The sequence below is a fragment of the Ursus arctos genome, unplaced genomic scaffold (assembly GCF_023065955.2).
Source record: "Ursus arctos isolate Adak ecotype North America unplaced genomic scaffold, UrsArc2.0 scaffold_26, whole genome shotgun sequence".
Lineage (NCBI taxonomy): Eukaryota > Metazoa > Chordata > Mammalia > Carnivora > Ursidae > Ursus > Ursus arctos.
This window is the reverse complement of record NW_026622941.1, coordinates 39,681,968-39,744,572: the sequence shown is the minus strand read 5'-3', so window position 1 is coordinate 39,744,572 and position 62,605 is coordinate 39,681,968. Positions and strand designations below refer to the sequence as shown.

Sequence of the window (62,605 nt, the reverse complement as noted above, 5' to 3'; positions counted from 1 at the left end):
AGGGTGTCTATTCTGCAGTTGTCAATCAGAGTTCTATAGATGACAATTAGGACAAGTTCATTGACAGTGCTGTTCAAGTCCCCTAGATCCTCACTGTATTTTCTATGTATTTGTTTCGTCCATTATTGAGAGTGGGGTATTGAAGTCTCCTACTTTTCTTTCATGTATTTTGCAGATCTGTTACGTACATATGTATAATTCTTATATCTTCCAATGAATTGATCTCTTAATCATTATTAAATAACCTTCTTTTTCTCTAGTAGCTTTTTTTTTTTTTTTTTTAAGAACTAAGACCTGATCTTAGGTCTATTTTGTCTGATTTTAATATAGTCACTCTGGCTCTCTATGGTTACTATACCGATAATAAAACCTTTTTTCATCCTTTTACTTTTAATCTATTGATGTCATGGAATCTAAGGCGTCTTTTGTAGACATCTTATAGTTGGATTTTACTTTTTTATCCAGTCTGCCAATTTCTGCTTTTGATTGAGATGTTTAGACCTTTCACAATTAATATAATTATTGATGTGATTTGATTTACATTTACTATTTTGGTATTTGTTTTCTATATGTTTCCTTTCTTTTTTGTTCCTCTCTTCCTACTTAACTGCCACTTTTTGTGTTAAATAAATATTTTTAGTGTGCCACTTAATTCTTACGTAGATTTTTTAAAACATTTTTTAAAGTTATTTTCTTAATGGTTACTATAGGGATTATAATATACATCTTAATTCATCTATTTCAGATTAACACTAACTGAATTTCAGTAAAATATAAAAACTCTCCCAATATAACTCTCTCTCTTCTCCTCCTTTGTGCTATTATATCTCACATGTATCTTTATAATAAATATTAGTTATATTTATATTACATATTCTTCATTATCATATATATGACATGCATGGGTTATACCCCATCAATATAGTGTTATAATTATTGCCTTATACAATTTCATATCTTTTAAAGAAGTTTTGGGAAAAAATAAGTATATATTTATAGAGTCTCTATACTAACCCACAAGTTTACCATTTCCAGCGCTTTTAATTTCCTCCTGTGGATTTGAGTTACCATCTGGTGTCCTTTCCTATCAGCCCGAAGGACCCTCTTCAGCATTTCTTGTAGGGTAGCTCTACTAGTGACAGACAATCTCCCTCAGATTTGTTTATCTGGGAATGTTTTAATTTCTCCTTCATTTTTAAAGAATGGTTTTGTCGGATATAGAATTCTTGGGTGATAGTTTTTTTTTCTTCACACTTTGAATATGCAATTCCACTGCCTTCCAGGCTACATCGTTTCAAATGAGAAATCAGCCATCTATATATTGATATCTATATATACAGATAGATAGATATGTATATATATAGCTAGATAGATATATCAACATATAGATAGATAGATAGATCAATATATAGGTATATGCTCCATTGTACATGATGGTGGTTTTTCTCTTGATGCTTTTTAAGATTTTCTTTTTCTTGTTAGCTTTCAATAGTTTGTATTTTGTATTTAGGTTTGGATCTCTTTGTAGTTAACCTGATTGGGTTTACTGAACTACTTGGATATGTAAATTAATATTTTTCAACAAATTTGCCAAGTTTGAGGACATTATTTCTTCAAAAATTTCCTGACCCTTTCTCTCTTCTCCCTTTACACATATGTCATTGTTTTTTAAAGATTTACTTATTTGGGAGAGAGAATATGTGCACGTGTCAGGGGAAGAGGCAGAAGGAGAGGGAGAGAAAGTCTTAAGCAGACTCCCCACTGAGGTGGGGCTCAGTCTTATGACCCCGAGATCATGATCTGAACCCAAACCAAGAGTTGGACGTTGACTGCACCACCCAGTCGCCCCCCTCCCCACATTACACATATGTTGGTATGTAAGATGTCTCACAAGTCTCTGAGGCTCTGTTCATTTTTCTTCAATTTTTATTCTTGCTATTCTTCAGTGGATAATTTCTGTTGATCTCTCTTCTAGTTCACTGATTCTTTTTTTTTTTTTTTTTTTAAAGATTTTATTTATTTATTCGACAGAGATAGAGACAGCCAGCGAGAGAGGGAACACAAGCAGGGGGAGTGGGAGAGGAAGAAGCAGGCTCATAGCGGAGGAGCCTGATGTGGGGCTTGATCCCGTAACGCCGGGACCATGCCCTGAGCCGAAGGCAGACGCTTAACCGCTGTGCCACCCAGGCGCCCCTCAGTGATTCTTTTCTTTTGCCATCTTGAATCTCCTTTGCGCCCTTCTAGTGAATTTTTCATTTCAGTTATTGCTTATCTTCTCTTCTAGAAATTACATTTAAAAAATTCTTGGGATGCCTGGGTGGCTCAGTTGGTTAAGTGACTGCCTTCGGCTCAGGTCATGATCCCAGAGTCCCCGGATTGAGCCCCACTTCGGGCTCCCTGCTCAGTGGGGGGCCTGCTTCTCCCTCTCCCTCTGCTGCTCCCCCTGCCTGTGCTCTCCTGCTTTCTGTCAAATAAATAAATAAAATCTTCCCCCCAAAAATCTTAATACTTTCCGTATTAAGCATCTTTATTGATTCATTATTGTCCTACTTCTTTAGGCTCTTTAAACATGATTTCTTTTAGTTCTTTGAACATACTGATAATAACTGCTTTGATGCCTTTGCCTGCTAAATCCAACTTCTGGGGACACTTAGAAATAGCTTCTGTTGACTTTTGCTTTTCCTGAGAATGAGTCATACTTATTAAAAACTGAATTTTTAAAATAATATATTGTAGCAACTCTGGATTCTGATTTTCTCTCTCAAGGCTGTCTTTTGTGTCATGCATTTAGCAATTTGCCTAGGTTAAACCTATGACATATGTCTCTCTGAAGCGTGTGACTGCTCCTGATTTTTTCTGGGTTTTTTTGTTTTTTGTTTTTTTTTTGGTCTGGCTTCATAAGGGTCACGCCTATGTCTAATTAGCCCATGGTCAGCCAATCATGGGATGGAAATTATGCTCCAACACCTCAAACCAATAAGGCTTCTGTCCTCTGATAATGAATTTGTGTGAGGGTAGGGGAGCACATTCAAAGTTCAGGTTTTTACTTTTATTTTCCACTGGGCCCTTTCCCAGTTGCTCTGTGCATGAATCCTCCAGGTCAGCTAGGAGTATGTGGTGATCTTAGGCCCTCTGTTCTTAGCTGTAAATGTGCGCAATATCACCCAAGAATACACTCGCCCCACCACAGCTGTATCCTCAGGGTGGCAGAACCATTGGCCTGCCCCTGCTCCAAGTCGAGTGGGTCCTCTTTGGCTGTGGCAGCAAAGCGGCCGGTCCTACGGCATCTCCCCACCTTGGCAAAATCTCCAGGTGACTGGGCTGGGCGGACGGCTGGAAAATGGGAGCATCCCCGGGCAAGGGGGCCACAGATTCCCACTGTTCGTACTGAATTTTAGCAGTTGTTCAAGCATAAACACGCCTCATATTGTTATATAACTTTGATCTATCTCCAGAGTGCTAAAAATGGTTGTTTTCATCCATTTTTTCCAGCTTTGCAATGGCTTTTTAAGGGAGAGGATTTGCCTACCCCTTCACTCTGCCATAGCTGGAAGTCCCACCCTCCTCAACAAATACTTGATGAATAGTAGGTGACTGAACACTGTGTCATCCGTCTTCTACCTCTACCACTCTACTGACACCGTCCCATCAAAAACGATCCGTTGCCTCCCGGGCACTGAAACAGGTTCTGAGTAAGACAGACCTGGGTTGAATTCCAGTTCTGCCACTTAGTAATTGTGCACTTGGCAAGTGTATTTATATTCTCCACGTTTTGTTCTTTCTTCTGCTCAATGGCTAAAGTACTGCCTATGGTGTTACTGTGAGCACAGCAGGTCTGAGTAAGCATCTGGGTGGACACTTGAGGGCTCTTCCCAGCAGTGTTTGTCAGAAGGCCTGAGCTCCTGGGCAGACTGCGAGTCTCGGATGCCTCTTGACCTTTTTACAGCCCTTACACTCAATGGACACATAGCTGGTGGGAATGCAAGGATAAGATCATGAAAATCCTTTGAGACTGGACCTATTATACACAACCCTAAGGTATTATTATGCCTTATTATGACGTTCTTTGGGAACTTTTAAAAATCCCTCTCTCTGGGAAATTTTGGGTATAGTAGAACTTCTAAAAATAGGGAAGCTACTGAAATTACTTCTCTGACTTCTTTTATCCTGGATGTTTTAACCATGATCCTGTTGATAGTTTCTGAAAGATCAAGACTAGAAATGTAAATCCTTCTTAATAAGAAACTCTCACATTTTTAGGTGTTTATTCTTCTAAGAACTGAAGGATGTGGCCCCCCAAATCAGAAATAAAACATCAATGTTGGTGGTTCAGGATGGAGAAGAGGGAACAAGACCAAACAGAATGCTTGGAATTTGAAATAAAAATAGTGTGGTGAGGCCATCACCATTTAGGGCCTTACTGAAAGTTCAGTTCTTTCTGCAGGAAATGCACGTTTAAAAACAGAATAAAAAACAATTGCTCTCTCCATATTCTTTACAATTTCTTCCTCATTGGCTTCCCTTTAATTACCGATGCATTATTCGAGAGTACTATTCACTACTGTTACGTGTTTCCTCGTGTGTCAGCCGGGCTGCCAGCTCCCCGAAGGCAGGGACCATAGTTTTGTGTACCCTCCTCCATGGTGGGTACTGTCCCTTACTATCACCTACAGTCAGTGATTATGCTCATTCTCACCCCCTCGCTCAGAAACCTGCAGTGATTCTCCGCTGCACTTAAAAGTAGTCCTCAGATTTTTTCTTATCGCATGTGTGTATCAGTAAACTAATGCCTACCTAGCCTCTAAGAGACACACATGTAATTTATTTTAAAACCGCACTTCTATCTTATATAAATTATAAGCATCTACCAATATAGGAAGTTTAAGAGGATGACATTTAAAAAGTATACACAGAATTTGTAATATCTTCTCTCTATACCTTGCATACTCCACTCTGGAGCCTACTGGTGTGTAGGATAAAATCCACGTTCTTTAAAACACAGCTTTCAAACTGCCGTTTGTTGATTCTTGAATAACACGGGTTTGAATTGCACAGGTCTGCTTATATGTGAATTTTGTCTCAGTACAGTACTGGAAACGTATTTGCCCTTATGGTTTTCTTTTTCTTTTCTTTTTTGTATTTTAATCCTTATGGTTTTCTTAATAACACTTTCTTTTCTCTAGCTAATTTTATTGTAAGAATACAGTACATAATACATATAACATACAAAATATGTGTCGATCAATGCTTTACGTTATCAGTAAGGCTTCTGGTCAACAGTAGGCTAGTAGTAGTTAAGTTTTGGGGGAGTTAAGAGTTGGCGCTCCTGGGGCGCCTGGGTGGCACAGCGGTTGAGCGTCTGCCTTCAGCTCAGGGCGTGATCCCGGCGTTATGGGATCGAGCCCCACATCAGGCTCCTCCGCTATGAGCCTGCTTCTTCCACTCCCACTCCCCCTGCTTGTGTTCCCTCTCTCACTGGCTGTCTCTTTGTCAAATAAATAAATAAAATCTTAAAAAAAAAAAAAAATAGTTGGCGCTCCTAACCCTGCCTTGTTCAAGGGCCAGCTGCATATACTGTAGAGAGCATAGTATCAAGAGTCAATTTCCAGATCTGAACTATAAAATGTACCCTCTCCTGAAAGTGATCTGCCTGGGAATGGCTGGCATTGAGCTGATTTCTTTTTCCTACTTCCCTTTCCCAACTGCTCTGGCCCTTCACAACAGAAAGCTACCCCTGAGCCATCCAAACTGTGCTTTGTCCCCAAAAGGCGGCATAATGAGAGAATGCACTATACTTGAGGGACAATTTCTTGAGAGCCAGGTAAGAAACACTGACAGGGAAGCACTTTATTTCATTCCCTGGACAAATACTGGCAAGCCTCTGGGCTGCGAACAAGGGCTATCTTGGAATTAGAAATCACAAGTGAGGGGCGCCTGGGTGGCACAGCGGTTAAGCGTCTGCCTTTGGCTCAGGGCGTGATCCTGGCGTTCCGGGATCGAGTCCCACATCAGGCTCCTCTGCTGGGAGCCTGCTTCTTCCTCTCCCACTCCCTCTGCTTGTGTTCCCTCTCTCGCTGGCTGTCTCTCTCTGTCAAATAAATAAATAAAATCTTTAAAAAAAAAAAAAAAAGAAATCACAAGTGAGGTGGTGGAAGGCCTTGCAGGAATATAGTGATTAAAAAAATTTTTTGTACAATTTATTTATGTATTTTTTGGGGGGAGGAGGAATAGATGGAGAGAGAATCCCAAGGAGACTCCGTGCTGAGCACAGAGCCTGATGTGGGGCTCGATCCCACAACCCAGAGCCGAAACCAAGAGTCAGCTGCTCAACGAACTACAGCGCCCAGGTGCCCGGAATATAATGTTTTACACTTTTTCTGACAGAAGATGAGTCTGTTTAACTGAGTGGTTTAGCCATGCAGGTTGGTTTTGCCAATTTAGTGACATTCCACGAATGGAATGGGCTAGATTCAAGGCTCCATGTTTTTGATGAAACTATGCAAAGCACTCATCTGATACACAATACACCAGAAACTTCAACGTTTGCAATTATTTCATCTCCTGATGACCACTGCCTTAAACTAACACTCACAATATTCACAACCACGCTTTCCTGACTCTCCTGTCAGTCCCCCTCAAGCTTCAGCCAAGCCACAGTCATGCTCCCAGGCACTCTTCCAGGTCTATACCTACGTATATGTGTTCCTGTCAGTTCCTCCCTCGGAAATACCCTTCCCTCCCACCTCGTGTGTTGAATTCCTACCTAACAGCTGCTTGATTGGAGGCACTAATTAGGTACTGAGGATGGAAAATGAACATAATGATAACCAGGGCCCCATTTTCACAGGATGTCAGAGTCTAGTATGGGAGACAGACAGATAAGCAGTGACAGCATAGTATTGCAGAGCTATGATGGGGAGCCATGAGGTTCCGGGAGTTCAGCAGGGCCACCCTCTCTTCCCCTGGGGCTCAAGGAAGTCTCAGAGGAGGTGATCAGAAAGCCAAGACCCACTGACGAGCAGGAGTCAGCCTGGCATTTTGCAGGAAGGGGAGAGAGAAGAGGACTGATGTATACTGAGAGAACAAAGGGAGTTTAATTGACAGTGTCAAGCCAACTCCTTTGTCAAGTTAGGACTTTGACCAGAAGAGACACACTTACCTAACTGTAAGGTCCAGACAGAAATTTCTACCAAGTTCAATCTGTTTCATATTCTTGAGAGATTGGTCACATTCTCTCAAAAGCCCAATTTAGAATAGACTGAAAGTCAAGGGAGAGGTCATCTCTATAAAAATTTTCCCTTGCTTTTTTTCCAAAAACAAAATATTTGAATCCCAGGCTCAATTGCTCAGGGAATGGGCAGCCTTTTTATACCAGGTTAACCAGAAATAGTGCTAAATGAATACTCTTGGGGAGTCTGGTAAGAAAGTGACAGGTGGTTTATATATGTGGCTCTAAGTGTAGAGGCACCCTCTAAACAAATAAGGAGATAAGGAGAAACACAGAAGATAAAACATTCAGTTTTCAGGGACTGCCTTGTGCCACAACAGAGGAAAGAGTGTGAGGGCTTAAGGCATCCGGTTCCTCAGTGCTCCACCTCTGAGCCTCTCCCTCACTGTCCTGAGCCAGAGGCCATGAAAGTACCTTTACTGAGGGATGTTCAGTTCTCGGCTTCATACTGCCACTCGCAGCGCTGATGTGTTACCAAGCAATTTATGTCTATGAAAGACTCTCCTCTACAAATACATTAGTAGAAGAGAGGTATGATAGAGGTAGCCAGCCACCATCAAATCTTTCCCGGACTCGTCACAATTTGGTACCCGATAACTCTCCGTTCATCCAAAACAGAAAATATACTCAGCCTGCTAGTTCTCTGATACAGTCCACCCACGCATCATTGCAATGGATTTTTATCTTATTTCTCATCTGTTTTCTTAGTTGTGTATCTTCTTCAAGTGCCCATATGGAGGGTTAACATTTTCTCCATGAAACTATTCACTGTGTCAGTAGAATCAGCGAAGTTTCCTTTACGAGGGCTTAGTTATCGATATCATTATAAAACACTGACTGTCGTGGAAGTCACATGACAGGGACCCCAAGGACTACATAGCCAGTTACGTTCCTATAGATGTTATTGTTGGGAAAGCCACTTCATCTTTCAGGAAAACCATTATAAAGTCATCCCGAACAAAAAATTCATTTTTGCTAGGACATTATTCTCAAGCCCGGGAAGGTCAGAAGTATGTTTGCCAACATTTTTCATTAGAAATGTTTCCTATCAGTGATACCATGATTTCCAGATGGGCCAACTGGGTGGGTGGGCCAGTTGGGTGGGCCAACTGTAATTCCGCTCTAAAACTCTGCTATCAGACCCCCAAGCGTTTTCTGATTATGGCCTTTAACAAAGTTGGCAACAATGGCGAATGCAGGTTTGTGCTGAAGTATGTATATAAATGCATTTGCAAATGGGTTTAGACCTTTGGGTGAAAAGGGCCTGAAGTCTCCTAAATAGAAAAATCTTCAAGTAAATCAGAATTGACTCAAGAGTTTGGAAAATGGTACAGGGCTTAGTGACCTTCTATCAAACCACAGCCAAGGCCACATTGTAACACGTCCCCACTCCCAGATTAATTTTATTTCTGTCACCCTCTTCGCCTTTGAAATTCCTTCCATTCAGCAAAATTCAGGAAAACAAATACATTTTGACTTCTGTCCCTGATACTTCCCTGCGTGCCTTGATGAAAAATACAGTTTTCGTTTTCAGCCCTGCACCTGAGAGAGGCAGCGGTCTAATGAAATGAATTGTGCCTCTTTTCCCTGAAGCCCCAGATTTCCATATAACACATGCCAGTACATTTAGGCCTGAGGGCTCCTCCAAACTGAGCCCCTTTGCCTGCAGAGGGTCAGTTTAGTCTCTTTTCAGATAAGCAGACCTGCATGTGAACGCTACCTTGGTGCCAGAGCCTTTCCTGGGCAAAAGGCCGGGCCTTCTTCACCTGCAAGCCGACACCTCTCCTTCCCGGACAGGGCCTCGCAGGGCGCGGCGCGGCCAGCAGATGGAGCCGCAGCTGAATTTTCGTGAGCCGCTCTCTACACTGTAGAAGAGTCTGGAATAAACCGGAAAGGGATTTTTTTTTAAAAGCATTCTAATTTTTAACATATATCGCCTTCTTTGTCAGGGCAGAGGCTCTTTTTATTTGACTAAGTTGAAATGCATTTGAAGTTTAAAAAAATCCGTGATTACGCAATCCCCCAATACATGTTTTTTTAGGATTTCCATTCTTTCGAGGGACCCAAGAAGCAGGTTTTTAGTACTATAAACTGGCACGAGGGTATGGTGGTTCAGAAACGTTAGCAGGCAGCGCAGGATAAAGAAAGACTGCCTCAAGAAAACACCAGAATGGAGAGAGAGGAGCGAGGGAGCCTCCCCAGGCCGCGGCGGAAGTGAGCTCTGTGAGGGGCGGGGCGGGGCGGTGGCCTCGGGCGCGGCGAAAACCAGCGCCGCCTGCTGGTGAAAAGGGAGAGAGCGCGGATCGCGCCGGAGGCTGTGGCGTAGCTACCGGGTCCGCTTAGACAGAGCCGACATTCCAAAGTCTGTTAACACTCTAAATGCTGCACGATATACCCGCTAGCCGACGAAACCGAAAGTGATGGGCACAACCCGAGCAGCCTTTCTGTCGAGAGGAGAAACGTGCAGGCCCGTTATGAGTTGGGGGAACCATGTTTCAAAGGGCTTGACTGTTTTTAATGCTTCCTAAAGCTAAAAAGGATAATTGTTATTTAAGACAATCCTAAAGAAGAGGAAACATAGAACCCGATAGGAGCTCTCTTTCATTTATCCCATCCTGCTTTAAGTTATTTACAAAATATAAGTGGTTATCAGAAGCAAATTGGAAAAAATGGGCAAGGCACTGAGTTTCAAGGTGAAGGCGCTTATCATTTCCCCTAACGGCCCCTCATTTTTATTCCAGGATTGTTGCAGTGGTGTTTCTTGAGTCCCTCCTCCTCTCCCCACTTCCCCTTTCTCTTCACTCATTTGACAGGAGCCTCCGCAATCATCTGCTTAGAACACGTCATCCTCATCCACTGGGAGAGCGTTGTGGCACCACCTTTCTCCCCCTATGGCTGAAGCCCACAGAAAGAAGATGACGGGTTGCGCTTCTGCTCTTGAGCTGGTGCGATTGCCGGGAATTGTAACCTGCAAAATGATGGCAAAGGGCAGCTTCCCCCCTTTTTTTATGTTGCAGGGAACTTTATGTTGTCCTTCATTAGCTGGTGCTTTCTCCTGGAGAGCCCTGTCCTTCAGTTGCCCAAATGATGCGCTAAGTCCCTTCCACCTGCAGAGATCCAGTGCATTCAGTGTAAAAATCGCACATCTCTGTGGTTCTTCTAGTAAGGGAGTAAAGACCTCTAGGTAGACGGTGTCCTTTGGATTAGTCATGTATTTATCAGGTCCCTGTTCTCTGACATGAAAATTCACATCTCCCATCAGGGTATAGCTGTAGGCATAAATTATAGGCTTTGGTTCAAAACAGGGCCCTCTCTTTTGTCCAATAGCACCAGAAACACACTAATTAGGGACCTATTTGGAATGCAAGCCTTCTTGAGGGAGGTTGGGCCCCCAAGTCCTGTACTGATTACTTGGGCTGCAGCCTTCACAGTCTGGATCCAACCAGATGAGCACTGAGAGCTCAGTGTTTGGAACACAAAGGAGAGCAATGAATATATAGTAACTTAGTAAATCAGGGACAAGATCCAAGAGGAAGCCCGACATTTATCAGCAGAGAAAGGGAAGTAAAGGAGCGAATGTGTCAGTGTAAGTGTTACCGTGTTATAAAAGTGTCCTCCAGGGAGACGCTATATGCACAGGGCAGCAGATAACATTGACACTGTGCAGGTCGGTCTCCCCACATCTCCAGGACTGCTGAACCAAGTGTTACCGGCAGGCATACAGCTCGGAGCCCTTCCTGCTGCAATCCTCAGAGGGAGTTGGCTCAGACAAAGCAAAGCAGCTTCTCCCTCAGTTCTCTTTGTTCTTCCTTGGAAAATGGGCGCTCTCTCAAGTCTCATACACCAGCTGCTTTCACCTCTTGTACAGGGCCAAAATAGAATAATTGCCAATAATGATTTGGACAGCATATTTCTGCAGCTCTGAACTCCGTGAAATGGAGGATCAAATTATTTTCAGAATTCTAACATGCTGTAAATTCTTATTCTGGGTCTCTAGGCAAAAATTTCAGAGAGGTGCCCCTCTTCACCAATAAAAATAAAAATCTCACCTTCAGAAAGGGGTAATGAAGACAGAGTGTTTTGAATCCCACTTAACCTAATAACTACATGTCCTGCACCTTATGCTTCAGAATCTCTTTCTCATGGGGGTTATGATTTAACGAGCAAGTTCTTTGTCTGCTAAGAAATCCCTTCAGCAGTAAAAGGGCTCCTGACAAATCACACCTTTTTATACCATAAGGGACTTTTTTTCTAATAAGAATGATTTAACATAGCTCCCTTCAAAATAAAAACATTCAGAATTTTCTATCCCAGATTTAAGCGTGGGATTAAGACAAAGGGTGCTTGTCTCGGGAACAGGCATGCCACTCCCCGAGCGCTCAGAGCATCTGCTGCCTGGCCTGATTCTTAAACCAAAAGCCACCCGTGGCTTCCGTGCCTGACAGCTGAGGTGGCCTTCTATGTCCAGTGTGGGCCAGCTGGAATGGGTTCACACGCACAACAGAAAATCGGCTCTGTGGGTCAAGAGAAACCTTACTGGGCTGAGAAGGACTACGGTGACATTTTGGAAAGACTGTTGGTTTACTTCTTGGGAATCCCCCCTCCCCCAAAGTAAGTACTTTCAGACCCTTTATGTGGCATCCTCAGGCTCTTTACGACAGTTCCTACTTTGGGGGGATTTTATCTGCTCACTAAATACTGGCTATTTGGTCCAGAATGACAGAAGATCTGCATGTTTTTACTCAGTCAAGACTTAGGCTGAGGAGAGAGCAGCTCCTCTCTGCCAGTTCCTGGTGACTTCATCTTTCTAGCACTCTGGGGAGGAAGTGAGAGCAAGTGGCAGCCAGGAACCCTGCCCCGCATTAGCAGCTAATTTAATGGCTCAGGTGCTATAGATGAGCTTCTGAAATAATTCTGAAGCTAGATAAGGAGCGAATAAGCAGGTGTTAAGGGAGTATATCTACCTTTGTAATTAACGGAACATTTTGATAAAGTGGTCACTGGGCATGTATATTCATAGTACTACCCTGTGTTTATATTATCATCTGTTACCCAGACAGCACCTTACAGAATGCCTTTCATCTGACAGGTCCTTTCCTGCGTTAACCTGGTGCGGAAGGCCCTTCAATTTAATAGCCAGGAGCATTTGTAGGCAAGAGCCCTGTCATGCCCTCGCCCTTTCTTTATGTTTCACACAGTACCCAGCAGAGTATTAGACACACAGTAGGTGCTCAGGAGAGCGGCGCTTTAAAAAAAAACAAAACACCCACACGACAAGAAGAGTACAGACTAAAGGAACGATAAATGGCTGTGCTTTAATCCTGAGATTAGGCCCGCCTTTCCTGTCACGTCTGAGGACACTGGAGATGGTACTTCATAGACAGAAGTGGCGATATCGCAGCTTGTCTGGGGGATTCCGATGACAGCAGCTGGCTTTCCTCTCTGCCAGAAGCCATAGATGGGCTTTACATACATCATCTCATTTATACTTCACCACAGGCTAAGTTCACTATTATCACTGCCCTTATTTTACACACGACAAAACACTACCTGAGCCGCACAACTAGTAAACAGCCTCATCAGGACTTGAGTCTGGAGATAAGTCAGATTCCAGACTCCGCGCCTTAAGCACATTCATGCTCCAGAATGTCTAATAACGCCATTTACAGCTCCGTTCACTAACTGAGGTGCAAGGGAAAGAGGGAAGCGGGTAATAAGCAAACAATTCATAACTGACATGTCTCAGTCTTCATGGTTTGGATGTTCTTTCCTGTGTACTCTCATTTCATCCTCACAGCACTCTGTCAAGTATGTGACTATTATCTCTTACAGATAAGGAATGTGTCTGGAGAACAAGGGGGTTTAGAACAACAACAGCAACATGCTAGAATTCTGAGGCCGAGAGGCAACGAATGTACTGATAGGTAACGCCACGCCTGCCTCGGCCTCTCACCTCAGCGCAGAGTGCTGGTGGAAGTGCTTCCTACACTCCTTTCCTTTCTTACTTATCAACGCTCCAGGAGCCATAAAGCTTATGCCCATCTCTTGCTGCGCCATAAATCCAAATAAGGTTAATGTTGACCTGATGTGCCACTAAGTCATTTCAAAAGCAGAGGCAGAGAGGTAGAGAGGAAACAGTAAAAGTGACAATGCATTCAATGCTACGTAACAATTAACAAGAATGAATTCCATCGAAACATACTGCCATGAAGTGATCTGCACAGGCATGGCAAGTTGACAATAATAAGGGCAACCTGCAGAATAAAATATAGAGCATGGTACCATGGATTTTTTAAAAGACACAAACCAATATCACACACACACACACACACACACACACACATACACACACATCTGCGCAAACACACATAGCAAACAGTTGGTTCTACCCCAACTTGATAACTGATTTCCCTGGGGAGAAACCGAGGCCTGGGGTGAGGTGGGTAGCATTGGCCTACTCTATCCTTTTACAAGATAATTTATTCAAATAACGTCCATGCAAAAGAAAAAAAGAAGGAAAGGGCAGAAAAGAGACAAGTGTTGCTGTGGGAAAGAAAGGATTAGCAACACACGGTAAAGCACCATCAGTGGTACAAAACGGGCCAGACGAAAATCCACTGCCTCGTTCATGTCCGTAAGAGACCAGCGAAAAGCAGAGAGTTCTCATGTTGGCATTATTATTATGAATCGGGTGAGTTTTGAGATGTAATGTCTCCTAATTCTACCAGAAACACGGTGCTGAGAAGTACATGAGACCTGGAGCCAGAGAGCCTGAGTTCAAGGCCTGACTCTGCATTTCTCTGTAAGCTCGGGCTAATTTCTCAAGGCCTTAGCTTCCTTATCTGCAGAGTGAGGATAACAGCAACATACTTCATAGGATGCTTCGAGGACTGAGATAACACACAGGAAAGAATAGCAAAATCATGCAGACTGAGACTTAGAACTTATAAATTATGTTTGTGTTGACTGTCTTCCCAGTCTTTCTCTCCCACCTTAGAGAATTATGTTTTCTCACACCCTTAAGTATGCCCCACACTGAGGCACAGTTAATTGAACAAGCCATCAGTCTTCAATACCATATTTGCTGATCACAGGCCTCCATTATTTGAGGCTTTAGATTATGAACACACCTAGTTTTTAAGCTTCAGTAACCTGTGTTCACGTATTTATTTTAAGGAATATATTCATTCAATTCATGTATACGACGTCCCCTTTTCCTGTGAAACCTACTTTTGATGCAAGAACTAAAATACCCAAATCAGAGAGACCATTTAAAGTACAAGCCAAAAATATCATTAACATTTTTTTGGTCCCTTTCCATGTGCTTATTTGTGGTCCTACGAAAATTTCAAGCTGTTCTGAGATTTCCGGAATCCAGTTACAAGCCTTATAATAAAAAGGGTTTCAAAAATAATCAAAGAAACACTAATACCACCAATATAATCAGACACAAAAGAGAAACATGAGCAGATGAATACACATCAGTTGCACGCACACAGCACCATGCCAACCACGCACGATGTAACTAACTCAACCACAGCCTCACCTTTGAAACGGAGCCAGGTTCTCTACTTTTGCGGGATGTGCCTGCGTTAAAAAGCGCAGGGACCTGAAGATTTCTGGTGAAGCAAAGAAGAATCCAGTTGAAGTTGTTTTGCAGTTTGAGTTCGGAAAGGATCCATTTGAAGGAACCAATTCCAAGCACACAAAGCACACATCCCTCCCGGGCTCCTCCACCCCATTCAACTGGGCTGTCAGTTTAGAGCTGGGCGCCCATTGTTCACTTTGTTCTACTCTAATTAGACTTGACAGATTGCTCTTTCTAGCTAGACTGGCTGTTGCCAAGAACGGAGAGAAGAGGTGAGGCTGACCTTGTCACTCCGCCCTTGGGATCAGTGGCCCACCCCCCACCCTAGTCCGCCAACACCGAAATGTATGCCCCTGCAGCTCAGATCTGTTCCCCTTCTCCTCCAGCCCCCTGGCAGTCCCTGTGCCACGGACTTGTCTTTCCCTCCTGTGAGATTCAAACCCTCATTGTCTGTGGGAGAGGAGGAAGTGTGCTCTAATATTTTTCATATTAATACTCTGACCCTTGCTTTTTTTTTTTTTTTTTTCCTTCAGGCCTGGTGGGGAAAAAACAGACCAGCTTTTCTGAAGGGAAAGATACTGCAGTTCCGCCCAGGAGCCGGGAAGTATCGATTGCTTAATGAAACAGAGCTCTGGAAGGATTCAGGCCCTGACACTCCCAGCGTGTGTCTGAAGCAAATCCGTGGCCCCGCTGCCCTCAATGTCCATATCTGTAAAATGCCACCAGTACTTCTCGAACCTTTGTCATATCAAAAAACATGTTATACTGGTGTTATATAAAAGTTAGATCATAAAATGGTAGAGCTGGAAATGATCTTAGAGATCGTGTAGTCCAATATCTTCACTTGGAAGATTAAAAAAGCAGAGGCCAAAAGAGGGAGGGGACATGCACAGGGTCATGAAATTAGTTCTTTAACTTTAAACATCTGCCACTGAGCAACAGCTTGCTAATTAGCTTTGTCACTAACCTGCCATTTCCCAGTTTATCCCGAGCTTGAGGAGAAATCACATTGGCCAGGAAGGCAACTTTCTTTCTCTGAGGAAGGAATTCTCCTCACCCAAGGACAATGTTTTCTGGAATGCTTCCGTTTACTGAGAATCCAATTGTCCTGTAATAAATAGATCCTGATTCACCCAACGCCACATGCCTCTTACCGGGGTGCAGGATGGAACTCAACAGACTTCGGGTCTGGGGCCCCGCTCTCAAATAGGAGGGACCCCCTCCTTGACCTAAGTCTGGCTACGCCCATTGCCTTAAGAGCTGTGAGCAGGGCAGACTGTTAGAAATCTCTCCTTGGAACAAATCTTGTGTTCCCCAGGTTGTAATGTAAACCCACTCATTTACGGTTCACTCCCCTACGTACAAGTATTTATTAAAAGCCCATTTTTTTGTTAAGCCCCTGAGAGCTGGCAAGACTAATACAATGAGTAGGATTCAGCCTCAAGGAGCCTCAGAAGGAGGCAGCAGTGTAAACACTGATGTGTGTGGCAGCATTGTATGATGAGGGTGGAAGGAGGAGACGGTCGATTTTCCTTGATTGGGGTTTAAGGAATTTAAAAACCTCACAGAGAAAAAAAGTAAAAATAAAAATAAATTTTAAAAAACCGTCATGGGGAGAGGATACTTGAGCTGAACTTTAGGAAATGGAGGCGATTTTCCAGGTGGAAGTGAGGAAAGTAGGTGGCATTCAGACAGAGAGTGAGCCCATTGTTTGGGGGGAAAAATGTTTTTGGCCTGTGCAGTATGAGGAAGCATCATCCAAAGATGAGATTGGACATTCAGGTAGAGATCAGCGAAAGCACTATATCACAAAGGAAGCAGTTCGGATTTTACTGTGGCAGTTCAGGGGACCCATGAAAAGTTCCAAGCAGGGAAGTAACACGGTTCTGATTGCATCTTGAAAAGATGGCGTTGATGGCAGTGTGGAAGACAGTTTGGGGGAGGACTGGGAAGGAGCAAGACCCAAGGCAAAGAGACCTCAGGACACAACTGCAACAACTGAGGTGACCTAAGACAGCTGACTCAGTCTCTTCGAAAAGTCAGTCAGAAGAATCAAGGGAGGGCACTGTTTTAGTTTTTGCTTCCAAAAGGCTTCAATCGTTTTTGATCCTGACTCAACTAGATCAACTGTAAAGAGAAAATGTGGAAGACACATAGAGTCTTCGATAATATTGAGGTATCCTTGCGCGTTTTGGTAGGTGTGATGTTACCTTGGTAGCGTCATAAACCAACAGACCAAAGTGTTTAATGGGTGAGATGTCATGATGTCTGGATTTGCTCTAGAACACTGTAGAAATAAGAGATGAAGTAACTATGACGAAAAGTTAATAATTATTAAATCCAGATGATGGATATGTCGAGGTTCATTACACTCTACGTATATTTGAAAGTTATCAAAATGAAAAGCTAATAATATATTAGGCAAAGGAAAATGAGATCCCAAATTAAAGAAATTAGAGTGAAAATGGAGAGGAGAGAGCCATAAGCAATCGCTATACGACAGATTTAACAATGCTCGGTGACTGGTTAAAAGTGGTTATTGGAATGGAAGAGTTGACGTGACTTCCAGGCTTTTGCTTGGGTGCCTGGGGAGACAGGAAAGAACCCACTCTTTCAGGCATGCAGAATTGGAGTTTCAGAGAAACACTGAGTTAGCGCTGTCCAGTAGGCAGTTGGACGCATCGATTTAAAGATCAGGAGAGAAGCTCGGGCCGGTGGTGTGGATTTGGGAGCTGTCAGCTCACCGACATTTGGGTGGTGATTCAAACCATTGGGAGAGCATGGCAGACAAGAAGGTAAGACGGCTGAAGAAGAGGCCCAAGGAGCACTTATATTTAAGAAGTGGGGAGAGGAAGACCTTCCAAAAAAGAAGAATGGCCAGAGGATAAGAACGAGAAGAAACAGGAAAAAAATAATTTCTGGAGAATCTGTCAAACATAAGGGGTCAACAGAATCCAATACCCCAAGTTAAAATGTGAAACCCATTGAATTTAGCATCTAAGTGACAACCGCCAAAGAACGTTCAGGAGAAAGTAATGTGTTGAAAAGTGAATCAGGGGAGAGTAAGTGAGGTCTGAAAGATGGGGGAGGGCTGGATTGCATGGTCCTCACAGGAGGAGAGGGGTGCCTAGAAATGGTTTGCAAATGGGCAAGCTCTGGGTCCAAACAATAACCTCTGCTCAAGGGGGCTCAGTGGAAGTGGATTCCTGAGAGAAAAAAAGAACAAGTTTTAGTTGAAGCAGGGGGAGGAGCGTGCATTCTATAAAGAGATTAAGAATATAGGGGACAGTTCAGTGAAACAAAGATCCCGGAGGGCACCGTGGAGAGAGTTTACGGGGTCAGCAGTGTCTGAGAGTCAGGAGGGCAGAAGGGGATTCTTTTGACCTCTGGCTGGCGTGTCTTAGCAACCTCTTCAACGATTCCCCAAATACAATTCTCTCCACTCCACACCATCTTACAGGTATCAGATCTGGAAAATGCTTATAAAGCATGACCTTGGTCGTGTCAAACCCTTGCCCCCAAACTTCCATTAGCTCCAACACCTACTGCATTAGGTATTAGGTATAAGATAGCCCTTCCATAATCTGATCCCGACCTGCTTTTTCCAGCCTGATCTTTTTGGGTTTGCTTGGTTTTATTTGTTTTGTTTTGTCTTCCTTTTCATGAACCTTCCTTCCAGAATGCCAGGCTATTCACTAGTCTTTGAATATATTGATTACATAAAATATTATAGAAAAAGGGCTGAGAAGTGTCTAGCATATAACAGCATTCAACAGATGTTAGTTTTTGGATATGAAACTATTTATAATTCCCCTTTAACCATTTCACGCAGTTCTCTTTTCCCTAAAGTGTCTTTCCACCTTTCTTTATGTTACAGAGCAAGATTCAGCTCGTGTCATCTATTCTAGGAAGCCTTTTCTGTGTCTGCAGCACACCACCTCTCTACCTCTCTTGACTATCAGCCTATTAGATCTGCTTATATGTCTGTTTCTCTCATTAGAAGGTTTCCAGAAGGCCAAAGCCATATATATATATTATATATATATGTATAATATATATATTATATATATAAACATATTTAGAGCATCAGTACATAGTACAGTACATGGCACTATGCATACTAAAAAAAAAAAGTGTTGAACAGGACTTTGCTCCCTTTCCTCTTTCTTTCTTTTTTTTTTTTTTTAAGATTTTATTTATTTATGAGAGAGAGAGAGAGCACAAAGCAGGGGGAGCAGCAGGCAGAGGGAGAATCAGGCTCCCCGCTGAGAAAGGAGCCCGATGTGCCATTCTATTCCTCTTTTTTAAACTGCATTTTTACATGCTATGTGGTATGGTTCCTTATATGATATCCTCACTCTGTTCCTGAATGGCAGTGGACATTGTTTTTGTCACCACAGTGTCCCTTCCTGTTCTTCTGGCAACAGGCTTGATTTTCGTTGTGACAAAATCTGCTGTCAGTGAGAGAGAAAACTGCTCTCAGTCTTTGTGATTCAGATGGGGCTCTCCCAACTCCTGGGATCAGGCTGGAGGACAAGTCACAGGTCTAAATTAGCCAGTTATTGTCCCATTCCTATGGCCCCCCGATGGGTTTGAGTGAACATACGCTCTAACCCTTCCAATCAAAGTAGATCTCAGGACTTTAATCTTTAGAGTTACTGGAAGAGGGGTCCTCTCTCTCTCTCTCTCTCTGCTGGACATGGAGTCAATAGGGTGGGGGGCTGCTGTAGTCATTTTGATACAAATGACAAGCCTGTTTGAGAATGAAGGCAATACTCCAAGAGAACACAACAAAGAGAAAGAGTCCTGGTGATGGAAGCAGAACCGAATTCAGCTGGGTTTTCCGTTATTTGCAACAAAACCATCTTTTTAAAAAGATTTTATTTATTTATTTGAGAGAGAGAGGGCACATGCAGGGGAAACAGCAGGCAGAGGGAGAGGGAGAAGCAGGCTCCCTAGAGCAGGGAGCCCGATGTGGGACTCGATCTCAGGACTCCAGGATCATGACCTGAGCCGAAGGCAGACACTTCACGGACTAAGCCACCCAGGCGCCCCTGCAGCAAAACCACCTTCACTGATACAATAATTATGCATAACTGATGAATGTAACTGATGGGATCATTATTTGTATTATGTATCTAGTACATTGCTTGACACATGAGATTCTTTAATAAATGTGTGTTTAATAGATAAAGAAGTTGTTGTGAGGTACGGCAGTTACTTATTTCTATAGGGCAACTTGGCGATATGTCTTTACAACCTTAAAAAAGATGATTCTTCTGGAGACAGATGGTGGCAGCTGCACAACCCCGTGAATGTGCTCAGTGGCTCTGAACTGTACACTGAAAGGCGGTTAAAATGGTAAACCTTACGTTATATATTTTACCACAATAAAAAAGGAATAAAAAAAACAAAAAAATCATTAGACTAGAAATAAAGGCTAATAGACCAGTTAACAAATGAAAACATAGGGACAGGAAAGTTTGTTGTACTGTACCAGCAAAACTAGTAATCATTCTCTACTTCTGGAAAATGCATCATAGGGAAATAGATAAGCACATAAAGTTGGTTTATCTGAGCATTACTAATAACATCTGGGGGACAAAATCATGATATACTCAAATAATGGAATATTACACGGTCATTAAATTGATAACGTAGATACGCTATGTAGGAACAAATATATCAGAATGCTAGAAATACTGCAATTATATTAATATCAAATAGTTTCACAAAAATAAGGCAAGACTTCTTATAAGATTTATGGATAGGAGCCGAATGTTGGATGGAAGAACATCATTCAGTAAGTGCTGGGAAGTAAACTGCTCGCTCAGAAAGAACTCACTGTACTGCATTGACTTTCAGATACCTTTGGTTGTAAGATACCTCCTGACTTCAAAGATGTGAAAACATGAAAAAGCATACATCTAGACTTGACCAAATATAATGCTTAGGGGCAGAAAATTGTACATGTCGGTGATTAGGATGAGGGGAAAGGGGACAGGAAAATCATTAGATAAAGTGAACTCAAGACGGGAAATGTTTTCAGGTTTATAGAATAAAATTATTTTACAGTAAGTGAAAAGAAGCCAGTGAAAGGCTTTGAGGAGAGGTGTAAGATGGCCACAAAAGCACGCACTGAAGGTTAATTTTCTAACTCAAGTAAAGGAAGCAAGCAACTATCCCTGCTAATTTGGACGCTGTACGATAGGTAACAGTGAATGTTAACTCATTTACATTTGTGAGGTTTCTTTCTCTACTTTGTCTTAGGTAGAGGCCAGGCTTTATTTTTTATTTATTTATTTATTTTTTAGATTTTATTTTTGGGGCGCCTGGGTGGCTCAGATGGTTAAGTGTCTTCCTTCGGCTCAGGTCATGATCCCAGGTTTCTGGGATCGAGTCCCATATCGGGGCTCCCTGCTCAGTGGGGAGTCTGCTTCTCCCTCTCCCTCTGCCTCTTCCCCTGCTTGTGCTCTCTCTCCCTCTCTCTCTCAAATGAATAAATAAAATCTTAAAAATAATAATAATAAAATAAAATAAAAAAATAAATGTCCGATTCTTGGTTTTGCCTTGGGTTGTGATCTCCTGGGATTGAGCCCTGAGACAGGCTCTGCCTGAAGATTCTCTCCCTCCCCCTCCCCCAGCTCACCAGTGCAGTGTGCGCTCTCCATCTCGCACTCTCTCTCTGTCTAAAATAAATAAATAAATCTTAAAAAAAAAAAGATTTTATTCTTAAGTAACCCCTACACCCAACATGGGGCTTGAACTTACAACCCCAAGATCAAGTCACCCACTCCACATACTGAGCTAGCCAGGCACCCCTGCCAGGCTTGTAATTTTAGCTTCCCCCTGCCCTGTTTTAAGAAGGGGTTTGACAGCTGAAGAGAAATAAAAAGGCATGGGAGTAACAAATTGCCGGTACTTGAGGAGAGGGATCAAAAGTCTACATTTTTCATGTTAACAGAATATAGGGAAATCAAGACTTCCCCTAAAGTGCTCTGTATCTCTTTCCATGTTGTTAAAAACTTTCAGTAAGCATTATTCTGTCATTAAACTCAACTACTTCCATCCAGGCTGTCTCACAAGTTAGGAATTTGACCAGCTGTCCATGGGGAAGTGAACTAAAAAAATGTCAAGCATTTTCTCTCTCTCTCTCTTTCTCTCCCTCTTTCTCTCTCTCTCTCCCCCCCCACCCTCACACCCACACACCCCACACATTCGCAGACTTCAGTGCTTAGCAATACACCATATATATGCTATTTACTCACAGAGCTTGTTCCTTATTTTCAGTTATTTCTGTCCTCTGTAAAGTGGGAAGCACTGGGGAAGGCAAATTCCTCGGAGTTATTACTGTGACTCACGGTGAGTTCAAGTCAGGCACCGGGATCGCTGCCGCCAGCGATGGCTGCATCCATAGCCTCATCACAGAGTTGCCCCATTTGATGTAATTACTAATCACAGACAAAGGGACTTGGACCAAGAGCCACAGGTATGGCTCTAGGCAAAAAGGCCTTGGTAAATAAATTTACCTCATAGAATGTCAGATTTACTGGGAAACCTAAAAAACATGTAAGCCCTGAAGTTACTGACCTTTGGTAAACAACAAACTCACCTCAGGAGCTTTTGTAATATCTCAGGTAAGGTCCCAGGGTTGTTTTTTTGTTTTGTTTTTCAAAAAAGCTTCACAAGCAATTGTGGGGCATTAAAAGCTGAGAATTACTGTTCAATTCCCACTGCTCTCAGTTTACGGACGGTAACCTGTGGCCCAGACAGGTGGCTGGCTTGCCCCAGATCCCACACCTGGTTAAAAACAGAACTGAGACTAGAACTCAAACCTCCTGATTTCTGGCTTGGGGTCCAACCTGCCCCACTGATTGTTTTCTAAATTTTTACTATTATTCCTTCCTAATACATTTGAAAGTGTATAATTCAACCACTGGCCATTTAATAACAAAATCGTAGAGTTGCAAAATCTAGCATTTATGAAAGAAGCCAGTCACAAAAGACCATATATTATATGATTCCACTTACATGAAACGTCCAGAATAGACAACTCCACAGAGTTGGCAGTAAATTAGTAGATTACCGGGAGCTGCGGGGAGAGGGTGCAAATAGGTGCCGGATTTCTTTCTGTGGTGACGAAAGCCTTCTAAAATTGATCGCCCAACTCTGTGAATATACTAAAAGCCACTGAATCGTAATACTTTCAAAAGAGGAGTTGTATGGTATATGAATTATATCTCAATAAAGCTGTTAAAAATCTAGTGCTAACTTCTCACTGGATTCTGAAAGATAATTAAAAATTTTTTACTTATTTCATTCATGAACATTTCTCTAAGGTTTATAAGCAGTCTCCAGATGGGTTTTTTCCTTAAATTTAGATTATCCCTACTTAGGTCCGTTTCCCAGGGTGCCGTACCCACCCCACCCCCAACAGCCATTTAATCTTCCCAGAACTTGTATGGTATTCAGGACCCTTGTCCTTCAAACCGTCAGACTCTGTGCCTTTGCCAAGATCATTCCCTCCACTGAGAAGGCTAATTTGTGTGTTGAAGGTCTACCTAGCTCAGATGTCTCCTCCTCAAGAGTCTTCCTCCCACCGCACTGGAGGTGGTCTACCCTCCAGGGTATAAAATTCTGACCAAATGTTTTGATATCATGTAACAAAGCTCAGCAACCTGTAGCCTGGACTCTGGGCCCTTACCACCTGCCAGCGGTCCTTCACTAATTTGGTTTTCCTTACTGTAGCACCCCACGTCTAGCACCAAATTCCGTGTCGGTGGTTTTGTCTGTTGCTTTCTTCTGCCCATTATGCTATCCTTCCCCTGCTCTTTTCCCCACCTCCTCACTCCCACCCCCTTTCTTTTTCTTTGTTTTTGTTTAACGATTTTATTTATTTATGTGACAGAGAAAGAGAGTACAAGCAGGGGGGAGCAGCAGGCAGAGGGAGAGGGAGAAGCAGACTCCCCACCGAGCAGGGAATCTGACGTGGGACTCATTCCAGGACACTGGGTTCAAGACCTGAGCCAAAGGCAGCTGTTCAACCGACTGAGCCACCCAGGTGCCCCTCCCACCCGCCTTTCTACCTCTGCCATTCATTTCTGGCTAACTCTCGTTAAATATTCAGGACTCTGAAAACATGCCATCTCTTCCAGAAAAGCCTCTGACACCTCCCCTCATCCTTCGGATGGTGGCCAAACTAAAGTAATGGCAAGGAAGTGTAGAAAAACAGACAAGTTTGAAAAGCAGTAAGGAGGCAGAGTTGGTAGAACTTGCTAATGTGAAATAAATGCACACATAACTCATAATGGTCAAACAGAACAAACACTGCACGGGAGAATAAGAACTGGTAACAATTTAGAGTGATTTCATGTTTTTCCAAGCTTTATGCCATCTGCAGTTTTAATAAGACGATCCTCTCTGTCCTGCCAAGCATGTCCTCCTTTTAAACATCTCTTTTCTAATATTGCTTTATTGATCCAGAGCCTCTAATGACTCTCTCCTCGCTAATGCACCAAGCCTAAACTCTGCTTGCTTTCAAGGCTTTTACAGCCCTTCCCACCAGCGGCACCCAGCTGGGGTCAGACGGGCTGCCTCATCCTCCCGCGCAGATCTTGCTCACTCCGGAGGCTTCTAGCACTCTGGCTACTTTGCCTAAGGCAGTCCTTTCCCCACACACATTTCAGGGACAATTCAATGCTCAGCTTCATGAAATCCTGCCTGCCTGGTCCATGTGTCCCTGTGCCCTCTGATCTCCTGAAGCATTCATAGTTAATAGCATCCAATTTAGCATTTAATTATACATGCTCATCTAACATAATTTACTCTTGTTTTAATGTGTGTTAGTCATGTTTCCCCCAACTAGATTATAAATTTATTGGGGGTAGGAACCATGAGTTATACTTCTTTCAAATCATAAGTTCTGGGAGCAGACTATGCTCAAATCCTGGCTCTCCTGCTTGTCAGCTATGGGACATCGGGCAAACGGCTTACCTCCTTTCTTAGTTACTAAAATTTAAAATGGAGCTAATAAAAATAGCTATCTCACAGGAGTGGCTATACAGCTAGATGTAACAACTCATAAGACGGTGCTCAGCAGATACGTGGCACGTTATAAGAACTCAGTAAACATTAGCTAACACTATCATCCCCCACGTTGCTTAGCATAACATTGAACACTGAGTAGATGCCCCCAAATTAATTTTTGCTGATTTAGTGGGTTGCATATAAATCTCTTTTAGATGCCTAGGAGATTCAGAATCTTCTGTCTTGAGACAAAAATTGTGTTTTTGTAGAGGCAATAGTTATTTTTAAACATTTATCAAGATAATTTTACCTCCCAAATTTGGGGGAGCATCTCACCGTTGCCCTGCATGTATTCCCTTGCCTGGGTGCTGGTGTCCAGGTGAGGAAATCAAGAGGCAAATCTCCCTCATCTTCCAAGGAAACAGGGGATGAACATTAGATGGCAAGATAGAACTCAGATGCCTGGAGTATTCTGGGTGCCGAGTAGCAGTCATCTGCTAAGAATCCATACTAGAGTCCCCATATGTGTAGTTTTCCGGTTTGGATCGTGTACACCTCAAGGAAACAAACATAAGAATTTCTGTATTGGCCTGTTGGTAGTTGAGGCGACAGTGTGTCTCGTGGAGGGCAAGACAATGATAAAGGTAAGAAGAAGGTAATTAAAGACCCGAGGCTGAGCTCCAGACACACACTGTTATTATATTTTATATCATACCAATTACCATGCATGCCCCTCCCCCAAATACTCTACAAACTAAATAGCTTCAACTAGCTTATTTGGAAGAGCCAAAGTCCCATGGGCCTCACCTTGGTGAAATCCGTGGGACTCACGGTACTATGGAGAAAACAAAGTATTGCTGGAGGGGAGGAATGGGAGAATACAGCAGCTGATACTACCTGGATGGTCGTGGGCCATGTGTAGGATCCATATCATAAAAGATCATAGACTGTGAATTGCATTGTAAAGCAATTCTTTGGGGTTATTCTGCGTCTTTTAAATGTGTCATATTTTCCAAATGAAACATCTTGCAAATGAAAAACGAGTTGGTTGAAAACAGAATCGATTTATTTATTTTACATTGTGAAGATACGAGACACAGAGGCTAGAAGGCAGTTGCATTGAATCACAATCCCAACAGCTGACTATTCCCCTTGTCCAAAGCTCTTAAAGTGATGAATGAGAGGTCACAGCTATCAGGCAAGGTGGGAATCAGATGCAGACATGGTGGGAGGCCAGGGGTGTCGTGAGAACAGTGAATACACCTAGTTTCCAGCCTGGTTCTGCCATCTCCTGGCTCTGCCTCTTTGAACAGGTCAGTTCACTTTCCCGGTCCAAGGTTCCTCATCAATAAGATGACCAGGGAAACATCTCTAAAGCTCCTTCCAGCCCTAACATTCTATGGTTCTGTTGACTCGAAGAAAATCTATGACTTATTCTGCATTTTGGATTGCCATTTCCCTAAAAGATCCATCTTTTCCTCTCCCCGCTCCTTCCTTCTTCCTTCCTCCCAAGCCATCCTCTCATGCACACCCTGCCCCTTTCTCGCTCTTTCATTCCAGAATCTGAAAAATACTCCCAAGCTTAAAACTATTGGTTACAATGATGTGTTCCTTAGATTTTTTTCCCCTCTGGAGGTGTCTAGGAGGCATTTGCTGAAAGTTTGAATTTAAATCTGTAGTTTCAAAGGAGGAGGAAGGAGGCTGATACTGAACTCCCGGCCATGCGGAGCTGTCTCAAGGCAGTATTCCTACACGAGCTGAACAGTAGTCCACGTAATGAATATACGGCTTCTCTATGTCCCTTCAAATGGTTTCTTGGAATTAGGATCACTCTACAGTCTCCATAATTGTTCCAAATCACACTGGGTCTTTCACTACCGCTCTCTGATATAATTTCTGAGCAAGCAGTCAGCATAAAAAAGGACTAGGTCAGCTCTTTGTGTGTCAGTCCTTGGCAGCACAGTCCTCTGGGATGTGTCTCCTGGCATCCACCCAGCCTAGCTATCAACAATAAAAGCTTCTCTTTGTGCTTCCAGTAAGTCATAAATAAATCTCCTCAATCCCACCTGTTTCTGAGAAGAGCTTCAACCATGTCCTTTACCTCAGGTTAAAAAAAAAAAAAAAAAAAAAGACATGATTGCTGCTTTGGGCAAATAGTTTTTCAATGTCCGCTGAAGCCACGGCCCATTTTCTCCTTTCCTTACTCTCAAACATTCCGATGTGTCAGTGGAGTTCCAGGCCCTTTAGCTGCCAGGTTCTGAGACCGGACTGCTTCCCCACCTTTGGCTAATTGTCTTTTCTGAAGCCGCTCAGCCCTCGCGATCTTCCTGCGGACGGCAAGCGTTAGCTGCTGAAGGAGGGCTCCTTCCCCGAGCTGCCGGGAAGGCACACCCCCCAGGAGGGCCACGCGGCCCAGGGGGCAGCAGGGCAATGGTGGACCTGGCTGTGGCTTCAGACACCCTAATAACTTTCCCCGAAAGGTGACAGGGCTAGATCTATGGGCCTCTGAGGGAGTACCAGGCACCAGGCCGATACGAAAGGAAGAACAAAATAGAATTTCTGTTTAGTGAAACGAGAAAACAGCCAATCTCACTTACGGCCCAAACAGGTCGGATTCCTTAAACACCTCTCGTCCAAAACCTCCTGTGAAACATTAAGCCTCATACTACTGTTCTGAGGCCAACATTAATCCTACTTTCCGGCAAGACGGAGAATGAGGTCAAGCACATTATTTCCTGCTGCAGTCAATGTTGGAATTAAAGAAATCTGCTGACTCCGGTCTCAAAACTACAGAAATTAGTCACTTCAGCCAATCCATTGTTGAGTTCAAATGAACAACATGTTTCCTGGGCATGAAAAATGAAAGTATGGGTTTTTTTTTTTCCTTCTGTCACATTCCACTGGCCATGAAAGAGGTCCAGAGGGACCAGAAGTGAATATTACCAAAGAAAGTCTCCTATCCACACTTTGGTCCCTATGAGGAGAAACCGATTTCTGTGTTTGCTCCTACTTCCTTCACTTATAACACCAAACTCTGCAAGAGAACTTTGCACATCTTCCCACAGTTCAGGCTGGTTATTTATGACTTTTTTTTAGGTTAACAAATATTTTATATAAACATAAGAATTTATTTTAAAGCATAATAATAAAATGAGTATTCGTGAGGGGCACCTGGCTGGCTCGGTCCGTGAAATGTGCGACTCTTGATTTGGGGGTTGTGAGTTCAAGCCCCACGTTGGGTGTGGAGCCTACTTAAAAAAAAAAACAAAAAAACAAAAAATAACCAACCAGTATTCATGAAACCACTAGCATGTCAAGAAGAGACCACCACAAACTGATGAAACTCGCTGTTTCCCCTGCATGGCACCCTGGACTCCCCCACAGAAGAGTGTGCTTCTTATTCTTTTGCTTTTTTTGACAGTTTTTCTACATACATACACATTTCTAGACATATTTAGTTCTGCTTGTTGTCTATATACGTTTGCTAGGACTGTCATAACAAAGTGGCACACACTGGGTGCTTTAAACAATAGTAATTCATTGCTTCACGGTTCTGGAAGCTGAGATCAAGATGTTGGCAGCATTTGCTCCTTCCCAGGGCTGTGAGGGAAGGAGCTCTTTTAGGCTCTCTCCTTGGCTGGAGGCGGCTGTCTTCTCCCTGTGTCTATTTGCATCACCTTCCTTCTATGGTTTCTGTTTCTGTGTCCGAATTTTCCCTTTTTATAAGGATACCAGTCATATTGGACTAGGGCCCACCCTAACAGCCTTACTTTAACTTGATTATCTCATTAGAGACTCTGTCTCTAAATAAGATCACATTCTGAAGTCCTGGAGGTTAGGACTTCAACATACAAATTTTAGTGGGGGGACACATTTCACCTCATTAGACTATCACAAATCAAGTTCACAGGGAGGCAGACTCTGAGATGGAGTTTAGCAAGTATGATATTTATTAATATTCATTAATATATTGGGGATCTATATCTAGGGAAGGGAGGGCAAGGAAGTAGAACTAAGCAAAGGGATAAGACAAGTTGTGGTACAGGCCTAACAGCTGCCGTGGCCAATCCCATGGGTTGCTCTGGGGCAAGAGTGGCTTTTCAGAGGTGCCTCACATCGGGCTGAGATGGCCAGGGCTTTGTACTGCCACATCAGTGTCATTGGACCAAGCCACCCGAGGAAGGGGCATGACCTTGGGTGGGCAGCTCTCTGCAGCTGAAGCAGTCTCTGTAGGGGCTAACAGCTGAGTGCATCTCACCACAGTGAGAGCAATAACCCCCTATAAAGGGAGATCCGGGCAATGCATCATAGAGCCCACCGCACTGGCTTTGAATCCTATCAAAATGAAATATGTTGTATGTTTGCTGCAACTTGCTTTTCAAATATTTTAATGAATATTTTTCAAACATATTCAAAAGTAGAGAGAATAGTATAATTAACTATCACCCAGATTCATCAATTATCAAGATTTTGCAACACTTGCTTCATCTAGCCCTTTCTCTATTATTTTATTTTTTTAAAAAGATTTTATTTATTTATTTATTTATTTATTTGTTTGTTTATTGGAGAGAGAGAGAGCACACACATCTGAGCGGGGCGGGGAGGAGCAGAGGGAGAGAGACAAGCACACTCCACACTGACCATGGAGCCCAATTCGGGCTCGATCCCACGACCTTGAGACGGTGACCTGAGCTGAAATCAAGAGTTGGATGCTCAACCGACTGAGCCATCCAGGTGCCCCTCTTTATTATTTTAAAGCAGACTTCATATCGTTTTACCTCTGCACACTTCAGGATCCATCTCTAACAAATATGGACATTTTCTTACATAACCTCAATGTCATTATCATATCTAATCAATAAACAACAATTCCTTGGTTCATATTCAAATTTCCCTGATTATCTCAAAACTTTTATTTTTATAATTGGTTTGTTTCAATGAGGTCCCAGAGAAAGGGAACATATTATTTCGGCGATGACTCTTATCTCTTTTAATCTAAAACCATTCCCTTTCTCTTTTATCCCATGGCCGTTGTCTTGCTGAATAATTAAAAGAAAAATAAATTAAGAGTATGGGCCATTCTTTTTTTTTTTTTTTTTTAGAGAGAGAGAGCTTATGTACACGCTGGAGAGTTGGCAGGGAGGGGCAGAGAGAGAGAGAGAATCTTAAGCAGGCTCCAAGCTTAGCACTTAGCCCCATGCAGGGCTAGATCTCACAACCCTGACATCATGACCTGAGCAAAAATCAAGAGTCAGATGCTTAACCAACTGAGCCATCCAGGCACCCCTCGGCCATTCTTTATTTGCTTCTTAGTGGTTTATTTAACTTACTCCTCTATTTCCCATATTTCCTGTAAATTAGAAGTTAGCTCTAATGCTTGATTAGATTCAGGCTCAAGGATCTATGTCATAGGTGGCACTGTATGCTTCATACTGCATCACAGCAGAAGGCACAATTGCTGGTTATCCAAGGTTATCTTAGTGATGCTAAAACTCATGGGTGGGTTCAGGTTGTGACAGCTTAACTTGTATTTTTTTTGTCACAAAATTCCAGGACCAAATGTTTTCACAGGTGAATTCTACCAAATGTTTAAAGAAGAGTTAATATGTATTCTTCTCTAACTATTCTAAGTAGTACAAGAGGAAGGAAAACTTTGAAATTCATTCTAGGAGGCCACTATCACCCTGATACCAAAGTCAGACAAAGACACCACAAAGAGAGAACTACAGGCCAATACCTCTGATGAACACATGCAAAAATCCTCAACAAAATACTAGCAATCCAAATCCAACAATAAATTTCAAAAAATCATTCATAAAAAAAAGGGGGCCACCTGGGTGGCTTAGTCTGTTAAGCATCTGAGTCTTCATTTTGGCTCAGGTCATGATTTCATGGGTTGTGAGATCCAGCCCCAAGTTGGGCTCTGTGCTGGGTGTGTAGCCTGCTTAAAATTCTCTCTCTCCCCTCTTCCTCTGTCCCTCCCACCCCTCTCCCTCTGTCCCCCTTTAAAAAAAAATCATTCATCACGATCAAGTGGGATTTATTCCTAGGATGCAAGGGTGGTTCAAAATTCACAAATCAATCAATGTGATACATCACATCACTAAGAGAAAGGATAAAAAATCATATGATCATTTCAATAGATGCAGAAAAAGTATCTGACAAAGTACAACATCCATTCATGATAAAAATCCTCAATGAAGTAGGTCTAGAGAGAAAGTATCTCAACATAATAAAGGCCATATATGAAAAACCCTGAGAGCTTTCCCCCTAAGATCAGGAAAAAGCCAGGGATGTTCACTCTCACCACTTTTACTCAACATAGTACTGGAAGTCCTAGCCATGGCAATCCAAGAACAAAAAGCAATAAAAAGGCATTCCAAATTGGTAAGAAGAAGTAACACTTTCACTATTTGCAGATGACATGATGCTATATATAGAAAACCCTAAAGACTCCACCAAAAAACTACGAGAACTGATAAATGAATTCAGTAAAGTCATAGGATATAAAATCAATGTACAGAAATCTGTTGCACTTTCACACATTAATAATAAGCAGCAGAAAGAGAATTTAAGAAAACAATCCCATTTAAAATTGCACTAAAAGTCGTAAAGTACCTAGGAATAAACTTAACCAAAGAGGTGAAAGACCTATACTCTGAAAACTAGAAAACATAGATGAAAGAAACTGAAGATAACACAAAGAAATGGAAAGACATTCCATGCTCATGGGTTGGAAGAAAAAAATGTTGCTAAAATGTCTGTACTACCAAAAGCGATCTACAGATTTAATAAAATCCCCACCAAAATACCAACAGCATTTTTCACAGAACTAGAACAAACAATCCTAAAATTTGTGTGAAGCCAGAAAAGACCCTGAGTAGCCAAAGCAATCTTGAAAAAGAAAAACAAAACTGGAAGTACCACAAATCTGGACTTTAAGTTACATTACAAAGCTGTAGTAATCAAACCAGTATGGTACTGCAAAAATAGACACATAGATCAATGGAAGAAAATAGAAAACTCAGAAATGAACCCATAATTATATGGCCAAGTAATCTTCAACAAAGGAGGAAAGACTATCCAATGGGAAAAAGACAGTCTTTTCAACAAATGGTGTTGGGAAAACTGGACAGCCACATGCAAAAGAATGAAACTGGACCATTTTCTTACATACAAAAGAAGAAACTCAAAATGGATTAAAGACCTAAATGTGAGATTTGACACCATAAAAATCCTAGGAGGGAGCATAAGCAGCAATTTCTCTGACATCAGCCATTGCAACATTTTTCTAGATGTCTCCTGAGGCAAGGGAAATGAAAGCAAAACCAGACTATTGGGACTACACCAGAATAAAAAGCTTCTGCAGAGCAAAGGGAACAATCAACAAAACTAGAAGATAACCTACTGAATGGGAGAAGATATTTGCAAATGACATCTCTAATAAAGGGTTCATATCTAAAATGTATTTAAAAAACTGATATAACTCAATACCCCAAAAACAAGTAATCCAAATAAAAAATGGGCAGAAGACATGAACAGACATTTCTCCAAAGACATACAGATGGCCAAAAGACACATGAAAAGGTGCTCAACATCACTCATCATCAGGGAAATGCAAATCAAAACCACAATGAGATATCACCTTACACCTATCAATGGGTAAAATCAAAGTGTTGGTGAGGATGTGGAGAAAAATGAACTGTCTTGCACTGTTGGTGAGAATGCAAACTGGTACAGCCACTGTGGAAGAGTATGGAGGTTCCACAAAAATTAAAAATAGAACTACCCTACAATCCAGTAATCACACTACTAGATATATACCCCCAAAATACAAAAACACCAATTCAAAGAGATATATACACCCCTATGTTTATAGCAGCATTATTTATAATAGCCAAATTATGGAAACAGTCCAAGTGTTCATCAGTGGATGAATGGATAAAGATGTAGTATATGGGGGTGCCTGGGTGGCTCAGTCGTTAAGCATCTGCCTTCAGCTCAGGGCGTGATCCCAGAGTCGTGGGATCGAGCCCCATATCGGGCTCCTCCACTGGGAGCCTGCTCCTTCCTCTCCCACTCCTCCTCCTTGTGTTCCCTCTCTTGCTGGCTGTGTCTCTCTCTGTCAAATAAATAAATAAAATCTTGAAAAAAAAAAAGATGTAGTATACGTACATGATGGAATACTATTCAGCCATAAAAAGGATGAAATCTTGCCATTTGCAACAACACGGATGGAGCTAGAGCCTATAATGCTAAGTAAAATAAGTCAGAGAAAGACAAATACTGTATGATTTCACCCATATGTGGAATTTAAGAAACAAAACAAATGAGCAAAAGAAAAAAGAGAGACATACAGACAACCCAAGAAACAGACTCTTTTTTTTTTTTTAAGATTTTTTCTGTTTATTTGTCAGAGAGAGAGAGAGCACAAGCAAGGGGAGCAGCAGGCAGAGGGAGAAGCAGGCTTCCCACTGAGCAAGGAACCCGATGCAGGACTCAATCCCAGGACCCTGGGATCATGACCCAAGCCGAAGGCAGACTCCTAACCAAATGAGTCACCCAGGCATCCCAAAACAGACTCTTAACTGTAGAGAACAAACTGACGGTTGCCAGAGGGGAGGTTGGTAGGGGGATGGGTGAAATACGGGATGGAGATTCAAGAGAACACTTGTCATGATGAGCACTGACTAATGTATGGAGTTGTTGAATTACTATATTGTACACCTGACACTAATATAACACTTTATGTTAACTATGCTGGAATTAAAATTAAAAATATAATTTAAAAAAAGTTATTCTTCTCCTCCCTTTTCATACCGTAATCCTTGTAAGGAAGCTGTTACGCACAACCCACACTTAAGGAGTGGTAAATTACACTCCATTTCCTTAAGGTTGCGTATCCACATAAATTATTTGAAATTCTTCTGTATGAGAGCTTTGTTGATTCACCTCCACTAATTAATTAATTGATATCAGTATGTATGCATAAATATTTCATATTCCAGGTCTTAATTTGGTACTACTTCATTTATTTGTTGCTGAAATTGCTCCAGCTTTGACCATTGGGCTCTTTTCAATTGGCTCCTCAGTCCCTTTGACATCCCTTATCATTCTGGGGTCTTTTGAGCAATTCATTACTTTCTGGCACTATAAGATGCTCCAGGATCATCTTGCATATTTCTTGCCTTAGTTCTAGAATCAGTCACTTCTCCAAGGAGCTCTGGTTCCTTTTACTGGAAAATGTTATTAGAAACACAAGATAGGTCAGGGAGCCCAGCTAGCTCAGTTGGTGGAGTGTGTGACTCTTGATCTCAGGGTTGTGAGTTCTAGCCCCACATTGGGTGTAGAGATTACTTAAAAATAAAATCTTAAAAATAAAAAGAAAGAAAGAAACACAGGATTAGGGGGCACTTCGCTGGCTCAGTCAGTAGAGCATGTGACTCTCCATCTCTGAGTCATGAGTTCAAGCCCCACACTGGAGATAAGAGTATGAAAGAAAGAAAGAAAGAAAGAAAGAAAGAAAGAAAGAAAGAAAGAAAGAAAGAAAGAAAGAAAGAAAAGAAAGAAAGAAAGAAAGAAAGAAAGAAAGAAAGAAAGAAAGAAAGGAAAGAAAGAAAGAAAGAAAGAAAGAAAGAGGAAAGAAAGAAAGAAAGAGGAAAGAAAGAAAGAAAGAAAGAAAGAAAAAGAAAGAAAGAAAAAGAAAGAAAGAAAAGATAGGGGTGCTGTGACTGTTGGGGTGTCATTGGTTCTACACATTTTCAGCTGGCAGAGAAAAGAAATTTATGTATGTATACTAACCTGTGTGTATACACACATATTTATTAATATTTTACATGTAACTATTAAATGTATAGTAAGCTAAACAGGGGTTCTTACTGATGCCCCCAACTTTAATCCATTATCACACTTTAACTTTCTCCTCTTGCTTGTCTGTAACCTGCAACTCCAACAGTAAGAAAGAAACTTGGCTCCCACCATCCACCATCCATATACTTAATTGTTCACTTCCAGTAGATATATAGTGGTTTCAGATTGTTAACTTGTACCTTCGGGGCAAACAACTTTATTGCCTAGAGTACGGGACTTATCTACAGTTCTTTTTGCCTTTAGTCTTATAGATTCCATTCATTTCCAAAGTGACTTGGATCAGCACTTTTTCTCCCTATCCTCTTCAGTGAGGTTTTTCATACATTTGTATTGCAGTTAGATTTTTTTCTCACAGTCTATTCTGAGATACCTGAACCTCCTTCATGACTTGGGAATAGTTTTTAAAACTCACTATCTTGGTGCTAAGGGAGTTCTTTGCTACTGGGATATTATTCTTTCTATTCAGTGAACAGAACCAGGCAATAATTTTTTTTCATGGCTATAATCTTTTTTTTAAGAAGCTTTATTCACATATAATTAATGTACCATACACTTCACCCAGTTAAAATGCACAATGTCATGGTTGTGAGTATATTCACAGAGTTGCACAACCATCACCATAATCAATTTTAGATTACTTTTGTCACCCACTAAGAAATCCTGTACACACTAGCTGTCGATCCCCATTTTCTCCAACTTCTTCCCACATACCCTCTCCCTGCCAGCCCCAGGCAACCACTATTTTACTTTATGTCTCTATGAATTTGCCTATTCTGGGCACTTTACATAAATGAAATCATACAATATGTGGCCTTTTATGTCCAGCTTCTTTTGCTTAGCAGCACGCTTTCAAAGTTCATCTCTAGAGGTGAGCCAAGAACTCTTAACTATAGAGAACAAACCGATGGTCACCAGAGGGGAGGTGGCTGGGGGAGGGGTGAACTAGGAGAGGAAGATTAAGAGCACACTTATCATGATGAGCACTGAGTACTGCGCAGAATTGTTGAATCACTATATTATACACCTGAAACTAACATAACACTGTATGTTAACTACACAGGGATTAAAATTAAAAACAATTTTAAAAAACTACATTCTTGTGAAGTCACAAACTACTTGTAGATAGATAGATAATCTTCAGGTAGCTGTAAATGCTGCATAAGATTATGATTAAGGGATGCCTGGGTGGTTCAGTCAGTTAAGCCTCTGGTTTTGGCTCGTTTCGGGATCTCAGGGTCGTGAGATAGAGCCTGGAGTCGGGCTCCGCACTCAGCGCGGAGTCGGCTTAAAGCTCTCTCTCCCTCTGCCCCTCCCCCGCCCACATTCGCACATTCAAATAAATAAATCTTTTAAAAAAAGAATATGAATAAGGGCTGAGAGGGGAGGATAATGTGTGGAACGGTACAAGATACTTGTTGAATAAATAAATCAGTGTTGACAGACTCCAAAAAAAGTTCATCTCTATTGTAACATGCATATCATTCCTTTTTATTGTTGAATAATATTCCTTTGTAAGGATATACCATAATTTATTTGTTCATTCATCAGTTGACAAACATTTAGGTTGTTTCTACTTTTTGGCTGTTATGGATAATGCTGTAATGAACATTTGTCTACAAGCTTTTATGTGGGCATATGTTTTCTTTTCTTGGGTATATAACTAGGAGTGGAATTGCCAAGTCATCTGCTAACTCTGTGTTTAACTTTGCGAGGAATGGCCAAACTATTTTCCAAAGTGGCTGCACCATTTAACAGTCCCATCAGTGGTGTATGAGGATTCCAATTTCTCCACATCCTCATCAACACTTGTTATGATCTGCGTTTTTATCATAGCCATCCTAGCAGGTGTGATAGGGTTCCAGGCATTTGTTTTTAATCTTAAACTCTCAAGGAACACTCAGACCCATAGACAGGAATCATTTGCTTGACTTTTCCTCAAGACTCACCTTACTACTGCCTTCTCAGATCATTAGAACTTCTGTAGGCAGGAACTCTCCTGGGTCTCTAACTTGCTTGCTTCGTGTCTTCTCTTCTCTTCTTGTTTCAACCATTTGGATTTAGCAATTCAGCTTTAGAATGTGCTAACCTTAGCACCACTAGCCTGGAAACTTGATACACCATTATATCTGGCTATTGACCCATGGCTCCATACTCTACATCTCACCTCTGCCCAGCCTGGACCCTTAGGACATAACTAATTATATCATCTGGGGAGGGACACTAGTCACTCATGTCCTGTCAAATCGTCAAAATCTTCTTCTAAAACTCTCACATTAGATTCTTCCTTTCCATTTTTACTGCCACCAGCCTAGCTCAGACTTCCATTGCCCCTTGCATCTTTTAAAATCATATGTCCATCTTCAAGTGACTTTGCCATTAGACCATAGGGTAATTGGAAAGGAAATAGAATACTGTTAATTCTACTCTAAAATAGAATGCTAGGGGGCACCCAGCTGGTGCAGTTAGTTAGTTAAGTGTCTGACTCTTGGTTTTGGCTCAGGTCACGATCTCAGGGTTGTGAGATTGAGCCCCATGGTGGGCTCCTCACTCAGCACCAAGTCTCCTTGGGATTCTCTCTCCCTCTGCCCCTCTCCCTTGCTCTCTCTCTCTCTCTCAAGTTAATAAATAATTCTTTTAAAAAAATAAAATAAAATACCAGTAGTAAACCAAACCATGGCACAGGGCCACATATACAAAAATTTACTACAGTGAATTTCAAACAGTAGGTTTACCATTCATTAGTATGTCAAGAAATCAATTTAGTGAATTGATTATGACCAGCATTTAAAAAGTGAAATAGAATAGGACAGAAAATATCAGAGAATATTATGCATAGTAAGAATATTACTTTGGGGTGTATAATATGAACACAAATGTATTTTTTACAATGGGTCAATGGTCTAAAGTTCAAAAAATACTGATTGGTATTGTATATATTGTTTAAAAATTATTAGAAATAACCTAAGTGTTGGGATGCCTGGGTGGCTCTGTTGGTTAAGTCTCTGCCTTTGGCTCGGGTCATGATCCCAGGGTGCTGGGATTGAGTCCTACATTGGGCTCTCTGCTCAGTGGGCAGCCTGCATCTCCTTCTCCCTTTGCCTCTACCCCCTGCTCGTGTTCTCTCTCTCTCTCTCAAATAAATAAATTACACCAATTTACATGGTGTAAACGCTCCCATCATGACCAGTTTCAAGCTACCAATGTGATGTCACTGAATACAGAGCTGAAAAGAGGTACACAGCGCTCCATCCACACGGGATTATTGCATGTTCTTGGCCCAGTGTGTAGGTAAGAATGAAAGCGTTTGTAACTATCAAATGTTTCTTTGTTCTGAAAATACCAATTCAGTGGACTTTTCGGTTATGCAAAGGAAAAGGAAAGATTTTACTCTAAAATGAAGATGATGAGACAATGTGACTCCAAGGCACAGATCAAAGCTCTGGATAATGTAAACTGTGACAGCTTTCCAAAGTGGTGCTTTTGAAAAAGCGTTCTTTTCTAAATTCAAATTCAGATCACACAGTCCCTAAAAATGATCTCCTGTTCTTATTAGTAAGGAAATGAGAAGAGGAGATCAGATAAATGCAGAAAGGCTTTAGGGGCAAGTCTTTGCCTCATGTTGAGAAAGGACTACCAAGTTGGCTGGGTTGGTATTGCAGAGCCCAATCTGAGCCACTCATCTAAAGACCCCATGGAGTGTTATTACATACTGAATTATCTAGATCTGGGGAAAGGCAACGATGGGCCATTGCAAGGTTCTGGCGGGTGGGTTGGGGCCTTTATGGAAAAGCCAACCCCAGAGGGAGCAGACATTCTGAGTCTCAACTACCCCATAAGGGGACAGAGAGACCCCAGAACCCATACTCTTTACTTTGACACATTTGTGATGTCCTACACAATTTATTCCCATATAAAAAGCATTCTCTATTAAACTGTATGCATACAGTAGTGGTTCAAAGTCAAACGCCAGAGGCGGATTGGTCCAGGTGTGAATTTTCATTTTGTCACTCATTAGCTGTGAGAGACCTTGGGCATATTATCTAACTTCTCTGAACCTCCATTTCCTCAATGGAGGAATAAAGCAAATATAATTGTACCTACCCCTAAGAATTATTTTGAGGATTAGATTAGATAATATAATAGTTAGCCTTGATAAGGTGCTCAAAAATTAGTAAGAATCACAATAATGATCTCTTCAGACCTGTTTTTGGCAGCTAGATGCCTGATGGAAGGAGATATTTATGTCATCTCAGCATCAATCTTTTCAAAATCTCAGCCTGGATTTGCAATGTTTCCGGGTAAGTTCAGAGCTATAACTGTCTACATCTGGGTAGGAGATACCCAGGAAGCAAAATTTGAGGTCTATATTTGTACAGGACGGCATGAGTAAGTAGGTTGTACTGGTCGGTGAAGCTCACCTAAGAGCCAATGTTTAATTTCAAGAGATGATGTAGGTTATTTCTGGGGATGATCCTGACATGGGTCTTTACCAGAATCTCTGGACTCCTATTTAAAATGGTACCATCCTTTGTACCATGACTTCTGTGGTGTCTAAGGTGATCTCAAGCTGTCAATCAAACATGATGGGCCCTCAGAACTGGAAGTTACCTAAATCTGACAAAATCCTTCTTGTCTGTGTGCCTCGTTCAGACGGTTATGCATTTAGTTAAAGCTGCTGACAGCAGAATATAAATTTTATTTTAATTACACCATTCTCCAGTGTTCTCTCAGTGCCCCGTGCTGAAAGAACAGGCATTCATGGAGAGGATACTGAGGATGAACTCTTGGCGTGAAGTCTCCATTTTACACTGATTTTCACTGAACACAAGACAGACTGTTTGTGGCAGGACTACTGGGGATAATGGGCACTGGATTTTGTGCAATGATTTGTATCTCTTGTGTTTCTGGCACTGATCAAGGTTTCAGGCAAACAGAGGCACGGAGGACCTAGCAACAATTGCTAGGGAGCTTTCTGGTTGCCAGCAACAGTAAATGCCACAGAGACACAAAGACTCAACCTTTCACACACACACAATGAAACCTGGAGCCTGGTTTCTTATTTCAGATCCAACAGTCTTCCAGGTTAAAGCACAACAGCTTCTTCTTTCCCTCTTTTACAGTAGATTTTTAAAATTTTGTACAGAAACACACTGCCCAGGAGCCAGTACGACAATTAATTTTGCTTCTAAATTTGTTCAAGAACACTTACCTCCTGACCTCTCTCTAAAAACCTCTCTAAAAACCTCTGTCTGTTTTTACCGTTTTGCGGGAGAAAGGGAGTGAAATGGTACTGCAGATCTGATTTGGAATTTTAAGTTAAGGTGTGACTCGTTTAATGTGTTTGTAATTGGCAATCTTCTACAAAGTTGCAATAGATTTTTATCCCTCTGATAATATTCACTAATACTATCTGAAAGATCCTCTTTTCCAAGTATAGTCTCTAATTTGTTTCTAGAAAAGGTAGAAGCATACAGAATATGAAGTACAGCACTGGCAACTTAAGGTTTTTCCATGACTCATTCGAGGAAATTGTGTAATAGCCGTCCTCTGCCAACCTCACACACTCTTCTCAAATACCTTGCTCTTTTCCTTATTCCATTCCCCCACCCCTGTCACTTTTTCTACCCTTTTTTGTGCCATTGACTTTTTTCTCTTTTCTCTAAGGCTGTAAAACTCTCTAGGGTATAGTCATGTGTTATGCAAGGTGATAAGGGAACTGAAGTGCCCCCAAGCTTGCTAGTCTGTTTCCTAGCAACTGTATGACATGTTGCTTAGTAACATGAGGGGTGAGAGTGAAGTCTCTCTCACATATCTAAAAATATTGAAATCATTAAAAAAAAATAGTGGGCTTATTACATATACTAAATCCAGAGACAATCTTCCACGGAGGCAGCTTATTTCAGGCCATGCTATCTTGAGTAAACCTCTATATCTCTTATAATCTGTATACTAAAGTAACAGAGAGCTTTTCTTATAAGCAGGTAAAGAAAAAAACCTACAGCCTTTTCTAATCCTTTCTCTTCTACACATGCATCATCAGTGTTTAAGGAGAATGAAGAAATGTTTCCTAACTGATCTTTTAGGCTGGGCAGATGAAGAAAAACACAGCCTGTCCTCTTTTCTGCAAATGCATAATTGATTTTTTTTTAAAGATTTATTTACTTGTGTGGGGGGGAGGGCAGAGGGAGAGGGAGGGAGAGAATCCTCAAGCAGACTCCCCGCTGAGTGCAGAGCCTGACACCAGGCTCAACCCCAGGACCCTGAGATCATGACCCGAGCCAAAATCAAGAGTCGGCTGTTTAACCGACTAAGCCACCCAGGTGCCCTCATAATTGATTTTTAAATCTAAATGAAGACTGAGAAATGTTTTCCAAAACACCTTTTTAGGCTGGCTGTCATTTGGGAGGTGTGTCTTTCAAGATTACAACCGTCTGGAGAGTCATTCTCTGTCAACTTATCCAGTGGTTATCAGAATTCAGAAATAACTGAATTAAACCATTAAAACTCTTTAGCTCCAAAATAGCAAATGTTAATTCTAAGAGAATACTGTTTACTGAATGAGACCTACTGAATCAGCCTCTGTGGTGCAGGAACTGGGAATCAGGATTTCTAACTAGCACCCTAGTTACTTCAGCACATTTAGGAAACACTAGTGAAGAGGATGATTCTAATATGTTACAAAGGGTTCTCTACTAGTTTGGCTCTTGGATTTATAGATGTAATACTTAAAGAAGAAGCTTCAAAGACCGAGTCTTAAATAGTCTACCACACCTTCCCCTTGAACTAGCCCCTTTGGGGGTAATAAAATTGGTCAAGCTTTAGAAAATTAGTCATTTGCTCATTCTGCAAATACTTACTAAGACAATTTGAAATATAATTGATAGAATTTACTGATCAGTTGGGATTACCTCCAAAGAGTTGATATACATAAAGTGCTAAGAATAGCCCCTGGCACAGAGGAAATATTATTTCAAAGTTAGATAAGGTTATATTATTATGTAAGGTTATTATTATTTTAATCTAACTTGGTAGACTAGAAAGATGACAATGAACTGATCTTGAGAATACAGAATAATTGAGAACACAGAATACTAAAGAGGGTAATGGAGAAAAATAACTAATTCCATTTAGATATACTGAATTGAGATACCTGCAGGTCATCCGAGGGGATAAAGCCAGAAAGAACTACAAGTCCTGAAGATGAGAGCATGTTGTATAAGTCGTTTAAAAAGTGAATTCTGACATTTTGTGTGGCTAGTGCTTACATAAAAACGGACCAGTTATAATTCCTGAGTATTTTACTTCTTACAGCATAAATGCATCTGTTCTGTTGTTCACTAGTTTATCAATCTCACCCTGATTTAGCTATACTATGGAATTAGTTAAGACAAGAATTTGAAAGAAAAAGCGCACATTTGGACGGTTGGGGGAGGGGACTCTGGAGCTTCTCTTGACTACTATCAAATCCCTGTAGCCAGTGCACCATGGCAACCTTCCCAGTCTGCCACCTAATTTCCATCGGCTTTAAGGGGAACAAGGGGTAGGACGGAAGCAAAGTGCATTCTTGTGAGTGTGAGTAATTTGGGTTAATGAAATGCATCCAAACGATAAACTGCGTTTTATGGAAAGCTGAGATTATCTACCGTCTTCTCCAATTCCTTCTCTTTCTTCTCCTCTCAGGATGCCTTTGAGCCTCTTTAAGTTTTGTCCCCTTTTTCCAAATGTCAGATTTCCTCAATAGGCTTAGGTGAACCAACTCCCCAATATGTCAGAGCAAAATTACAAATTAAAATGTGTATCTCAGGACGCAAATACGTTGTTCAAAAGAGTGCTTCAGTAAGTGACTGAACCTCAAAGCATTATATTACAACGCCAGAGATATATTTTTAATATTACAGAGTACAGGTTTCTGTTATTTCATAAGTCTTACTTATGGAATAAAAATTTATTAACATTTCTCGCTGCTATACACACCCAAGTCCCTCCCAAAATAGATGAAACTCAGTTACCAGAATCACTGATAATTCTTACCATTGTTATCCAGGAAAAACTATTATTTAATAATATATTTGCATTATGTTGACCAGAGTTTGAGAAAGATAATGTTTAGCTTTATTTTTTTTTAAAGATTTTTTAAATTTATTTGACAGAGATTAAGACAGCCAGCGAGAGAGGGAACACAGGCAGGGGGAGTGGGAGAGGAAGAAGCAGGCTTCCAGCAGAGGAGCCTGATGTGGGGCTCGATCCCAGAACGCCGGGATCACTCCCTGAGCCGGAGGCAGACACTTAACGACTGAGCCACCCAAGCACTCCTAATGTTTAGCTTTAAATAAAATTCTGAATTCACATGTGGGCCATAGTCTTACCTGAACTGTTAACGGTGGAATTTGGCCAAGGTGAACGCAACAGATGGTCTTTAAACGCCATACACAATACAAATCACACAATACATTGATCAGTACTGAATCCTAAAGTAAAGACAAATATAAATTCAGCATGTCAAAATAATCATGTCCATCTCCTTATTTAAATTTAGTGTTTGAGATGTGTTTTTGTTAGAGAATTTAAGAGAAATCTACTTGCTTGTATTTATCCTTTTACACTCAAACTTGCATGAGGAAGGGCAGTGTGAGACAGAGAGGCACGATCATTTCACGAAGGAGGTAGAGGCAATGATGTGGTGTGAGACAGTGAACACTATACTGGGATGAAGTTGGGAAATGTAACACATTTCTTTGTGTTGGCAGCTCCTGCACTGTCCTCTCTCTCTCACAGCACTTGACACAGTGTATTGTAGTAACAGTTTCAATCATTGGACCTTGAACTCCTTGGGCCAGGAAACATGTTTTAGGTCTTTTGTGCCAAGCCTTACTATATACTTATTTCCTTGTTGCTGTATCCAATGAACATTCCCTGTCCTTTCTTGCGACTTATCAGAATGCATTATAGCTAATTAAATCTTAGCCAAATTAACATCTATTTACCCTACACTATGCCTGGTCCAATATATGCAACTTGGTAGGTAATCAATATGCGTTTTCAAAAAGAAGAAACAAATGAATAAATGTTTGAAACATATAATCATCCCTATGAGTTAATTACTTGGGTTAAATAAGATTATAATAATTTAGAAAATAATGAAGTTGAAATATGTATGAGCTAGTGAGAGGAGGCTTCCCATATATACGTATGGTAACTTAATTCATGACAAAAGTGTCACTGCCGTCAGTGGGGAAAGGATGGTTTTATACATAAATAGTGCCGGACCAATTATATATCCATATGGGGAAAAAAATAGGTCTGATCTCTACTTCACACCAAACACACACAAAAGTATCAGTTCCCATATGTATTGTGGAACTAAATGTAAAAGTTACACAATAAATCCTTTAGAAGAATATATTCTATCTCAATCATGACCTTGTGGATAGGCAAAGATTTCTTAAATGCAACTCAAAAAACACTAGCAGTAGGGACACCTGGCTGGCTTAGTCAGTAGAGCTTGCAACACTTTATCTCGGGGTTATAGGTTCAAGCCCCACGTTGAGTGTAGAGATTACTGAAAAATAAAATCTTTAAAAAATGCTAACAATAAAGAAAAGATGATAAACTGAACTACTTAAAATTAAGAACTTCTGTTTATCAAATGACACCATTAGGAGAGTGAAAGGCAAGCTGCAGAGTGGGAAAAAAATTTTTTTGTAATCCTCAAATCCAACAAAGGACTCTATTTTTTTTTTTTTTTATTCGACAGAGATAGAGACAGCCAGCGAGAGAGGGAACACAAGCAGGGGGAGTGGGAGAGGAAGAAGCAGGCTCACAGCGGAGGAGCCTGATGTGGGGCTCGATCCCATAACGCCGGGATCACGCCCTGAGCCGAAGGCAGGCGCTTAACCGCTGTGCCACCCAGGCGCCCCAACAAAGGACTCTTATTCATAATATATAATATACTCCAACCAAACACTAAGATAAAGACAGGCAATCCATGAGAAAATATGAAAGAGCCTTGAACAGACATTTCACCAAAGAGGATATTAAATGGACAATAAACACATGAAGAGGTGTCAACCTCATTAGTTAGTCACAATGTGACAGATACTATACTATAAACTCTCCTGAATGGCTACAATGAAAGAGGATGAGAAGCAGAAGTCTCCTACACTACTAGTGGGAGTGTAAATTACAACTTCAGGAAAATTTGCAGCCCAATGCAGGGCTCTAGCCCAAGACCCTGAGATCCTGACCTGAGCAGAAATCAAGACTCGGCCACTTTACCAAATGAGGCATCCAGGCACCCCAGTGGGTAATACCCTTGAGAGCAGATTATGCCTGGGTAGAGGTACAAGGGGGAGCCTTCGCAGATAGCGATAATGTTCTGTTTCTTGATCTGCATGCTGGTGACACTAGTAATAATGTCAAGCTTGCAAAATTTCATCAAATTGTACATTAGCGATTGGTAAAAATGTATGTATGTATGATATTCTTCAATAAAAAGTTTTCAAAATAAAGAAGAAAAAGACAAAAGCTTTTCATGTGGTGAACATAATTGCATGCACAGGAATTGTGTTTCCCATTGAAATTCTGGGTCATACTTGGAAAATTCTATTCTCATACCATACGGCCAGCATGTAATGCTGTTGTCATTAGGCTTCAAATATGCATCTTCACCCCCCTACTCCTTACCTTTCTCAGATTCCCAGTGCTTCCAAGACTTCTGCCATCAATCCCTCTATCACCTCAAACTGTGTAACATTCAACTCTAAGACTACGTCAACTGATAGCCCCCACCACACACACACACACACACACACACACACACACACACACACACTACACACACACACATAGATGCATTTCCTGGTCAGACTTGTATCCCTTCTCAACTTCCCTATTTTCTTTCTTTTCTTTTCTTTTTTCTTTCTTTCTTTCCTCTTTCTTTCTTTCTTTCTTTCTTTCTTTCTTTCTTTCTTTCCTTCTTTCTTTCTCTTTCTTTCTTTCTTCTTTCTTTCTTTCTTTCTTTCTTTCTTTCTTTCTTTCTTTCTTCTTTCTTTCTTTTCTTTTTTCCTCTTTTCTTTTCTCTTTTCTTTTCTTTTCTTTCAGCTCTATACCCAGCGTGGAGCTTGAACTCACAGCCCTGAGACCAAGAGCTGCATGCTCCATGGACTGAGCCAGCCAGGAACCCCCATCAACTTCCCTATTTTCATAAAGAGCACCACTACCATTTCATGCCCTTAGTTCACGAAGTTCAAAACTTTAAGGGTTAATTTTTACTCTCTCCTTTTTGCCCCATGGTCAGCCCATCACCACTGGGATTCTTCCTTTGGATGGTCTCTTCTATTATCCCCTTTCTAACCATTCCCCCTGTAATTAGGAAGGTCTGAGACCTTCTCAGATTATTGCAATAACCTCCTTAGCCATGCCACTCTCACCACTTCGCTGTCAGGTTAATATTATAGATTAATTTTATAAACATTAATATATTAATATGAATTTTATAAAAATTAATGTATTAATATTGATTTTATTAAAATGTTCACTCTTTTCTATTAGAATACAAAAGCTTCACATTGCCTAGGGACTCAAGCCCACATTCCTTCTTCAGACCAACCAGAGTCCAAAATGCTTCATTACCTGGCTCCACTCCCCTCATATAGCACATCACCCACCATGCCTTTGCATGCCCAAACTGAGAACATTTGTGCTCTCCCTTGTACAGGTGCGAGATCAACATCATACTATGTCTTTGCCAATATGATGTTCGCTGTTTAAAGTACTCACTCCACTCCTGTCCCATTTGGTTATGAGCCACCATGCTGAGTGAAGACTTCCATGATAAACCATAGCTCTAATATAAGGACTTTTTCCTTCTTTTGAAATTTCTATAACTTTCTATTCAATCTAGTACAGAATAAATTGTGATAGATAGAAATTGTCTTCAGCATCCACAATTTCCTCTTTTTAGTACTTATTTTATCAAGAAATTCTTAATTAATTAATTAATTTATAAGATTTATTTATTTATTTATTAGACAGAGACAGCCAGCGAGAGAGGGAACACAAGCAGGGGGAGTGGGAGAGGAAGAAGCAGGCTCCCAGTGGAAGAGCCTGATGTGGGGCTCGATCCCGGAATGCCGGGATCACTCCCTGAGCTAGAGGCAGGCGCTTAATGACTGAGCCACCCAAGCACCCCAAGAAATTCTTAATTTATTAAGAAATTTTCAAACAGGGACGCCTGGGTGGCTCAGTCAATTAAGCGTCTGCCTTCAGCTCAGGTTGTGATCCCAGGGTCCTGGAGGCAAGTCCCACACTGGGCTCCTTGTTCAGTGGGGAGCCTGCTTCTCCCTCTGCCTGCCACTCCCCCATTTATGCACTCTCTCTCTCTCTCTCTGACAAATAAATCTTAAAGAAAGAAAGAAATTTTCAAACATACCCAAAAATAGAGAAAACAGTATAATGAACTCCATATACACATCATTAACATTTAACAATTATCAAGAGTTTTGCCACAATCTTTATCTATCATTTCTCCCCTTTTTTTCTTTCCTGAAGTACTTTATTTTTATTTTTTATTTTTTTTTAGAGGGGCAGGGTGGGAGGGACAGAGGGAGAGAGAGAGAATCTTAAGCAGACGTGCAGCCCGACGTAGGGCTCGATCTCATGATGCTGAGATCATGACCCGAACTGAAATCAAGAATTGGACTATTAAATGACTGAGCCATCCAGGTGCCCCTCAAATCTTTATTTATTTGATTGCCAATGTGTAGAGTATAGAGTTGGTGCCCTAGTTACTTCCAGTGGTGCAATGGTATCAGATGATTATTTTTAATTCACTTTTTTCTATTTTTATTTTTCCTTTGTGGAGTATCTTTATGAACTCATGGGTTTATATTGTTAAATTTTTTATTATAAAAATTTCATAAATAAAAAATGAATAAAACATAATTTTATAGCATAACAATTATAAAGTGACTATCTAGCTTTTATAACTCCTTTGCCTCCCTCCTCCCTATCAAAATCAACTCTCAGGAAATTATCTCAATTTTAACACAATTTTATTTTATTTTATTTTATTTTATTTTTTTAAAGATTTTATTTATTTATTCGACAGAGATAGAGACAGCCAGCGAGAGAGGGAACACAAGCAGGGGGAGTGGGAGAGGAAGAAGCAGGCTCATAGCGGAGGAGCCTGATGTGGGGCTTGATCCCACAACACCGGGATCACGCCCTGAGCCGAAGGCAGACGCCCAACTGCTGTGCCACCCAGGCACCCCATAATTTTAACACAATTTTAAATCAATATGTCCTTTTACAGGTTTTTAAGTATAAGATTTACTTCCATTATGGAATTAAAGCAGCCATATTAAGGATTTGGGATGTTCATCTTAAAACTAACAGGCACATTGATCTGCTTTAAGCAGTGGAGTGACGTGATCTGTATTATGTGACGCGATCTGTGAGATGTAGAAGATCACCCTGGCTGTTGAGTGAAGACTGAACAGGGTGGAAGTAGGAGCAAGCATATAGAAAATCTAGGAGGGTGTTGAGGTTGTCCAGGCAAAAGATGATGTACTTACAAGAATGGAGGCAGTTGAGATGGAGAGAAAAGAACAGGATTTGAGAGAGATTTAGGAGGTAGACTTAACAGGACTTAATGACTGATTCCATGGTGGTCAGGAAAGAAGGGGGAGATATCAAGAGTAATTCTCACTTCTGATTTGAGAAACCAGATGTATGCTGCTCCATTTACTGAGCAACAGAACATTGTAGGAGATGCATATTTATGAGAAGATAACTAGTTCAATTTGGGATACCTATGAGAAACCCAGCCAGAGACTAGAAGTTTACTACACAATCTGGAACTAAGAGGAGTTGTTAAGACGTGTGGGCATATAAAAAGGATTTGAAGCCTTGGGAACGAATGCACTTACCATCTACGAGGAGTGACTAAGATCATATAGAATAAAATGAGGAAAGAGTCTAGGACTGAACCTTGAGAAACTCCAACATTTAAAGATTGGGATAGGAGGAAGAACCAGCAGAGACAGAGAAGAAACAAAAAATGTAAGAGAGAAACCCAAAAAAGGTAGACTTTCTGAGGACAAGGGAAGAAAGTGTTCCAAGAAAGAGATAATATATAAACTGTGACAAAGCTTATCACAGGTCAACAAGAACTAAAAAGTGTCCAGTGGATTTAGCAACAACCATGGAGGGCATTTGGTTTCAAGGAGTGGTAAGAGCAGAATCCAGATTGAATGGATTTAGGGATAAATGGGAGGTGAAGAAGTAGGAAGAAAAAAGTGTTGGACAACTTTCTTGTTTCCTACATAAGGTATAATACATGGGGTCACGCAACGGATTCTACACAGCTCCTCTCCCTATACCCACAAACACATGCTGTTCTCCTATATACATGTACTTGTTTTATTTCTTCAATTAGATTGGAATACTCTAGAGAAAAGAGACCATGCTACTACTTCTGAATTACTCACACTATCTAGGAAGGTCAAGGACTCACTGTAGACAGTCAGTAAATGCTTATTGAATAAAAAAGGCAAAATATGTATTAAATACCTTTAAATTATCAGGCATTATAGTAGTTAATGAAAATATGCACAGAGAGAAACCATTCATTTAATTCAACAAAAATGTGTATAATGTTTAGTGTATGCTTGGCACTTTGCCAGGGACTGGGATTCACATTTTAATAGAGAAGAGATGTACATACACACATAAATTATTTAAATTCTACAAATATAAAAGAAAAGATGTTTCATGCTAATCTTACTGTGGACAGAATGAACTTATTAGTAGAATACTTACACATGTATATTTATGTAAATTAAAGAAATTGGCAGAAAAAAATAAGAGGTGAACTAGTAAAAAATTTTTTTAATAGTTTGCATGCTATTAAGTGAGATAACGAGAGAAAAAAGAACAGATTCGTTATTTCCCTCTGCTCTCCCATTTATATATTTAAGATTATCAGTGCTCAAATAATCTATTTCTGACCTAGATCTTATTGTTACTTATGCCCAAGGGGAGAAAAAAATCCTCATTTGCATAAGGAACAGAATAGCTCTGAGATAGAATTACAAAGAATCAATTGCACGAACACGCCTCTCTTATATTTAATCCTCTGTAAACTGCATAAAGAACGGAGACTACTGGGGAAATGACATATTTCTTTTATATTGTAAAGAAAATAAAATTCAAGACTGTGCCTCTCATTCCATAAGGAAAGATTTGTACACTTTACCATGATCCAGCAGCATTTCATTTATTTGACTATTAAAATTTCATAAGAAGTATTTTCAATGAGCGCCTTATAAATCCTTATACTCCTAAATGCCATTTAATTCTTATTTTTATTAAATGTACTTCTAGATGCAGAAAGAAATATTCAAGTTGTCCTTAATTCTCCTGTCTTTTTACTAATATATACTTTTATTTGCTAAAGGGATGGAGATAAGATGATGTTGAAGATTGTGTTTCCTATGAAATGTGCAAGAAGTAGATAAAATTATTTTTGTGTTGGGCTTTATCTTTTCTAGGGAGACTACTGCAGCAAACTTGAACAAGTAAAGCAGAGCTACCGAGAGCAGGCTAGAAAAATTCAAGGCAGCCATTGTCACACCACAACCTGCAGCAGCTGTCTCAAGTCCCTCCCTCCCACGCCTGCTCTGCCTGCCTGCCCAGCAGGAATGAATGGGCTCTGCAGAGCTCTGTAAATGGTGCCGCAGACCCTGAAAATCTGTTGCTGAAAACCGAACATGAAAATCGTCTGCCAAAATAGAAATTTTCAACTTTGGTGGTCACAACAAACCTCTTTACCTCTGAAATTTCATTAGCAACGTCAGGTGGTAATCAGTCCAGAGTCTTATTCTGCATAGCCCATCCTTGCTGATAATAACAGCCTTTCTAAATAGCAAAAGAATGTTACTGCAATCCATTTCCTAGGGGTGAAAGCAAAGCCTTTTTGTCCCAAGAGGCAATTGAGCAACCCCCAGAGTCTCTAGTTGAATAGCAACGGTGTGAGGCTGGCTCCAATTCCCACAGTTAGAAGCCCAATCTCTGAGAAGATTTACTGAATTCACCCAAGAACTACATGAAAAACAAATGTAGTTATTGAGCTGACATAGTTGCCTGTGGATGGAGACAAAATTACAAAATGGTCTTCTTCCTTACATTATACAGCTCTCCTTTTTAATTTGATGTCTTAGTTATTCTTCTCTTTCCAGAAAAAAAAAAAAAAAAAAAAGAACAATGCAAAATATAACTGCATGGACCAGGTAATAGTTCTAGCTTCTGAACTCTTTGTATTTTCTCAATTCTGTATCAGGAAAGACGATTCATTTTAAGGAACAGTACACTACATAAAACATAGTATGTAGACTTCTGATAAAGGAATATTTCTAGTAGACTATTTAACTATGGTATGTTTCTTAGATCTTAATTATCAGTATGTTAGAACTACTTGTGTGCTTCCATATTTAGTATGGTTTTCTTCCATCTTCCCTTTTCGTTTAGCTATTTGGGGGAGGGGTGCAAAAGAAGGTCTGAAGATAAATTACTTGAACCTGAAAAACCATTTTGGATGGCTCTATTATTGAGCCTTTTTTTATATTAAAAAAGAAATCACATTTACCCATGCCATTTTAAGCACCGTTCTCATCTTCTCTCCTACTTTATCTGTAAAGCAATTAGAGATGTTGAAGCCTCATCGAATGTGGCAGAATTTAGTATACTTTGAGAGAAGGGCTGGGAGTAATTTTCCATTAAATATTTCATCTTAACACAAAATCTGCGATATAAGTGTTGGGGAAAACCTACATTGCTGATTTTAACTGTAGTATGAGGTTTAAGCAATATCCAATTCAAGTTCTCTTTCTTCCCTTCTCCAACCCTCCCCCCCCCCCCCCCCCCCGCCCAACCCCACCCCATAATGGATGCTCGGCTGACTGTTTTTGCACAGTCTCTTTGTCTGAAGGATGCAAACAGTCTATGGATGCTAGGGAAAAGGGGGTGGGGGAGAGATTACCTCATCCCATGTTGCTTGCACCAATCACCACTCTCTGTCGTGGCTTCTCCGGGCAGACCGAGGGGTCTGGACCAACAGGAAAAGGCCCCAGCCCATCCCCATGGTGACCGAGTTGTATATAGGGAGCTGCATCCGCCCATGTGCCTCAGGTTCTCTTACATCGACCGCCTAAGAGTCGCGCTGTAAGAAGCAACAACCTCTCCTCTTCCTCTCCGCCATCTGCCCGGCAGACGCAAAGCAGCAACCATGGTAAGAATCTTCTTTCTCTGGCCCTTTGTGTCCATTGGGTGGGGTCAGTCCCCCAAGATCTACTTGGAAAATCTTAAGCCCTTTTTCCTTTACGACATCTTTGGGTAAGGGTAGCCTTTATGCTTTGTTTGCGAGGTTCAGCTCTGCTGTCCCAAATCCTCGAGCCCGGTCGCCGCCGCAGTGCGGGGTGCAGGCGCCCAGGCAGAACTGCGCCCGGGGCGCCGCAGAACCGTAGCGAAGAACAAAGGCGGCGCAGAGCGGGTACTTGTTATCTGAGCTCCTCCGAGCCGCAAGCTGCCCATCTGTCGGTGACGAAAGGGTCTGGGGCAGCGAAAGGCGGTCGTGGCGTCGCCTGCTCGGCCCCAGCGTATGTGCGCACGGTATTCGTGTGACTCGGAAAGGCTTTTCTTCGTGGCGTTGTTCCCGGGGGGAGGGAGAGAAGCAGCCGTCCAAAAAGACCCGGGCTCATGGGTGTAGCTGGGAAGGGGGGAGGGGGAAAGGACAGGGACAAAGCGGAACCTTGGGTTAGTATAAAAAGATCCCTCCACGGTTCGTGGGCATTTTAGAAAGATACCCGTATATTAACGGGGAAAAAATGGTTAGTTTCTGTTGGAGCCCCTGGCAGCCGGCGTCAGGGCGGCGCAGGGGCGGAGTTGTTTGTTTCTGGCTTCTCTGGCCTGAGAGCCACTGGGCGGGGTTCGCCCTCACGAAACCTCCTCTGTCAGAAGACTTATTAAAAGCCTTTCATCATTGTGGAACTGTAGGCGTTAAAAGGTTTTTCATTCACTGTTAAAACTTAGATGAAATATTTTTTTCTTGAGATGCAAAATCACAGTTCTCTTGACAAGCCCTTTAAAGTCTGGTCTGGGGCCACCCCGCCCCGACTGGAGTGTGTGTGTGTGTCTGTCTTGTGTGTCCGTCTGTCTCTGTGTGCTAGCTGCACGTTCGGCAAGAGAAAAAGCCCACTTTGAGAGCCAGGGTACCCTAACGCCCAGGACCCAGGGAAACGCCCTTCCCCTTCCCCACCCCCACCCCACCCCCGCCCATATGTCAGTGACTAGACAATGGATAGACAATGAAAGTTGTAGCCATAAAGACCATAGAGAAGAAAATCTCTTATTGAACGTGATAAGTATGAATATTCTGTGGTGAGTAGAGAGTCTCAAAATGAAAAAACTATTTTGTTGTTTTAAATAAATATTTCATTATCCTTTCACCGTGCTTTTATTCTTAAGTAGGTCCTCCGATATTTTTCTGATTTAGGAACTGATGTTTTAAAGATACTAATAATTTTTCAGTCTTTTGCAGTGGAGAAGATTCTGGAAAGACTTCTTTTTAAGTAATGAAAATGCTGCAGACAAAGAACTATACTCTCTGTCCAGCTGTCTTTTGTTCTAGTGCATCTACATTAATTCATTTCAATTTAGGCATATGGTTCCAGCCGGGGTCAGAGAAGGAAAACTGGCAGAATAGCACAATGAGATCATGTAGGCAGTTTCTGGAAATAGAACTTACTCTGTTAAATAATGTAGAAGACTGAACAGGCTAGTACCAGGCACAGCAAATGCAGCAATGCAGCAATGCAGGAGGCAGACCTTGTTTAGCTTCCAATCCCCTAGTACTAATGGATTCTGCAGATAGACTGCAGAGGGGTGTGGCATCTAGCCTCAGCTGCAGCACAGATGTCCATGTTAAAATACCAAGTCATATGTAGAAGACATTCCTTATTTAAAGGCAAGATAGTAGTAATATTGATTCCAATTAATTAATGATTAAATTTAATTTACTTCATTTTATAAAATCTGTGCTTTAAATATTTTTTAAATGCAAAAAATTTTCTATTCCAGCATGACTGGAAACAATGGGCTTGCACATGTGTTAAACAGTGCAACATCATTATTCAGACCACACCCATCTGCAGCATTTGTAGCAGGTGCTTTTCCTTCATCATTTTTATGGAGTTAGGGATAATCTCAAACTTGAAGAATACCTGTACATAATTAGAAATATTTTCAAAAATTTACTGAAAATTTAAAATGCTAACATAACCTAATTTTACAATTTTCCTCTTTTCCTTCTCACAGCGTGAGTGCATCTCCATCCACGTCGGCCAGGCTGGTGTCCAGATCGGCAATGCCTGCTGGGAGCTCTATTGCCTGGAACACGGCATTCAGCCCGATGGCCAGATGCCAAGTGACAAGACCATCGGGGGAGGAGATGACTCCTTCAACACCTTCTTCAGTGAGACGGGCGCTGGCAAGCATGTGCCCAGGGCTGTGTTTGTAGACCTGGAACCCACAGTCATTGGTGAGTTGGCTTCAGTAACCCCAGTGAGCGCCCGGGGGTCTGGGACAGGGGGTCTGTCTTGAGGCTCCATGGACACCCTGGGGTCGAGCAGGCTTGTGCAGGCGGTGAGTGATGGGCGGCTGCTTTGTTTTCCTTTTCCAGATGAAGTTCGCACTGGCACCTACCGCCAGCTCTTCCACCCTGAGCAGCTCATCACAGGCAAGGAAGATGCTGCCAACAACTACGCCCGTGGGCACTACACCATTGGCAAGGAGATCATTGACCTCGTCTTGGACCGAATCCGGAAGCTGGTATGTTTATTCTCAAGAACAAAGTAAACAGTGATCCTAAGAAAGACATTTGAAATCTGTTCTTTTCATCTCAAACACAGAATTAAAATGTAATAGAGCGAGGTAAACTATTCCTTTATTTATTTTTTTTTTTTTAATTAAGAAATGCTTAGTAATTCTAGGAAGGTCTACATGTATTTAAAAGCATTTCTTGTCAAAATAAGACCTGTATCCTTGGAATTGTATGAAAAGTAAAAATATATTTACTTATATATTGCAAAGAGCAATAATATATTAATATGTTTTCTCTCTTCCTTTTTTCTAACAGGCTGACCAGTGCACAGGTCTTCAGGGCTTCTTGGTTTTCCACAGCTTTGGAGGGGGAACTGGTTCCGGGTTCACCTCCCTGCTGATGGAACGTCTCTCTGTCGATTATGGCAAGAAGTCCAAGCTGGAGTTCTCCATTTACCCAGCCCCCCAGGTTTCCACAGCTGTAGTTGAGCCCTACAACTCCATCCTCACTACCCACACCACCCTGGAGCACTCTGATTGTGCCTTCATGGTAGACAACGAGGCCATCTATGACATCTGTCGTAGAAACCTCGATATTGAACGCCCAACCTACACTAATCTAAATAGGTTGATAGGTCAAATTGTGTCCTCCATCACTGCTTCCCTCAGATTTGATGGAGCCCTGAATGTTGATCTGACAGAATTCCAGACCAACCTGGTGCCCTATCCCCGCATCCACTTCCCTCTGGCCACCTATGCCCCTGTCATCTCTGCTGAGAAAGCCTACCATGAACAGCTTTCTGTAGCAGAGATCACCAACGCATGCTTTGAGCCAGCCAACCAGATGGTGAAATGTGACCCTCGCCATGGTAAATACATGGCTTGCTGCCTGTTGTACCGTGGCGATGTGGTTCCCAAAGATGTCAATGCTGCCATTGCCACCATCAAGACCAAGCGTACCATCCAGTTCGTGGACTGGTGCCCCACCGGCTTCAAAGTGGGCATTAATTACCAGCCTCCCACTGTGGTACCTGGCGGAGACCTGGCCAAAGTCCAGCGGGCTGTGTGTATGCTGAGCAACACCACAGCCATCGCTGAGGCCTGGGCTCGCCTGGACCACAAGTTTGACCTGATGTATGCCAAGCGTGCCTTTGTTCACTGGTATGTGGGGGAGGGCATGGAGGAAGGAGAGTTTTCTGAGGCCCGTGAGGACATGGCTGCCCTGGAGAAGGATTATGAGGAGGTTGGTGTGGATTCTGTTGAAGGAGAGGGTGAAGAAGAAGGAGAGGAATACTAAAGTTAATGTCACAAAGGTGCTGCTTTTACAGGGAAGCTTATTCTGTTTTGAACATTGAAAAGTTGTGCTCTGATCAGTTAATTTGTATGTAGCAGTGTATACTCTCATATACAATTACTGACCTATGCTTTAAAACACAACGCTTTGTTACAGACCCAAGCTGTCCATTTCTCTGATGGGTTTGAATAAAGTATTCCCTGTCTTAAATGAATTCAGTCTTGTGTTTTCTATTTGGGTGTCTGAAATTCATGTATTGAGTTCTGAGAAGAAAGAATAACTGTTGACTGTGGTTTATACATGTACTATGAAGTGACTTATCTCATTTAAATTTTAGTATATTATAAAACTTATTCATAAAATACAAAATAACTAAAAATTGCCATTAGATAACATCCATGCTCTTCTTAATTTTTAACTCCACTATGTTACTTAAACTCCTAGTACTCTTTAGAATTGATATTTACTAATACCAGCCAAAGGTCTAGTTACCTGCCAAGTCTCATGACTAACATAAAATGGTGAATATTCCAAATGCATTATCATGTCTTAAGTTTATTTTCATACAGTATAATCTTGGCATGTGTCTAGTGCCATGATGTTTCCTCTGCCCTGGGTTCTCAAAAGACATCTTGTCTCCAAGCAATTGCTTCCTAGTTTCTACTTCTTTCCAAACTTACTTTCAGCTAAATGTCACAATAGAAAAGCCTGATATATTTATTCACTCTAATGTGTTAGATATCTGAATTTTAACTGTCCAAATATATTTTATTTTATATGGGCCAATAACTTCAAAGAATAAAACTAATACTGCAGTTGTAGGCACCAGCACCAACATAGTGAGAGGAACAGTTCTGGACCAATGGTTTCCTCAATGATAGAGTTCAGCTGCCAGTCCAACTGACCAAAAGGCTAAGGACCCAAGGACAGCAAACTGTCTTGTGCTATCACACTCTCTTGTTCTAGGATAATATCCAGTCGTGATGAAGTCCTTTTTTGGTATTTGTAGTCTATTTAATCTGTTTTTCCTTTGACATTGCCAACAATGGGGTGTAATACTATTACAGTTACTGGAATCCCAGTTTAAGTTAATGGAAATAATGAAAAATAAGAAATAAGCCAAGATCAACTAGCTTTATAGCCAATCCAATACTGCTCAGCAGTTTAGAAGCCAATGAGAATAGATTTTTGGGGGGGAAAGTAAAAGGCTTCACTTATACAGATAAAAAACAATGTGGAAATTAGATCAAATACAAGTTTTTAGTGTACACTCTCAGCACCTAGCAAAATATAAGGAATATGGTAGATGTATGTACAATGATTATTGGCTGAATGAGTAAAGTGTAGGATAAAAGAGGTAAGTATAAAATAAAAAAAATAAAAGCCCTACAATCCTAATTTTACTTGTAAATAACTATGTATTTGTTATATTTTTTCTATTATGAAAAATTCTATAATTTTGTCCACTGAAAAGGCCTAGGACCAATGTAGGAATGAGTACCCCTACCACTCAGATGGTGGTCTTTAAATATTATTTTCCACTAAAAGGAATCAGTGTTTTAGAAATGTTCAAGCCTGGAGCAGAAAATATGCAAGTTCAGCCCCAAATATTTTCTCATTCCAGAAAGCAAGGAAGATAATCAAAGACAAATTTATATCAAAAGGACACAGAAGTCAAAAAAAAAAAAAAAAGGATACAGAAGTCAAGTAGAAGGGGTTCTCACTGATGGTACAAATGTGAGCATTGAAAATAATAGTGACTGCAGTGGATTGAACCATATAAAATATGTTAAAACCTGTGAGCACATATTTTTTTGTGTGATTTAAAAAACAACTGAAAGCAGTATGGCAGTTCCTCAAAAATATTAACCATAGATATATGATCTCAGAATTCCACTTCTGGGTATATACCCAAAAGAACTGAAAGCAGTGACTCAGACAGATATTTGTGTACCTATGTCCTCGCAGCTTTATTCACAATAGCCAAAAGTCAGAAGCAACACTAATATCCATTGACAGATAAATGGATAAGCAAAATATAGTATGTACATACAATATATTATTCAACCTTAAAAAGAAATGAAATTCTGACACACACGACAACATGGATAAACTCTGAAAATATTAAGCTAAGTGAAATAAGCCAGACACAAAAGGACAAATATTGTCTGATTTTATTTACATGAAGTACCTACAATAATCAAATTCAAAGAGACAGAAAGTAGAATAGTGGTTATCAGGAGCTAGGGGGAAGGATAAAATAGGAAGTTATTGTTTAACAGATACAGAGTTTCAGTGTGCAAAGATGAAAAAGTTCTTGAGGGGTGCCTGACTGGCTCAGTTAGAAGACCAAGAGAATACTCTTCATCTCGGGGCATGAGTTTGAGCCCCATGTTGGGTGCAGAGATAACTAAAAAAGATAAACTTAAAAATTTTTTTCTGGAGATGAAAAGTTGTGATTTTGTACAACAATGAGAATCTATTTAATGCCACTAAATTGTACTTTAAAAGGGTTAAAATGGGGTGCCCAGCTGGCTCAGTCCATAAAGCGTGCAACTCCTGATCTTGGCGTTGTAAGTTCAAGCCCCACACTGGGTATAGAAATGACTTAAAAAAATAAATTATTAAAAAAAATAGTAAATAAATAAATGAAAGGATTAAAATGGTAAACTTTATGTTATATATATTTCACCACAATCTAAACAAAGTATAAACCAAAAGCTGAAAAATATGGTTACCTGCAGGGGAGGGAACATGGTCTAACTAAACTTTGAACGTATTTGTTGTATCATTTGACTATAGAAACATGTAATTGCATTACATAATTATAATAAAGATTTAAACCAAGGTGGAAAAATCTCTAAAAATTAAAAGCAATTTAACCAAGTATCAAGTTGTACCTTAACTAAAAAGTTAATTCAGAATTATTTCACCTGACTTTAACAAAGAGTAATTTGATTATATATCCAGAGAGATCCTAAAAAAGGAAATCCAAAAAATAAGCTGTTTTCAGTAATCATATTAGTAATATTATTTATAGTTTTGAAATTATTTCTATTAGAATAAATTACAGATTCATTAATGTGTTAGTATACAAGAACCTCAAAAGTTATATTACATATATTCAAGAAAGTGGATGAGTTTTAAGTAGAGATATGGGGAAAAATCCAAATAAAAATTCTAGAGGTGAAAAACATATCTGAGATAAAAAATGGGCTTAACAGTAAATTAGACACCACAGAAGAAAAGATTCATGAATTTAAGACAAACAATAAAACTCATCCAAAATTAAACACAGAACAAAAATAAACTGGAAAAAAATGAATAAATGGATACCAAATAGAACATAAACAGAAGCTGACTGAAGATGACTCAGCATTTTTAAACAGTTTGTAAAGCTTCAGGAATGAGATCTTAAACTTTTTAGTATTATATTTTCTCAATTACAAACTGCTATTGGGGTGCCTGAATTGCTCAGTTAAGCATCTGCCTTCAGCTCAGGTCATGATCCCAGGGTCCTGGGCTAGAGCCCCAAGTGGGGCTCCCTGCTCAGCGGAGAGTCTGCTTCTCCCTCTTTTTCTGCCCTTCCCCACCAGCTCGTGCTCTCTCTCTCTCTGTCTTGCTCACTCTCTCTCTCTCAAATGAATAAATAAAATCTTTAAAAAAAAAAATCCTTTAACATAAAGTACAGTGCTACAGATAAATTTTAAATAAATTTATTTTATTTTATTTATTTGAGAGATGGAGAGAGAGCATGAGCTGAGAGGAGAAGCAGACTCCCCGTTGAGCAGGGAGCTTGAAATGGGGCTCGATCCCAGGACCCTGGGATCATGACCTGAGCTGAAGGCAGATACCTAACCAACTGAGCCACCCAGGTGCCCCAATATCTTTTATTATTTATTTATTTATTTATTTTTATTTGAGAGAAAAAGAGAAAGAAAGAGAGTGAGCAAATGGGAGGAGGGAGAGGGACAAGCAGACTGTGCTGAGCGCAGAGCCCAACAAAGGGCTCAATCCCAGGACCCCAAGACCATAACCCAAGCCAAAATTAAGAGTCAGATAAATGCTCAACCGACTAAGCCACCCAGGTGCCTCATGTTCAGTATCTTTTAAAGTGCTAATTGGCCATTTGGATATCTTCTTTGGAGAAGTGTCTATTCAAGTCCTTTGTTTATTTTTAGTGTAATAATTTTTTATTGACATATAATTGACATATAGCACTATATTAGTTTCAGGTGTACAACATAATGATTTGATATTCATACATATTGCAGAGAGATCACCACAATAAGTCTAGTTAATATCTGTCACCATATATATTTAAAAATCTTTTCTTGTGATGAGAACTTTTAAGACCTACTCTCTTAGCAATTTTCAAATATTCAATAGAGTATTCTTAAGTACAGTTACCATGCTGCATGTTATATCGCCATGAGTTATTTAGAACTTGAAATTTATACCTTTTGACTACCTTCACCCATTTTGACCACCTATGACCCCACTTCTCCCACCTCTGGCAACCACTAATCTGTTCGCTACGTCTAAGATTTGCTCACTTTTTTTTTAAGATTTTATTTATTTATTTGACAGAGAGAGAGAGAGACAGCCAGCGAGAGAGGGAACACAGGCAGGGAGAGTGGGTGCGGAAGAAGCAGGCTCCCAGCAGAGGAGCCTGATGCGGGGCTCGATCCCAGAATGCTGGGATCACACCCTGAGCCGAAGGCAGACACTTAACGACTGAGCCACCCAGATGCCCCAAGATTTGCTCACTTTTCAATTGGGTTGTTAATATTAAAACATTTTTATCTTGTTACTTAATCTATGAGGTTCTAAGAATCTTGAGATAATTAAAATATAAAAAATTAAAAATTGACAAAAAGTAAATATTTTTCTTGAGTATCATATAAATTTTATAATTCTCCCCTATGTATTAATTCCTTCATATTAAAAAATAAAAAATAATAATGGTGGCTATGATGTTTATCCTATCCTTTTTTCTATCTTTAATTGGAATGTAGCTTTTGGCCTTGAGAAATTATAAACAAAAAAAATATGTAAGTTTTTATCAATATATGGAAAAATACATAACAATACAGAACTTCTGGGGTACCTGGGTGGTTCAGTCAGTTAAGCGTCTGCCTTTGGCTCAGGTCATGACCCCAAGGTCCTGAGATCAAGTCCTGCATCAGGCCTGTTCGGAGGGGAACCTGCTTCTCCCTCTATCCCTCCCCCCTGCTTGTGTGCTCTCTCTCTCATGCTCTCTCGCTCATGCACACACTCTCTCTCTCTCAAATAAATAAAATCCCTTAAAAATACAGAACTTCTATATTATTTATATGTTAAGAATTTTTATCAGAGGGGATGCTGAATTCTTTTAAGATTTATTAGTTTGTTTGTTTATTTGAGAAAGAAAGTGCAGGGGCACCTGGGTGGCGCAGTCTTAGTTAAGCGTCTGCCTTCGGCTCAGGGCGTGATCCCAGCATTCTGGGATCGAGCCCCACATCAGGCTCCTCCACTAGGAGCCTGCTTCTTCCTCTCCCACTCCCCCTGCTTGTGTTCCCTCTCTCGCTGGCTGTCTCTGTCAAATAAATAAATAAAATCTTAGAAAAAAAAAAGAAAGAAAGAAAGTGCGTAGGGAGAGGAGCAGAGGGGAAGGGAGCAGGACAAGCAGACTCTCCACTGAGCATGGAGCCTGACACAGGGCTCAATCCCATGACCCCTAGATCATGACCTGAGCTGAAACCAAGAGTTGGTCACTTAACCTGACTGAGCCACCGAGGTGCCCTGAAAGGATGTTGAATTTTATTAAATATCTTCAGTAACATTTGGAGAGTGACATGATTTTTCTTCTTCAACATATTATAATGAATTACTTAATTTTATTTATTTTTTTTTAAGAGAGGAGGGGGAGGAGCAACGGGAGATGGAGAGAGAAAATCTTCAGCATGGAGCCTGAAGGGGGCTCAATCTCACAACCCTGAGATAATGAGTGAGCCAAAACCAAGAGTCAGGTGCTTAACCAACTGAGTCACCCAGGTGCTCCTATGATGAATTATTTTAAAACTTTCCTAATGTTGGATCATCATTGTATTTCTGGTACCAAAAAACTAGTCACAGTGAGTATTCTTCTAATATGCTGCCAGATTCTATTTGATAATAAGAATTTTCACTCCCACCAGCAGTGTTATGTTAGCATACTGCTGAGTCTTATATTATTTTTTTAATATAGACTGTGGCATCACACCAGAGTACATACCAGCCAAAAAAAAAAAAAAAAAGGTGATTCCACCAGAAGTTTATACAGTGCAGTCCAGGCAAGTAGATCTTTGATGATCTAGCTTAATTCAGACACAGAATTTAGAGTATCAAAAATCAGGAGTTCATTCTTGACGACTAGAAGTGATGAGACCACCTATCTTTGTCTTGTTTCCAGTCTTAGGGAGCGTTTAATATTTCACCATTGAGTATGATGTTGGCTGTCAGTTTTTCATAGATGTTCTTTATTGGACTGAGGAAGTTTCCTTCTACTCATAGTTTGCTGAAAGTTTGGGTTTTTTTTTAAATAAATGGATGTCGGATTTTGCCAAATTCTTTTTCTGCATGCATCTATTGAGATGATCATATGGGCGGTTTTTAATTCTATTAATATGGTGAATTAGATTCATTGCCTTTTGAATATGAAACCAAAGATAATCTACCATGAGCATTTTCAAATTTCTAACCA

At 40.9% G+C, this 62,605-nt stretch overlaps 1 protein-coding gene and 1 long non-coding RNA gene across 2 annotated transcripts; one reads left to right on the top strand and one right to left on the bottom strand.

Moving 5' to 3' along the window:
* Positions 1-5,169: 5,169 nt before the first annotated feature.
* Positions 5,170-52,637, bottom strand: LOC130544891 (uncharacterized). The gene is made up of 2 exons (XR_008961599.1): positions 51,751-52,637; positions 5,170-9,105 (listed from the first exon to the last, which is right to left on the bottom strand). It is a non-coding gene; the product is annotated as an uncharacterized LOC130544891 (long non-coding RNA).
* LOC113257653 (tubulin alpha-1A chain) lies at positions 51,901-56,095 on the top strand. Its single transcript, XM_026501959.3, has 4 exons — positions 51,901-51,999; positions 54,084-54,306; positions 54,448-54,596; positions 54,904-56,095. Exons 1-4 carry the CDS (start codon positions 51,997-51,999, stop codon positions 55,882-55,884), a joined length of 1,356 nt encoding a protein of 451 aa, XP_026357744.1. The 5' UTR covers positions 51,901-51,996; the 3' UTR covers positions 55,885-56,095.
* Positions 56,096-62,605: the final 6,510 nt, after the last annotated feature.

Excerpts from the sequence above, each read along its gene's own strand:
- LOC113257653 (XM_026501959.3), top strand. Across the intron at positions 54,307-54,447 it reads CCTGGAACCCACAGTCATTG|ATGAAGTTCGCACTGGCACC; the intron begins GTGAGTTGGCTT and ends TTCCTTTTCCAG. Across the intron at positions 54,597-54,903 it reads TGGACCGAATCCGGAAGCTG|GCTGACCAGTGCACAGGTCT; the intron begins GTATGTTTATTC and ends TTTTTCTAACAG.